General features: G+C 41.7%; 3 protein-coding genes across 6 annotated transcripts in view; 1 reads left to right on the top strand and 2 right to left on the bottom strand.

Moving 5' to 3' along the window:
• Positions 1-12,637, bottom strand: part of fzd3a (frizzled class receptor 3a) — a 21,943-nt gene extending 9,306 nt beyond the window's left edge. Inside the window, exons 1-3 of one of the 3 annotated variants that reach the window (XM_069158660.1) lie at positions 12,530-12,637; positions 10,796-11,409; positions 1-138 (exon numbers count right to left, since the gene is read on the bottom strand). The exon at positions 1-138 is cut by the window's left edge and continues 59 nt beyond it. In XM_069158660.1, the coding sequence (XP_069014761.1) occupies positions 1-138; positions 10,796-10,996 (339 nt within the window). In that variant the 5' untranslated portion in view covers positions 10,997-11,409; positions 12,530-12,637. The other 2 variants (XM_069158662.1, XM_069158661.1) reach the window with 2 other exon arrangements.
• Positions 12,638-14,974: 2,337 nt separating this feature from the next.
• On the top strand, positions 14,975-22,511 carry fbxo16 (F-box protein 16). The gene is made up of 9 exons (XM_069158650.1): positions 14,975-15,029; positions 15,499-15,594; positions 16,410-16,445; positions 17,431-17,637; positions 17,750-17,914; positions 18,075-18,334; positions 19,094-19,205; positions 19,637-19,907; positions 21,613-22,511. Exons 1-9 carry the CDS (start codon positions 15,027-15,029, stop codon positions 21,675-21,677), a joined length of 1,215 nt encoding a protein of 404 aa, XP_069014751.1. The 5' UTR covers positions 14,975-15,026; the 3' UTR covers positions 21,678-22,511.
• A 19-nt stretch (positions 22,512-22,530) lies between these two features.
• On the bottom strand, positions 22,531-57,041 carry fam49a (family with sequence similarity 49 member A). 2 transcript variants are annotated; one of them, XM_069158652.1, is made up of 12 exons: positions 56,912-57,041; positions 37,377-37,432; positions 31,952-32,031; positions 29,704-29,825; positions 28,948-29,053; positions 28,551-28,687; positions 28,029-28,106; positions 27,697-27,813; positions 26,618-26,697; positions 26,026-26,152; positions 25,791-25,861; positions 22,531-25,220 (listed from the first exon to the last, which is right to left on the bottom strand). In XM_069158652.1, the coding sequence occupies exons 3-12, from the start codon at positions 32,019-32,021 to the stop codon at positions 25,157-25,159; spliced, it is 972 nt and encodes a 323-aa protein (XP_069014753.1). In that variant the 5' UTR covers positions 32,022-32,031; positions 37,377-37,432; positions 56,912-57,041; the 3' UTR covers positions 22,531-25,156. The 2 variants fall into 2 exon arrangements, with proteins under 2 accessions (XP_069014753.1, XP_069014752.1); XM_069158651.1 differs by lacking the exon at positions 31,952-32,031 and adding an exon at positions 31,532-31,611.
• Positions 57,042-72,089: the final 15,048 nt, after the last annotated feature.

Raw genomic sequence — 72,089 nt, 5'->3', positions numbered from 1 at the left:
GTCGCTCTTGGCCTGCAGACAGAGGCGGCGGCAGGGCAGAGTCATCCGGCCGTACTCGGTGCACACCGGCGCGTAGAGCGCGCAGAGGAAGCGGCGGAGCTCCGGGGAGCACTGCAGGTTCACCATGGGATGGAACGGCTGCACGGGGGGAGACACACACACACACGCGCACACACACACACACACACACACACACACGCACACACAGGTTAGGTTGATTTAAAGCCGTCTCAGGTAATAACACCGCAGCCCTGAAGCCTGAGTGGAACTCCGTCTCCAGAGTGTGAAGCGACGAGGAGCACAAAGAGATCGGTGAAGCATGTCAACCGACACTTTCTGGAGACGAGTCCATAAAAACAACTCTGGCCTCTTTCCTCAAAATCCCCTCCACCCCAATCATTTCTGCTCCCCCCTTCCTCCACCTCCTCTCTGTTCCTTCTTCCCTCCAACCTCGACGTGCGCGCACACACACACGCACGCGCACACACACACACACACACACGCTCTGCTGCTACCGCTGACAGGGCCTTTGTGTTGCAGGAGGACCACGCTGTGACTGACTGACACACTGCGCTAACGTGCATACACTCCAACACACAAGGAAAACGTACCAACAGAAGTGTATTATTTACATGCTAACACTCCCACGGACACGCACAATAATGGCCTCACACATATAAACTGTGCCAAGAGGCAGTGTGAGTGCAGGAAGCGTCTGTGGGCCGCGTTGTTAATATGCAAATACTGGGGTGTGTGTGTGTGTGTGTGTGTGTGTGTGTGTGTGTGTGTGTGTGTGTGTGTGTGAGAGAGAGAAAGCATATATACAAATCCATGCATCCAGCTGTGCATGGACGCATGTTGTGTGCATGAATTTGCACCATCGACTTCTGCGTTTGTGTGTGTTACGGGAAAAAAGACCTCCAACCACACCCGAGTCAATCAGGCACACAGCGGGCGCCCTCCCCCAGAATTTAAAGACTGGAGTGGTGTATGACAGACAGGGACAGGGAGGGGGAGGGGCAATCAGGGGGGTAATTTGTCTGTGTGTTTGTTAGAGGGTGGATATTAGGGAGCAGATGTCACTGTGGTTTAAACAAGTTCAACATTCAGCTCTTTAGAAAAAACAAAAACAAACCCGTAAACACAACATCCATTGTTTAACTAATGTTTGCTGAACAATCAGGGACATAAAGCTTTGAATTACAGGACCAAATCGAGTCTTAACAGTTTGAAATAGATACTTTAAGGGAGATATTGTTGAACTAATGAGGCCATCCTGTCACATGCAAAACCTCTGACAAAGAGTCATAGGAGAAGCAGGTGAGCTTCACTGGGAGGTTATATAAGAAAGTCTTTTTTCTTTCTGACCCAGATGTAGGCATTAGAAAATATAACAAGATTTGAGTCCCATACATGAGAAATCTCAAGATCGGATTGTTTTAAAAATGAAAAATGAAAAGAAAATTTGAATCTGCTTATGAAACATAGTTCATTCCCTTCAAATCCTTCCTTTAATTCACAGTTACTCAGACTGGATGATGAAAAGCGTCTTCAGCTGTCCGAGAATCATTTTCCAGCTCAAACTGTACCAATAAATCATTTCAGAGCAGCGATGCAGGATTTTGTTCTCATCTCCTCCTTCGCCGTGATCAGATTTGAACACGCGTGTTGTCACCGTGTGTCTACAACACGTCTCCTGACAGCATGTCTGACGTCCACCCACATGTGATGTCTTCAAAGAAATTTCCCCTCGGGGATTAATAGAGTGAAATAAAAAAATAAATAAAAAAAAATGTAAACATTGGCTGTTTCTGGCATCGCTGTACTTCCACTGCGAGGGATCAGGGAAGGAAGCACGATGACAAAGATGTATGTCCACATGTAGAAACCGAGTGAGTTGGAGCTCAGTAGAGCATTTATTTAGGCGACTTACACGCCTGTCAGAACCGAGATCAATCAACCAGTCCAATCGTGTAATTTCTCTACAAATGGAGTCGTCGTGTTTCATTGAGCACCGCTGTCGTAGCATGTCGTCTGTGTCGAGTCATCTGTGAAGGATAATCACAACTGCTGTGATGGTGATGACCTTAAAACTGGTCTATTACCAACAATCACACTGAAAAACACCATCTAACCTCTGACTTCACATTATGTTTGATCATTAATGATCCTCAGATTTCTCACAGAAGTCAAATGTTAAAGTAAACAGAGCTTGTTATTTTTTTTTTAATTTTGTATTACCAATTAACATAAACACAACTTTATGATATGTAGAGACCATTTGGCTGTATTGCCTTACAACGGATGCCAGAACTATTACTTTCGTGATCAGTTCTGATGTTGATTATTATTTAGATTAACGGTCCATAAAGTGTCTGAAAATTTGGATAAAAATGTTCAAAGCCTAAATTGACATATTTAAATGTTTTGTCTGCCCAATCTTAAAATAATCTTTCAGTCCTTTACTACATAATATTTATCTAAAAGAACACCTACACTGTGTGTTTCCAACTCGTAGCTCAAACCAACAGGAAGCTCGCAAGCTTCGAGTTGCACATGCGTGTGTTGAGTATCAATTTATTAGTCGTTTACATAAAAGAAACTTATTCAGCTGGTTTGGGGGAGCTCAGCTAGGTGAATAATACAGTGACCATGTGATAAGAGGAGCTCTCGGATATTTTTCACCCGACCTACAATAAAAGAAACCGACGGCACCCTCATTGACAAATGTGTTGTTCGTCGGGTCCTGCGAATTCCTGTGATATAAAAGCCTTAAATAGTACAAATTTGATGGAAACCATAATTCACAATAATAGCTGCTCTTTGATCAAATGCCTCCAGACTATTACATTACAGCTCCTGTCGGGCTAAACAGGGTCAAAGAAACGGAGAGAAAGGAAACTGGAGTATGTTGTTCTCTGGAGAGAAAAAAAAAAAAAAAAAAAAAAACAGCAGAGCAGAAAATCCTGAATTTCAGCCCACCATGTTACTACTGGAGGAAATAGCTGCTGCTGTACTGATTATTGCCTGACTGCCTTTGCGCTTTGCTGCCAGTGTAAAGTGCTGTGACATCTATCACTTCATCGGTGACGCCCCGTCGGCGCAGGTTAACCACTCAAACGCGATCTAATGCAGCTAAAGTGAGCCTGCATCCTCGCGCTGATGATGTTTTGATTCCCGCAGGCCACCATGTCCTCCACTGTGCTGCGCTGCAAAGTGCGATGCGCCATGAAACGGTTGAATAAATATATAGGCTACGACGAGTGATGATCATCCCGCTTCCTTTTCATCACGCTCCTCTTTTTTGTTTTTCTATTTTTATACTCCCCCATCATCCCGTCGCTCTCCTCCTCTATCCCTCCTCCATCTCTTCAGCATCTCCCTTCAGCCATTTTCTGAAGCTCGACCCATCGTGTGAGCCGGTGAGGTGAGGACCGAGCTGCTGGTGGATGGGACGTATGGCAGGTCACGGTGAGCAGCAGCCTAAACAACTCCAAACACCACCATGCCGAGGCCCCCGTGAGCCCTCCGTGGGGATCCCTGTTCACGGCCACACTTGGAAACAGCTGCTGAAGCCACTGGACCGATGAGCAGCCAGGGGTTTGTCACGGCGCTTTCCGCCCCAGAGCGGGCCGTGTAGGGAGAATGAGGCGTGTAATACACCGTGGGGGCGGGGTGGTGGTGGTGTGTGTGTGTGTGTGGGGGAGGGTGGGGGGGGGGCGGGTGAGGGGGGTATGCTAATGTCATTTCAGCTTCGATCCCACTGCTGCAGCCATTACGAATTCATGGCAGTTTGTGAGGGGATTTTTGATCTCCGAAAATGTGGAATAATATGCCTCTCTGGAAATAGCCGGCTCACCCACAGTCAGACATGTCGGCTAGTCCCAGAGAAGCAGTGCATTCTGGGACCTCAAACTAGCCAATGAAGGGCCTAACTATAGTGATAAATGATGGTTTGTTTTGCACAGTTTTTTAACTATTTTCTTCAAAATAGGTCACGGACAGATCTTTCACTGTGAAAATATTAATTTTAAATGGATTTTAAATTAATATCATAACAGGGCTACAGCACTGTCCCAGCCTGAATATTTCAAATAATTCCCGACTGACTAACTAACACTCTGACAAGCTCAAAATATGGCATCAGAGACAAATAAGTAACGACACAAAAGTCAAGAGAGGAGGAGGACAAAATGTAGCAACAGCGAGGACAAAGTCAGACGTGCCTGAACCAAAAGACAGCCAGAGACGTCCCAGTGGAGAATAAAGCAGACACAAGCAGTGCCCGAAAATTTATTTCTTTTTTTATGTTTGACTGGATTAATTTAGGTATAATCGCTACATAATACCAACATCTGGACTGCACTTCAGGCTAACTGGTTGGTCGGATGTCATTGGTTGTTGTCAGTTTAATTTAATTTGGTCTGATTTAAAGACATCCTACCGATCTGCTCTATTCAGGTATCCAAGACAACCAGGACAGTGTGACAGTTAGCACAAACCAGGAGCCTGAAACTGAAGCAGCTAAATGGAGTTCAGCCATTAGTCACCGTATCATTTACACTTGAGCTGCATATTTTTGTTGGTAAAATCCTAATCTTGAAATTTCAGCCTGAACAACAAGAACCACAGCCTTGACCCGAGTTTCACCTCCATGCTGTTTTTAAATTATCCAGCATGTTTTGAGTCAGATTGTGATGATATTAATTATTAATACTCGTCAAGCCTGGTCCAATGAAGTGCGTCCAAGGGTGGCTGTATGTACCTTCCTAATGCGTGAAAGTGATACGTTTTTAATGAAGGCTGTGAGTCAGCTGCTGAGATGCTGTGACGGATGAATCGGTGACAAAGCAGCTCACCGAGGCCAACTGGTCTGTGTTGATTTGCTCCTTTATAAATACCTCAGTCACCTCTCTTCCCATCAGCCCCCTCTTTCAGACCCTTTCCCTACTACACTTCCCCCCCCCCCCTCTTCTTTATCCCCCTTTCTCCTCTGCTGCCATTCCAGTTCTCCAAATTTCCAAGCTCAGCACCATGGCGACGAGTGATGCATCACCAGGGAAGAGGAGGAGGAGGGGGAGGAGGAGGAAGAGGGAGGAGAGCAGGGTTCGAGGAGGTCAGGGTGCAGGGTGGAGGGGACCACCTCCCGGGAGGCAAGAAAGCCTCTGCTCCCTTTGTTAACAGCACAATTGGGACTGTTTCCTGGGCAACGGGTGAGCCCTGCTTAGGGGGAGGGGGTTGACAAAAGAGAGGGGGGAGGGAGGGGAGAGAAAGAGAAAGAGAGAGAGAGAGAGAGAGAGAGGGAGGGATGGGTCGACCGAGTCATTCAACACTATGAAAGTGTTTGAAAAACCTTGTGCTTTGACAGTGTTGTACACACACACAAACACACACACACACACACACACACACACACACACACACACACACACACACACACACACACACAAACAGTGAGGTTGTTGTGGACCAGCGACTCTCTCTCTGGATGTCCTCCTTATTCACTCCATAGCCAATAAACATGGTGTTGGACATTAAATAAAACAACAGGCTCTTTTATAGCGCAGGTCACGCTGGGTAGAGTTTATCAGACCATGTTGTGTCTGTGTGAGTGTGTGAGTGTGTGTCTGTGTGAGTGTATGAGTGCTTAGCCGGGCTACATCTCTACTAGCTGACACAACGAGCATGTTCAACGGTGTACTTTTTAGTTCACAGACCTGCAGCCATCAGAGAGTTGTGTCAGCACACACACACACACACACACACACACGCACACACACACACACGCACACACACACACACACACACACCTTACACTCCTTCACAAATCCATTCACACAGAGTAGGTGGAGTATCTGGGTTAGTCTCCCCAGCAGCTGTAACATGACACAGTTTATCTGGATGTGCTGTAGACTTGAGACAAGAGGCCGATTTAACGAGCTGAAAGCAGGAGGAAATGAGTGGAAGTGGGACTGAGCAGATTAAAAACAGGCCATTGATTAGTCTTTGTGTCGCTACACACCCTTCACGAAGCAAAAAAAAAACAACTGAGATCAAGATAACCAAGAAAAATGCTCATAACCTGTTCATCATCTTGTCACTGAACTTCCCCCGTTGGCCAAATATTTCTATTATCGAGCTACCGTTAAAAAGGATTTGCTGGCTTGGCCTCACGTAAACAAACCCACTTATCAATCTAATGTAATTACCATCTTGGGTTGGCCCTGACCCCGGCTCGGCCCATCTGGCCTTCAAGAAACATTCAAGCCATCCCAGTTGTCATTACTTTTACAATGACGGTCACATGACCCTCGATCACCCCATCTTCTCTCCTCAAATCAGACTTCCTGCTAAATATCTCAGAAAATGGAGCCAAATATATTCACAACATATGTGTCGATTGAAACGTCTTCAAAGGTATAATTTGGTCAAGGAAACATTTGTTAGATGTCTTCGACTCCCAATTACAAAAAAAAGCACAAAACGGCGCCAACAACGAGATGTTCACCTAATTCAAAAACGCAGCGTTGCACGGTGCGATAGTTCATTCACAAATTTAGTATTTCACTGAGTTCTCTGGAGCAGGTAAAATATGTAAATCCAGTAAATCCAGACTGACAGTGTGGTTGGGTGGCCTGCAGCCCGTTTCTCATACCTATATTAAACTGTAGGTCTAGTTTGTATTTCAAAGAAATATTACTTAGCAAAAAAAAAAAAAAAAAAGAAAAGTTTTTAACAATATCTTAAAAGATCGTCACCACTTTTCAAAAAAAAAAAAAAAAAAAAAAAAAAAGACAAACAATGGAGGAAAACGTACATCCAGAAGTGAGGGATTTATTAACTCCCTCCAATAATAATAATAATTAAAAAAAGCAGTCTTTATATCGTACTGTACATCATCACTGAGTTGTGAACTTCATCCCGTCTGCTTCGGATGCCAAAGACACTTCATAGCAGCCCAATTGATTTCTTGCGACGGATCCTCGCTTTACATTCATCCGGTAGCTACAGTGTGCATCTATCTGTAAGGGGATTTTAGCCCATTTCTTTTTTCCTTATTGTAATGCCACTCAAATCCGCCACGCTCTCACTTATCTGATGTGAGCGTGGCACACTATCATTGTGGCACAGAAATAGCAGATTCCCAAGCCCCGAAGCCGCTGCCCCAATTCAGCTGCGAGGTCATTCCGCGGTCACTGATGACTGCCTGGGTGGTGATAAACACCCAAATGTAAATTATTTTTTTATCCCATTCAGACAGCTGGAAAATTCCATTTGTGCATTAAAGTAGAAAACAAAACAAAAAAAACTGTCTTTTAAAGTTGTTATTTTTACGCCTGTGTAAATCTAATCTACCATTGTGGTTTGAAGAACAGTTCTGACACAACAAGACTAATAAAAACGCCATTAGACTGTAGTTTTACACATTTTTATAGGCTTCTAATTAAAGATATTATGACAAATGGCCCCACTTTTCCCCAAAACACAAAAACCTTGAAAAAGCCTTGAAAGGCAAGACCAGAAAAAAAGGATTGCAGAAAGACACCACTTCAGGGGGTTCAGACAAAAACTGGAAAACTGGCAGGCGTTGGTTCTCGTCCAACTCCCACTTTCTCCACGGTGCGAGGCATTCATCATCATTATCAGGGCTATTCAGCAGACCGAATTCCCTTTAAAATCATCTGTCAATTCTCATTTGGCTGCCCTCGACGTCTTATAGGCTTTGAATTCTCCCATGAGCTGGATCTAGGGCGAGTTATCTGGAAAACAAGAGCCAAACAGAGGAGCAGTCTCCATGATTTGGAACCTAGCGGGTTTCCATGTGCTCTCCAAACTCCAACAAGCATTTCTGAAGCTCTAAAAGAGACTTAATTGTGAATCCATGACCAATCAAACTGAACACCGTCTAAAGCAGAAGTGCCTCTCTGTTCACTGCAACACACAAACTGTGATCAGGCGTAAAAAGCTAACCTGGCCTCAAACAACACGGCACTGGGTGAGCAATATTTCTGCAATAAGAGAAGTGATTTAACCAACTGCACACATCCGTCTTAAAAAAAAGACAACAATACCTAAAAATCACCCTCTGAAGATTTTCGAAAACAACGTGGCAAAGTGACTAAATCCAGAAGATGAGAGCGAATATTTCAGAGAAAGGAAACGGTGTCGGTAGGAGCAGACAGGGGAAACGGGATTGTCTGCATCTTCTCCGAACACGGGGCTGAATGTGAGTGCAGCTGCGATGTGTTGTGATGCTGCGAGCTCCCACAGCTGAGCTGGCCACGTTCACAGGTTACATAACCCGGGATTTTCGCGGCACGCTGCTCCTCCTGCCCTCCATCTCTCTCCCTCCCTCCCTCCCTCCCTCGCTCCGTGTGTCTGTGCTGAGTACAGCGAAGTGGAGCAGGCACAGATGGTCGGCAGGGTGCCGCACATCGGCATGATGGCGGGGCGGGGCGGGTGGGGTTGAAGGGTAAAAGTGATAGACGAAGCAGGAGCAAAGGGGCGCGTGACGCCGGTGATGGATCGACTCAGATAAACGCACACGGGCAGCTCGGCAGACGGTTCAGCCAGCGGAGCTCCAGTCTCGTGTTTTGGTGCAGTTGGACCAGTAATTGCTCGATAGATCGAGCCGCACGAGGGATCAGCCTACACAAAGGATGGGGTTAACGTGACGAGGCGATGCGTCTGCTCCGTGATGGCGGTTAAATGTCCAACTGGACGTTTCAAAGAGGATGACAACAGTCAGATGCTGCGGCCGGTAAATCTATAGATTATCTCAAGAGGTTGAAACAATAAAACGCGGGTTAAACACTGAAACCTGACGTCTAATTCATCATCTGAATCCAACTGGAACAAACAAAAAAGTCACTGTATATTATAATCGTGTTTGGTTGACCAACTGCACAAAAGCCTGTTATGTAAAATAGCCGTGGTGCACAACAACTGATGTGAAAAGTCCCAACATGTTGCGGTAAGTTCTTCTGTCTGTCAACATGCCAGATGTGCAGCCAGAAACCATCTCAGGACAACATGCCCCGTTTAATCAGTGGTGCTTAAAAATGCTCTGTTCTCACGGCCCCCGGGGACAAATATTAAAACTTAATTTTCAGCTTAATGTTTTGGTAATACAGTCTCAGTCCCTGGAGCTAAAGGAGCCCAGTTTAAGTAGGCTAGCTCGTAGATATTACAACTGTCAGCGCACACCCAGTCGGTCGTGGGGATAACCAACGAGGCTACTGAAGTCCAAGAGGCAGGCGGTGCAGCAGACTCTCAACCACTTATTCAACATGCGAGGGAGACAAACTCCTGTCCTGACCTGTGTAACATATACGGTATGTAAACAGAAGTGCTGCCTGTTATTGTCTGCAGAGGTGTCAAGTTTATTTCTGCACAACAACGATGGAAAGAATAGCGAGACGAGAGAAAATGCTCAGAAAAGGTCCCAAAGAGAGAAAACAGGAAACAAGGTCACATTGCTTCAAAATAAATACCACGTTAAAGGAACCTACAAATCTTGACGACTGACTGACACTCAAACCCAACAGATCATGAAGACCTCGCTAAGTTCGTGGTGATATGAAAATGTATCTGAGTTATTGTGTTTCAAAAATATCATATTGTTCAGATCCAAGTCGATATTAAAGGTCATTTATTACCATTTTGTATTTCCAATCAACACAGTTTCATCGATATAAGATATCGGTTAGTCGTGCTCAATTCAAGGTTCTTTATTTGTCATTTCTATTTGAATAATGACTGAAAGCATGAATTAATAATTAAAAATCATTGCCAATTAATTTTCTATCTGTCGACTGAGTGACTGATCATTTAAACTCTACAACGGAAAGAAAGAGGAAAATGCTGAGAAATGTTCATTAATAAGAAGAAAGCACACAAGAACAAATACATGAGAAAAGGTCCCAGCAGGGAAAAACAACACATTATATACTATTTCACATATAAACCCAGATTTGTTTTGGAGGGGAATTAGAACAACTGAATAAAGTGCGAATAAAGATTTCTCCAATGATTTAGTGTGAAATTCAGCCTTTAGAGAGATTACAAATTCTGCTGACAAAAATGTGACTAATTTGAAAAAAAATACTTTTGATAGGAAGAAGCCTAATTAATGTACTAAAAAATATTGACATTAGCCTCCATGCGTTGACAGTATTATTAAGATATCTTTACTGAGATAGGATTTGAGTTTTCTGCTATCTGATATGAGATTTATCTCTGGACACAACTAGATCAATAACAGTATAATTAGGAGACTGCCTGGTAGCCAATGCGGGACAAAACCACATGAGCATAATGCCGTCATCAGGAAGTGTCCGGTTTGATTCCGGCCGGTCGGGTCTTCACCGCACGTCATCCCACTGCTCTTATTCCTCACATTTCCTGTTTGACTACACTGCAAAGTCTGAATAAAAAAATACACCGGAGCAAAAAAAACAACCTAATTCTATTCTATTTGTCAATTTTTTTTTTATAAATGTATCAGCTTTTAGGTTTTTGCCTTTTTTTTCCACATTAGCAAATTGAATATATCTGCTGAAAGGATATCACAAAGCTGCTAACGCACCACCAACAATGTCATAAGCCTAAATTTCACCTATAATTCAAGTACCGTTGTTCTTTAAATCCCATTGTGATCTAAATTGTACTTCTATCAGGGTTCTCCCACCGTGACAACAGGAGGAACAGAGGGATTTTGTTTTTTGTCTCGTAAAAAAGCCACAAATACACTCTTGATTATCAGAACAAAAACAAGGTGAGCGGTGTACCGTACCTCCATGGCGAGCGCGGCGGTCTGCTGGTCGTAGTGGTTCAGCACGTTGGGCATGAAGGTGGCGTTGTAGGGCAGCCCCTGACACATGCGCAGGGTGATGGGCTCGCAGGTGAACAGACTGTGGCTCCCCGCCGCCGCGTCCATGGGGATGGCAACGCACGCCGTCAGCATGGACACAGAAAGCACCCACAGGAGATTCATGACTGGTCCGTGCAGGAGAAACGAAAGAAGTCGTGTGGGGGGGACGGGGGACGGATGGTCGAGGACGAGTTGAGCTCCGTTAGCGTCCGGCTCATTCACCGGGAAAAGGGAAATCACGAGGCTTGTGGACCGGCTGCTCGTCTCTTCCTCCGCTTCAGATCACAGAGAAACCGTCTGGGTTGGGCAGCAAAATCCAACACGGCCATGGTCGAAGCTGGGCTGCGTCCATATCACCGTGGAGATTCCAGTCAGCGTCCACGCCGTGTCACAAGACCTCCATCACCCGAGAGACGCTGGGGTCCTTTAAGATGCTGCGCTGTGACACTCCTTCCCTGTCCAAGCCTCCACGAGCAGCGAGGATGATGCTTCGTAGAAAATATCAGCGATAGCCACTGATGGAAATGATCCACAGTCTGGAAAATAAATGCACAAACAATCCAAATGAAATAAAATCCAAGAGCACCTGCTCAATGTTAACAGATTACTCAACATTTGGCGTATATTTTGAAGAAAAAAAAACAACAACAACCCAGAGCTGACATTTTTACTGAAAATTAGCCGTATTACTGTGGAACAACTACAAAAGGCATTTCAGAAGGCTTGGTAATTGCTTTTCAGGTCACTAACTACGTTGCTGGGTTGTGTAGATGAATGATAACATTACCAGTATTAATTAAAAGTCATTTATCATACAAAATATAGGTAAAAAAAAAAAAAAAAAAAAAAAAAAATGTATAGGGAAAATATCCAAATATTACAAATCATTATTACAGCAGTTTTGAAATGTGACTGGCCATAATTTCAGTTATTGTTGTGTCCATTTTTTTTTTCAGAGGAACTGCGATGTAAATACATAAAATAATATAATGTAGCTAATTATTTTGGCCCCTTTTTCTTTTCTTTTTTTTTTTAATTTCGCCATTTTTTTCTGCTACATTTACATGACAGTACACACCCAAACCAGCGCAGCACCTTTCTGTTCACTATCACGTTACACAGAAATAAGACTTAAAAAAAAAAAAAAAATTGTACATCTGCGCCTTCTTAACACAAACGTCAAAAACGCGCAGCTGCATTTAAAGTTTGTTTCTTCTTAAATGCGACATACGCGCGTCCTTTAGCCTACCTGTGCGTCGGTGTTAACGGGCTCCTCCTTTAGCTCCTCGCTGCCAATTCATATATTAATTGCTGCTCGTAAACGTGAGCGAGGCTCGAGTAACGTTACCGGGAGGCTCGTCGCGGTTGCTCCGTCCGCGTCTCCCCCTCCTGCGGCTGACTCACCTCAGAAAATGACCCCTCCACGGATAGAAATGTCAGGCAACGCAGCGCAGACAAAAGAGGACGGTTAGTTCCCCCGGACTGTTAATAACCGGAGCATATGCAGCCCGCTCCGTGCCGGTGTACGTTTCGCCGCGCCGCGCCGAGCCGAGCCGAGCCGAGCCGGGGCGGCAACGGAGGTGGTCGCTCGCGAGAAAACGCGCTCCGCTGATAAAACGTGAACCAAAGCGGAGGAATTAAAAAGGCAACTTTTACCTGAATGTTGTGCCGAAAATTCACGTGCAGCGACGGCGCCTTCGCCGCTCCTCGAGTTGGTAACAATGAGTGAATGTCCCTCCAGCGGCACCCTCCTTCTCCTCCTCTCCTCCTCCTCCTCCTCCTCTCCTCCTGTCCTCTTCCTCCTGTCCTCCTCCCCCTCGCGCCCTCCTCCCTACGCGAGCGTCAAGACAGCGAGATGTCGAACGTGGCTTCCGGTCCAAACTGTCAAACTAAAAGCCCGGTCGACGAACGCACTGAAAGTCTTTTGGGCCCTGTGTGGTTTTTTTTTTTCTTCTGAATGCCACTTTCCGATTCAGGTGTTCTTTATCAACGCGGTCGGCAATCTTTGCCATCAAATATAAAAGACTCTCCAGTTAACTACAAATGAATTGCAATTAAATTACACATAAAGCGGTAACAATTCAGAGCGAGCAGAAGTAAATGACTTCTGATTTATAAACAGCACTGATAAAGAGCAATTTGCTCCAAACGTCACTGATGTTGTGATGTCACTAAATAAACTCTGTGCCTAATTTATTTTTGCAATAATTGATTAAAAGCTCTAAGCAGCCGTGCGTAAATCGCTTTAACCTTTTGTGCGTAACATATGCAGTCACACCCGGTGGTCTTGCACAGCTGACTCGATTACTAAACCACGAGTAGATGCGAAGGCTTTTGAATTGTTACCCTTTTTATGTGTAATTTCATTGCAATTGATTTGTAGTTAACACGAGTTGACTTTTATATTTAATGGTTGAGATCGTCTCCTGCTAATGACTGTCTGGTTCACATCCACTCCAACATGACAAGAGGCAGCTCAGTCTGCAGTTGAATCATAAGGTCGCATTCAATAAATCTTGTTTTAATTGTTATTGTAAGTGGGATCAAATATATGAATCATTGTCTTCATCAGTGGTCTAACTTTGAACATGGATAGATGTGGGAATGCATTTTTATTTGCATGATATTGTCAACTAAAAAAAAAAGATTATGGTGGTGAGAGGGTTTATTTAGACATATCAACCAACAATTTGAATGTTACGCTTACATTTTATTATTTCAAAATCTTAACAAATAGAAATAATTTACAAGCAGCACTGTGAAATAATTTAGTTCTGTATTAAGTATTGTACTTAAATACAGTTTTGAGTTCTGCTAATTCTGCTGGAATATTTCCATTTGCGCTCATTTACCAATTTACCCCACTAGAAATATTGCACTTTCCACACCCCTACAGTTATTATAATATATAAATATATTATGAATACATATGAAAATATAATATATTATACAGTTAGCCCATAGTTATGTTTTACAGGTTGTTTTATAGGCCACACAGTGCAGACTGGTTCAAAAGTGAATTAAAATGTTGCTAAAGCAGCTGTGCTTGAGTATTCATATCCAATAATAAGTGTCCAATACATAGCACTCACAGCTGACATGCTTCTGCATTACTTTGATACTATAATTAGGATACAATAGTTGTACTTTTGCCAAACTGACAACGATTTTCACAACGTTACAAATGCCATGCACTGCCTGGCATGGCAGATTTTCTACTATTACTCTGAAGGCACGGTGGTCTTATTTCCGGTTCTGCTCTGTCTGTGAGTGTGTAACGTGACACACTTGTCCCTCTTTCTTCGCAGCAGGTTTTCTGTCTTCGTTGTGCGCGACCGCCCATCCGAGGACGAGCAGGCTTTCTGCTTTTGAATGAGAAACTTCTGTGACTGGTGGGACTGTGGAGAGTTTCAGCTCCAAGAAACACCAGAATACTTGACCAGTCGATTCACAGACACGACTGCATGGAATAATAAAAACAATTATTACATCATTAACAGGTTCATTTGTATTCGACCTACAAATGCCTTTGCTACTTCTCCTCCTACTACTGCTATAGTAAATAATAATGATCAAAATAAAAACTAATATGCTTTAATATACAACATTTCAAAACTTTTACAAGGCTGACTTACTGTATATTTGCATGTATTTAACATTAATTTCAAGTAGCCTGTAAATGTAGGATGACTTCTGAGTCACATGATTGGCTTATTTGGAAAATTATACATTTACAATATTCAAAATATATTCCAAGTGTTTCCTACATGGAAGTACACACACACTGTGAACATATTTTTTGCCGTATCAGTGTGTCAGAGCAGATGGTGTCTGCAGTAATTGCAGTGTCAGGACTTCTGCACTACATTTGTCATGATTAGAGAGCCAGTGCTGCCTGCACACTCCACAAACTCCTCTGTGCTTTGCAGCAGCAGCAGCAGCAGCACCCCTCCTGTGCGTGACAGGCTGTGACAGCCAGTCCATGTAAGGAGAGTTCACTCACTGTTACTATGGAAACGAGTAAACTGTGCACAGGGAAAGGGGAAGAAGAAGAGAAGAAGAGGGGTTGGGTGCACGGACACAAACAGAGAGAAAGAGTGTTTAGAAGTTGGATTTGTTTTGTTTTTTCCCCCCTTCCTGCTGAGGAGAGTTAATGGTGAGTTACATACCAGAGGAGTTTGTGCAGGAGTGTCCTGCTCACAGTGTTTAGGGTGGTGTCAGGCTGGAGTTTGGACAAATGTTTCTTTTCCTTTCCCAACTCACTATTCTATAAAATGCAGAATTAAAGCTGGAGATGTTTTTAACACTGAAAAGTGATATAATAACAAAGACAGTCGTAGAATTCAGAAAATAACATCTGACAAAGTGTCCAGATTATAATCTGGGTACATTTTTACATTACATTATTCATTTCAAATGAAAGCTTAAATGTAATATATTGTAATAATTTTGGAGGCTAAACATAAACAAGGTGATGTGAAGGGGTTTCGCTGTGATGTAAACAGTCCTGGAAAAAGAATTATATGATTCACACCTTAAAAGACAAAACAAAGCAGCATTGTTTCATATGAATGATGGTTAATTTGGTATATTTTACTGCATCTTCCCTTCCCATTTCCTCCAAGATGCCACTTGCTCCGAGGTCTTCCGTGAGCTGTACCAAGACGCGGACCACACTGAGCGCCTGGACTCCTCTGAACCACCCGCTGGCCAACAGCAAGGTCAGACCGGCTCATTAGGAACCAGAACTATCAGCCGAAAGCTAGTTAATACAGTTTTCTTTTGGGATGTAGTGGTGGAATATATTTGCCTCCGATTTAGTGAGCATCATTTCAGCCCTTTGGGCCTCAAGATGTTATAATTATAACCATCTTTAAAGGGGGAATTTCTTTTTTTAAGGAGCGCCTCACAAGCTGAAAATGTTACAAAGTAAATGTTTTAATTTCATGTTTTTAAGTGTTATATAAACAGATTAAACGCGATATGATATTAATCCACGACCTTAATTTTTAGCAACAGCTGCTGATAAATGTATCACAGTCATAGTTAAAGGCTACAATTTATCACTGAAATGTGATATGAAGCAGACGATAATGGGAATAGAAAAGGGGGGGGACTAATGTGTCAAAACTGTATCTATACATTAAGTAAGTATTTTCTCAGGTAAAAAAAACGTACTCACAGACTGGAGTCAATTCAGGTCTGAGCTCCTCCAGGTGTTACAAAATGTTCACATAGTCGTGATGAGGTATAGATTTGTGTTTAAAGCTCCTGCTCGTGTGAGCAAGACCAACATTAAACCTTCTGCACCCTTGAAGCAAAAAAAAAAACCATTCAGCCTGCAAAGTAGGTTCTAGTAAGTACAACCAGAAACAGTGAGTCTTATTTTGGTTTTAAACATCTGTAAATCCTGAACAGGATTCACAATGTTCTGAAATGTTCTGCAAAGAAATCACACTTAGACGACGCAGATGTTTTTTAGTCATTTTGTGTATTACCTTTTTTTTTTTTCTTTACTATTTCCTTTGTTTTCCAGGTGTTTGAAGAGAGACGCAGGCTTCTGGCAAAGTGGGTGAGTTTCAGTGGTGGAATTTAACTATTTATATTTTTACTTAAGTATAAATTCCAGGTACTTGTACTTCACTTGAGTGCATCAGTTTAATGTAACTTTACATTTCTTCTCCAAACATGTCAGAGGAGAGGCAAATATTGTACTTTCTACTTCACTGCATTTGTCTGACAGCTTTGGTTGCTTTTAAAATGTAATTTCTTTATTCCAGAGGTCCTCAACCTGTTTTTCCTCTGAAAGCTACTTTGACTAAATGAAAGTTTATTTATGTGAACAATAACAAACACACATTTTGTATCACAACAGCTTAAATTCAACAGGTGCATATTTTTTTTATTATGTATGCATTTCTCACACTACTCACATCTGTATCATATAAAACAAAACTATGTTTACTTCCCTTTCTATTCAGTGAAATTCAATTATCTTCATATTTTGTGACTTTGAAATTGAGTGTTTCTGATAAATTGAAGAATTGAATATTCATACATGGGTTAGATAAAATAAACTCTTGAATTCACTAGAAAATGTAAAAACAGAACTGTTTTTCTGAGCTGAAAAGTTGACTTTTTAGAGATACATGGTTGTTGGAGGACAGCGACACGACCTAAGATATGACGCTCTGATATAATATGATGCATTAAACTAATCAACAGTTTATAAAGCTTTAAAATGACCTACAGCTGTAAAATACACACTAATGCAGCAGTGATATTAATCCAAAAAACATAATATATAACGGGAGTATCTTACTGCACAATGAGTCCTTTTACTTTTGATATTTGTAGTACATTTTGCTGATAATAATTACATACTTTTACTTCGGTTTTGAATGCGGGACTTTTACTATAGTCGAGTATTTTTACAGTTTGGTATTAATACTTTTACTTCAGTAAAGTAAGTGAGTAAGTAAGTGTAAGCTGATGATGAGGGACATTATTGCACTGCTGGTTAGTGAGAACAGTGTGAGCTGTCATGTGTTCATCAGTTTGACAGGTGGTCTGACGGTCAGAGGAAGGCGGTGCTGCAGGACTTGGTGCTGAGCGGTTCGGTGGAGCAGCTCAGGTTCCTGAGCCTCAGTGTGAGCCGACAGCTCCCCCTGCAGGCCGCGGACTTCACCTGCCTGCTGCCCAGAGCCCTTTGCCTCTACCTGTTCTCCTTCCTGGACCCACGCAGCCTCTGTCGATGCGCCCAGGTGTCCACTCTGACTATGTCATGGGGTTACTAATATGGGGCTGTCTTTCATAAACCACCTTCTGGACTTTATCTGTTTGGAGAAAACGAATGACTTCATCCTCGGTGTGCAGGTGAGCTGGCACTGGAGGAGCATCGTGGAGCTGGACCAGCTCTGGATGCCCAAGTGTGTGAGGCTCGGCTGGTGCATCAACTTCTCCCAGACTCCCTTCGAGCAGGGCGTCTGGAAGAGACACTACATCCAGACCGTCCAGGAGCTGCGACTCAGGCCGCTGCAGGTCAGGAAATCAGATCCAGAGTCAGCTCAAACATTCTTCACCTCTCGGGAGTTCCTTCTCAACACTGTGGCTCAGAGGCAGAAATATGCAGAACAACTGGATGTAATTTAGTTAGAGGATATTCAAATCCCAGCGATAAAACTCTGTTGTCTGTCTCCAGACTTTCTCGTCCCAGCAGCAGCAGTTTGTGGTTCCAGATGTTGCAGCAGTCAGTAGACAAGAGCCAGAACCGGCCTTCATCAGCGAGGAGCGTCCAGCATCAACAACCCAGCGACGTGGAAGCAGCTCCGGGATGGGATCAAGGAAGGAGAAGCAGCCAGCTGCACCGCCGCCGTGGAGAGACTCAGACAGACGTCCCAAAGACACGGTGCGCTTCAACTACCTGGACAACATGGACCCCGTCGAACAGGCGCAGACAGCGTGAGTTGATCGATAATTCATGCTGAACACACCGACCACTGGATGCACCGTGCTACTGCGGCACACCGTTGGTTCTTCACCTGCAGCATCATCCGCATCCAAAGCTCAGCCTGCAGTCTAGAAACCAACACAGTATATGACTAAAGTTGTCCACGTACTTCTCTTTACGCGTTAACTGGAAAAGTCTTTCACGTTTTCAGTCACATCTCCAAATCCACATTAGAAGAGTTGACAGAGAAAAGTCCAGCGTGTGAGATGGAAAGCAAAACCCGCAGTCCTCGTTCAAAGCTAACGCCAAGTCCTCACTTTCATCTCAGGAAACAACCTGAGGGAATTTCTCACAAGCATTCACTTGGTTCAGAGGATGAACTGATTAGATGTCAAAGGTCAAAGGTCACTGTGACCTCACAAAACACATTTGTGGCCATAACTCCTTGTTTTCATACATTCACTTTTGTCAAAATTTCATACAAATATCTAACGGGATAAAATGTTGAAGTGATGACATTTTTATAGGCCAAAGGTCAAAGGTCAGCTTCACCGTGACATCAACATGTTCTGCTAAAACACGGTTCTGGTCATTATTCAACACCATAACTCAGGAAGAGACTGTGGGTTGAAGATGTGTTTGAAGCATCCACATTTTAGAATTTATTTATTTTTACAGCAACATCCATATTTTGAAATCTTGTCTATCAGCTTTCTTGGCCAAGAACACGTCTCCTCCACCTGCTCGCTGACTCAGCCGTCTCTTTCCAGGCAAACGAGGAGCAGAAACTCCACCTGGAGCAGCGACGCGTCGAAGCCAGACGACGGGAAGAGGAGAACTGTGTCTGAGGTGGATTACAAACTACGCAAAGCCAAATCGCTGGTAAACCGCGCTGCGTTCATCACCGCTGCCGTCGCCCCGCTGGGACTGTGACCTTCTGGTCTGGATCTCAGCGAGATGATAAACGCGGAGCGTTCTCTGGAGACTGTGCAACCAACGGGCAGCGTGATTCATTATAGAGCGGCGTTTACACAGGGACGCATGTTAATGATGACATGAGAGAGAGGGGAAGGGGAGGGGAAGGCAGGGGAGGGGATGGGAGGGGAGGGGGTGCAGCCAAATTATGCTGATGATGGGGTTGGAGGGAAGGGTGGAGGAGAGGGTGAAGTAGAGGACACCGGGGCTTTTAATATTCAGGGTTTGGTGAAATCATCATTTATTTACGGCCTCCAGGAATTACTGTGAAATATAACTTCATAACTTTTTTTGAGTTTTGGTTTATTAAGAGAAATCTTGTCTCTTTTTTTTTTCAGATGTTCCTCAGCTCCAACTGCAGACCCAACCATTCTCCTCCTCCTCTTCTTCCTCCTCCTCCTCCTCCTCCCCACCCTCTTCACCATCAAACTCGCCCCCCATGGGCATCTCACACCCAGGACCACCCCGTCACCAAGGAGACCGCCAAGAGCCTGCTCTGCTTGGCCCACTGGAACGCCGGCATCCGCCCGCGGCCGGTGAGGACACCGGTGCCCCGGCTGAGCGTGGAGGCGCTCAGGGCGTCCCAGCGCTCACACAGGAGCGCTCCCAGTAAGTAGTCACACACACACACTCACACTCACACTCACACACACACACACACACACACACACAGAAAGTTCCTCTGGGCTGAATCTGATGTAACCACACAGCAAGAAACACATTCAGGGCAAATTTATGGGTTCAAAATGACTGATTCTGCAAGAAAGTGACTTTGTGCAGTTTGTGACCCTGTTAGAAATATCAGAAATATTGTAGGTCTTGTTACTGAGTGCTGAGTGGACATGAATTATTTACTGTGAACAGGAAAGCATTAGAAGATATTGCAATCTGCATCTAATTAATAGAACATCCGTTTAATAATATATAAAAACAAAAACAAAAATTATTTGGTTGAGTTGGTGCCGCTGCTGGTGTCAGAGTACATACAAATTTTACGATAATAATCGTAAAATTTGTATGTACTCTTGATTTAATTTGTTGAAATATATATTCATCAGGATGAACTACCATGTTTGTGCCACCACCATGATCTCAAATGTAATCTGGAGAATAAAGACTTTTTTTTAGGTTTTTGAAAGTCAGAGATTATTTTGTGGAGGAGAACCAGATTTACCTTAAGAACTAAACTGTGCTACAAATACAAGAACACTGTTGGACTGGTGGAAAAGTTTGGTTTGAGCGGAGCTACTAAAACTAAAGATTAAAAGGTAACAGAACTGAAAATACAAACATAAAGATGACAGGCAAAAGAAGGTAGAAGAATCCAGCAGCTGCAGGCTGTTTAATGAATTTGGTTGCACAAATATCGTCTGATTTTTAATGACTCCTCAGACTAAAACTTCTTATTCAAGATACTGGAATAATGTGTAGGCGGAGCTGACAATAAACATATATCGATTACCCCAGATGTGTATTTGGGTAATCTAATGTAAGAATATGTAAATCACGAGGACTGATACTTTGCTGAAGGTCTTATCCATGACCGAAAAGGCAATCGGGAGGAGATGGTGTAACGAGGGCCCCCTGCTGTGAGACAGCTGGGTATACTGCAGTTGAGGAGATATGAGATAGAAAGACACAGAAATGTTCTTAGAATTTAACATTCATTAAAAACACAATAAAACCCATCAGATAGATATTTGAACTTTAATCAATAAGAGGTGTACCTGAATGACACCGTTATGTGTTATGTAATAATAATAAGATAAAAAAAAAAACTCGTAACCACTTCAATGGAACAGAACCTTTGTGTTATTGGTGACATCTGTGTTTTTCCGACTATGACAAGTGTTTGCTGTGAAAAGCTTTGATGAAAACATGAAAACCAACCGCATCCTATGGCAGGACACACGTTTCCTGCTTTAAGCATTATTTCCCGGAATTGATTTATAAGAGAACCTCAATTCATTATTTGACTTCACTGACTTTTCCTTAATTAGTGCAGCAGGAAAAAGCTGTGCCGTCTCATAAAGTCATGTCAGCATGATGAATGCTGCAAACAGGCAGGAAGTCTGATATGACCACATGTGTGTTTGTCTGTTTATAAAGGTGATTGAGATATCTTACGGTTAATTATTTTCATGCACCGTGTACATTATTCTGTCTAAACAACTGTGTATTGTTAGATGAGAGACAACACGCGGGTAACTACAGCAGTAATATCACTGAAAGTCTTCTTTCACATGATGACTTTGTTTTTCAAATTCAACTTTAAGTGAAAATGCCATTCATGAAGTATTCATTTTGATTGCAGGTACACCCCTGTTTGATGTTCAGCGCTGGACTGCGCCTGCATCACGCATACATGAGAGGAGGTGAAATATATCGCCCCCATGAGGAGGACAGCAGAACTACAGCGCGCAAGATCCAGAGCTTCACTTACTATCATAAGACATGCAATGTGTAAACATCACAAGATATACAAATATATTAGCGTTTCATTATTATTTTACATAATTATTTAGGAGAAATTTCTTAAAGTAGAGCCTGACCAAGACATCAGCCGCCAAACTTTACTGGACGATATTGGCCAATCAGAAATATATTGATATCGGCAATAATGTTGTCCAGTATGTGCTATAAAAACTTTTTGTTACAGACCATAATACAGAAAAATGTATGTTTGGGGTAAATTGGAAATGGCTCTAATCTAAATTATATTCCAGTGTGGACAAAAAACTGTAAAATATCCTGCTTTCATTACTTATCTTTGCCCCAAGTGTCAAGTGTTTGATAACCAAAATTAAGAGATTACAAAAAAAAAAACTCCCCCAAAAAGTGCGTTTATATATACAGTAAATATAGATATGAAAAATAGTGGCTGATTTTAACATCGACCCCAAAATCTAGAATCCTTCCGGCCCAACAAAAGTCTCAATAATTTCTGTCCTTAAAGAATTTATACTTTATACTTGGAGCAAAAAGTAATTGTAAAGAGAAAATAACTCATGAAGAAGAAATGTGTATTCTGCATGAGCTACAGTGTTTTCTGCCTTGTTGATATCATAGAAATATGTTTTTATTATTCTTTGAAGAATAATGGTGCTTCTTTTTAATAACTCTAACAGCTGTATTTCATTGTTTTATTGTTTTATTTATGAGACGAGTCATTTCATACCCAGCGGTGCTTCAGCTGTGTCACCTGTAAATAACGAAGCCAAAGGAAACACAGTCCGTGTAAGAAATGTACCACCTTTATTGTCCGATCCACACATCCCATTCACGATGCAACAACAAAGCCAAAGCAATTCATATCAACAGTGAGTCTCAACTCCAAAAATATTAAACAATACGTGTCAGTTTAAGACAAAAAAAAAAAAAAAAAAAAGATTCTGTCTCAGTGTTCAAAACGACGTCTTGCATTCGGCACACAGTAGCATATCCTGGGCAGAGAGGAGCTTCGAGTACATCAGTCGTGACGGACGATGTGATTTTTAATAACCACTTTCAGTCCGATATAAAACATCACTATCATACGTACACCGCGCTTCAAGTCTCATGTTCACTTTACCCTCGTTGCATATAAAACATTGCATCCAAAGCATGGCTCACACACATGTACGTATATATTACTAAATACCAGAGAATGAAAAATAAACCGATGACGCGTTAATTTAATGTTAACTGAAGGTGGACGTGTTAATTGGAGGACATGAGCGGGTACGGATCGTTTATGTTTATGGATGAAATAAAATGAAAAGAAATTGTGTTGTGCATTAAAAAAAAAAACGTGTTTCACAGGTTGAGTCCTAATATTTATCAGCTTATGTATGTCTTTAAGGCAAAGTTGTGCTTTAGTTCCACATCTTAAACCACAGGGGTGAAGTCAGTGTCTAGTCAGGTGGATGATGGTGTGATATAGTTATTATTGTCATATGTTAGATGGTAAAAATGGTCTGAAAAAAGGTTTTTACAACAGTTTTACCAAACTAAAATGTCTTCACCGCTCTATATGTAGATCTTTAATACACACGCTGTGTTTATCCACTGGTGGAAAGAGATTACAGTAAAAATGAACAACAGTCACAGATTGTCCAACCGAGCCAGAGCTGCTGCATGTGGAAGAACTGAAGGACGATCAGGGACATCCATGGAGTCGTAATTAACCCGGTATCACGGCAAAGTGTGTAACACACCCTCCAGTCCACTAGAGGTCAGCGTCACGGTTTGATCTCATCCAGGCGTGAAAAACCACGTGGTTGAGTTTAGGAGGAAATACAACACGTGGTTCGGGTAAGGCACAAAAACTACCTGGTCAGGATTCGGAAAACATTTCTTTATAGAAATTGACACTGCGTTCCCGAGGACTCCAAATCCATCCAACCCGCCTCCCTGTTTGTTTAAAATTTGTACGTCTCATGACGTTCATCACGTCGTCGGACGAGAGTCTACTTTTCAGGCCAACTGTGACACGTTATCCTCGAGTGGACTGGATGTATTACAGACTTCTGTTGGGAGGATGATCTGGACTGTTAGTAATACACAACATAATGATGCTGCTTGAGGCTCTCATCAACCGCAACGACCACACAGTGTTTGCACGCTCGATCTTTCATCCAACTTCAACAGTTTGATTTAAGGCAAATTTTGAAGTGCTCATCGAGTTTTTTCAGGATTCTTTTTCCATGTTTAAAGGACACAAAAAGAGAGTTTACAGGGGCTGTGATGAATTCAAGCATGTCAAACAATATCAAAAGTCGTATAAAAAAAATTGTCACATTTTCCCTCCAGTGGAGACGAAGTGAACTATTCCTTTCATTCTGGAAAAACATCCAAATACCTTTAAAACCGGATTTGTTTTTTAATTCTTTTTTAAGAACTAAGAAAAAACGATTTTTTTTTTTTTTTCCTACAAATCTTGTTCTACTAAGAGAAACATTATTTATTCAGATTCAGAAGATATTTTTGGCCTTTCTTTAAAAAACAAACAAGTCACTCAAAGATTTAAAAAACACAATTATTCTCACTCAAAACTCAAAAACAATTGAATAAAGACATTTGGTGGGTCGATTGATGGGATTCATTATCGAAGCCTTTTCAGTCATGTCTACCTCTGCGGCACAGCAAACTCTGACATACTGGATCTTACTGGACGTGCAAGGTAAGTGTTTATGTTCACAGTGGATTTATTTCAACAGGTGCACACGGCTGGAGTTTAAAAAAAAAAAAGAAGAGAGAATTACAAGAATAAAAAAACATCCAAACGCTCTCAGCAAACCCTGACACCAACCAATCCCTTATCAGCTTTCAATATTTAGACCTTCACTGCAGCACAAATGTTCATCTTAACATCAACTGATTCTAGATTCTGCCATTGAATCAGATTATTTTTAGACGAAGTGAAAACACACGATTGTGATATAAATGATGTCAGAATATAAAATGTCCAAAACGCAGATTTATGTTGCACCTAAAACAACTGATGAAAATTTCATTAAAAGTCAAACACAACTAAATTCCATTGTCAAATAAAAGATTGCAAAGATTCATTAAAGGACATTTTCACGCTGCCTTGTTCATTTATTTCCAAGTGCTGCTTGCAAAGCTCAGTTCTCTATAAGGCTGATAGGTTTCCATCATTTGTGCTTGGACAGCTGTTAACAGCGGAGGCAGTTCATGTGATGCTTTCGTGTTTTTTTGCCAAGTAGAAAGAAGGATTTCTGGAGGGAATGACTATGCAAATACACACAAGTATTAACATCGAGTCTTTTTAAATAATGTAAACATATACATCTTATTTGAGGTCAGAGCAATGATCCTCTTCATATCTATTTATATATATAAAAAAAGAACAAATATTACTGGAGCATCGTCCGGATGTTCTTCGGAGTGGACTCGTCATTCAGGTGTTTTGTGGTGAATCTGAGGAGAATCAAACATCACAGAGTTCATTCAGGGAAACCTCATTTTACAGTAAATTAAACCACTTTACATCCTTTGAGCTTGGAATTTTCTGATTAGCAGGTCTGACGTTTAACGGGTTTGTGGGAGAGTCCGACTGATATTGGACTTTGATATTAGGTAGATATAAATAATCATTTAAACATAGCTATCAAACACTTTTGAAACTCGTGACAAAGATATATAACGGAGGCTGGATAATTTAGAGTTTATTGTCTGCACTGACATTAACAGCATTAACTAATGTGGCCAAATGCTGAGTTTACTTTGTGACACTTCAAGAAACATCGAAAAAAAAATCATTATAATTCTAATAATAATAATAATAACGTGTATCGATTGTATTTCTTCGGAATGATCTTCGTGAAAAACCAACAAGAGAGATTTCAATTGAAATACATAACAAAGCAGAACATTCACTTGAACATGGAACTTCTTAGAGCTTTTTTTGAGCCGAGTGGAGATTTGCGGACTACGAACTAACACAAACAAACGCTGCCTACGGATCCAAAGTTGTGTGAAATAACCTACTTGAGTGCATTCAGGAGACCTTCGACGTTGTCTGCCGGCTGGTCCTTCAGGACTTTTATGCAGCCTTTCATCTGAGGACAAATGAACAGGGTCAGACGGAGTGTGTAGAAAAACCAAAGGCTGCATCACTAAACACATCTTTTCTGCAGCTTATAAGACTGTGTGTGTGTGTGTGTGTGTGTGTGTGTGTGTGTGTGTGTGTGTGTGTGTGTGTGCGTGCGTGCGCGTCTCTTACGTCTATCTTGGAGGACTTGTTGAAGGCGCCGTTGGGATGGACGTGGTCATAAAGAATGATGACCCCGACCATGACCCTCATGCAGAACAGGAGTGTGTCCTCACTGCTGAAACGACTTGAATATTCCCTGAATACAGAGAGAGGAGAGAAATGATTAGATCAGATAAGAATGATGCAACAAGAAAGATTTGGGTCGACGCTGAAGAAGAGTGCCCGAGCCGTCAGTGACCGTTTCCCCGTCTTGAAAATCAAAACTAGCGCTTCCGTGTGTATAGAAAGTGTGTGAATGATTCACGCTCTTTCTACACACCTGTCAGGTTTCCCACATGAAAAACATTTTACAGACTTTCAAGGCTTCTTCTTTTAAATTCGAGGAGGCCAAAAAAGGATGAAATAATTTTCAAACTGCGCGAAGACAAATCTCAAATCACAGGACATGAAGTGTTGCTATGGTAACAGAGAGATTTGAGTCTTATTCTGAGTTGTTTCTGTCCGAAAGAAGACCTTCATGGACTTGTAAGGCTCGTGAGAACCCTTTTTTTCTGTGCGTGTGTGTGTGTGTGTTCATGTGTGTAAAAACATCTTAACTCACGGTGTCTCTAGCATGACCTTACAGACACTGGCCATGGTGCTGAGACAGTCTGTCGTGTTCTCCAGTGGAAGAGTCTTGTTCTACGTTGGTACAAACAATGATTATAAACATTTGTATTATGTAAAAAAACAAAACAAAACAAACAAAAAAAACCCCTCAAACCTAGAGTAAATATATTTATGGACACATGGAGGCAGTGAAAAAAGACGACGGGGAAACTCATATTATCGCGGTGATACGATGACCCTGTTATCAAACAGTTACTTATTCACACAGTCATGTTTGTGTCCCGCTGTTGATTTGAGTTCTGAGCTAGCTTTTTTTTTGGGCTCCATTTTATATCCAATAAATATTATAAATATAAATATCCAGCTCTATAGATGCTAAATTTTGACCAGCTGGTCACTTTGTCTGTCTGTCGGCCATTTAGTGCTGAGAACGTAGTGTGGGTGTACCAGAGCTTTATCTCTGGAATCAACTGATGAGAGCAGTGATCATGAATTAAAAACTGTAGAGTTCAAGGTTGTAAATACAAAACAATGAGCTGAAAGATGTTAAAAAGCTCCTTAGAGGAAAGGGGCTGGGTCATAAGAACATATCCTCATATTTTTAACCAAACAACCTTAATGTGAATATTGTTATTATAATATCCAAAATCTAAGGCGATATTATATTACAATAACGATACAATATTAATACACGGCCCGGAGAACTGCAGAGGTGAGAAATAGTATTGTGTAAACTCATCACTGGAAGTGAAACCTTTCATTTACATGCAGTCATTTGATCCATTGTTGAAAAAAATTATACTTATAGCTGCTTTAAACACAACAAAATAATGTGAAAAATGTGATTACAAGTTAAGATGAGATGTTTGACACTCCTTCTGGGTGGAGTATTTGTGTAAATGCAGATCCTGTACAGTTTTGAGAGCCACTGTGTTATGAAAACTGATATCTCTAAGTATGACAGAGAATTTCAGAGTCAAGCTGGAACCGAAGAACAAGCTGTTCCTTATTTTCTGACACGTCTGTGCGTCAGCTCGGTCAGATTCAGTTATGTAACATCAGTCCTCTCACCTCCGTCACAAAGTTTGTGGTTGCGTTGCTGAGTGTTTTCAGCATGGGCGTGGCCTCAGCGTAGAACAGAGACATCCTGTTGGCCATCTCATTGTTGACTTCGCTCTCGATGTCCAGCTGAGGATGCAGAAAGATCACAGATAAACGGTTCAGTTATCGGATGTCATGTATCTGCGACTTAAAAAGAAAAAGATCAAAACACAGTGACCACATTGCTTTCGTCGGTCACTCTAATATTGCTTCCTCTTTTACTGAGAGTACACGGCAGATACTAAATATTTATGAAACATTATTGTAAGATACAAGTAGAATTTAAAATTAGGACGACTCACGTTCATGTTGTTTATCCGGTTTCGGCTGATGGTCCGTCTGTAGTAGCTGAAGTCGTTCTGGATGGCAGGAATTCTCATCTGAAGGAAAACAAGGAAACGTTCATATCTAGCACTTTATGCTCAGAAAAGATCATATAATTTCATAGAAGTGGGGTTCACTTGCAGATGTTTGCTAGACGCTACAATTCACTGATGTTCCCTAAATGCTTCATATGCTATTAAAAACCACCAGTTAGCTGCAGTCTCCTTTCACTGAGACGCACAAAACTCAGAGATATGTGGCCAAAAGCTAGTTTGAAAAGAATGAAAAAAAGTTTTTTTTAATTTTTTTTTTATTAAAAATGTATTGAAGTTTAAAAATCCATGTGTGGTAAACACGGTATCACAGACGCTGCCGAGATTCATTCCTGCTGTAATGTAGTAAACGCTGTGTGCTTTAAAACTAAACGGAGGAATTGGCTCGGTGCCACGACAGTATTGACGTCGGCCCCTCTGAGTTTAACCGGAGAGTTTCCGGCTGACCTTGAGCTCATCGAAGCGCAGAGTGAAGTGGAGGATCTCCGCGAACTGTTTGGCCAGCGCCTGCTCCCTCTCCAGGTGCTGAGTCGGCGTGAGGGGCGGACATGTCAGGGACTCCAACAAACTCTGCAACGCCTTCTCTGCACGCACACACACACACATACACACACACACACACACACACACACACACACACACACACACACACACACCAGAAAACTCACATGATATTCACCACTTACAATTCAAGTGGTCGTGCATATGATGCAGAAGCAAACAGTTAATCAACTCATTTTGTTGTATGACATTTCCCTCGGTTCCTTACCACAGACGAGCAACACATCTATTGTCTTATAACCTGTTCAGTTGAGTAAGGTTCAGCTCAGCAGTGTGATCGTACCTAGTCTGAGAGAGAAGCTGTAGAACTTCTTCAGTCTGATGACGAGCGGGCAGACCGAGTTCCACGCTCGCTCCTGCAGCCGGAGGTCGTTCGGGTTCTGGATCGCCTGGAAGAACAACAACAAGGAAGCAGCAGAATATTTCAGAAAGGATCATGAACCAGCAAGTACATCACAGTCGGTACACGCTGCATACCGGATTTGATTGGCGGCTTGTTCTGTGACTGTGCAGCTGAATGCAGATGTTGAAGGGTAACGGCAGAAACCAGGTTTGTAAACAGATCTACGATTCGACTCGCGTGCAGGAACAAGACGCGTGAAGGGTTTGTGTTACCAATGGGTCGGGGATTTTGGAATAGTCATAAAAAAAAATAAAAAAAAAAAAAAAGTTTACGTGTCTATCTTCTGAAGTATATTCACCACTGTTTATATCTGGTAGTAATGCATTACTACTGCCAGAAGGTGGCGGCAATGCACCTAAAAGCTGTTTGCTTTCACCCATTAAGACACATTTACCACAGCTGTGCAGAGATCTCACAGTCCATCAACAGACCAATAATCAATGAATATCTTTGTCACCGGACAAAGTCAGTTTGATGTTTGACGTGCGCTGGTCTCAAGAGACGGACGCCAGGGACACGCTTCTCATCCGCTTTGTCGGGGGAGAGGGTTTTTAAAGTTTGAGGGTATTTGTTGACCTCAAATTAATAGCATCAGTGTGTGTGTGTGTGTGTGTGTGTGTGTGTGTGTTTCCTTACATCTCGGATCTCCTGGCCGGCTCCTTTGTACGCCTGCAGGCCCGTCAGGATGCTCTCAGAGTCCTGGAGGACCGAGTTCACCTGGTTCCACACCTCCCGCTCTCCTTCTGTCGCCTGTGCATCTTGACACACGAGTGCGAACAAAGGCGAGCCCACGCACAAATGTTAATGCACACACATCCAGATAAAAACACACACATCAGGATGATAGTTAGCTACCGAAGCCACCGTAAAAACACACACATTAATTCTCGCTTTTTCACATCAAGAATCCTCGAGTGATTTGTAACTTGTAAATAAAGACTTCAATGCAGCAGATTTAACTCTGCCGTCGTCTTTTACACTGGAGAGCTTCACATTATATTCATATTGATGTGAAATGGCTTCGATGAAAGAAACGATGATGAGAGCAGTTTTACTCATCACGACTGGGGGAAACACGGGGAAGTGTGCTGAATGTTTTTGCTGCTTAAAAGAAACTCATCAATGTTTGCTTTGTTTTATTTTGAAAATCCAATGTTTAGATGATGATTTAAAAAAAAAAAGGAGAATAAGAACAAAAACATTCAGCATCATGATCTGTGTGGGTCAAAGCTGAAAGCATCACTTTCAGTCCTTTTACAGTCAACCACCAACATTTACTGCCTTGGACGTCCACTGAGATGCTTTTAATTTGAAATTCAAATCCAACACAATGTCTGTTTAAGCATATTAAGTAATCAGTAAGTTTTAATACCTTTGTAACTGAACACAATGGAGCTAGATGCATTTACTGCATTTTGCCTTATGCTTCAAAACAAACCCTGTTTTCTCTTGATATCGTCAACATATTTGATTTCTGGATGCACTAAGGCAGCAATGTTTTCATATTTGACTGTGAAAGATGTGTGGCAGCTCTTGGACAGATCACAAGTAGAACCTGTAGTGTAATCAATAGTTGGTAATTGAAATAAAATGTCTGTTGCCACCACCAACCCACAGGTTCAGCAACTTTATGTTTCCTGCATGTTTTTCAGCATGAATGCAGAGTATGCTTTGACATGTGCTTTAATCATTTTCAATGTTCTGCATCTTTAAATAATCTAAAAACACCAGTGCAGACTTCTGTGTTCTCTGCAGTTGTTAGAAAACACTAATGACATGTGAGCTGATGTGAGCTCTTTAATACGACACATAACTACAAGGTGTGTGTTAGAAACTCGGAGTACGAGCTTCGTCTATCACGACCACAGAGACTCACTTTCTGCTGCAGCAGCGCTAAATATAGAGCATCACTGACATTAAAACTCTGTCTGGGGTCTGTTTTGCATTTGAAAAACCTTGCACTCCTATCATTTCCTCTCTGCTGGATAAACAAAGCAATGTTGGTTACATTGTGAGCGCAGCTGAAATGCCACTGTGGAGGCGTATTGTTCTTTTTTTTTTTTTTTTTCCCTCTCTCTTTCTGCAGGAGGTTTAAACAAAAAGGCCAAAGCAGATTTATTTGCTTTGTGAGAAAAAAATGATCTCATTTGTCTGTATTATATATTAATGCTGTTGCTGCAGTGTCCAAATGTGGGAATGTTTGATATCTTCACACTAATATATTGAACTGATACTGATTATATAATGACAGCTACAGAACAAATGAGGCAGACGCACCATGATGTAACACACTGCATACGGGGACCCGATCAAAAAAGTGGTAGTGAACGTGCCGCGCATGTGTGTGTGTGTGTGTGTGTGTGTGCATGCATCAAATGGTTCATAATTGCACAAACAGGGGCATGCAGACAGCAAAGGTCAAGGGTCAGACTCATGTCAAGCAGAAGGACAGGCAGAAGCTCACTTTCAAAGTCAAGGAAAAAGTTTGGCCCCTGTTCAAGCTCTGTGCAAGTGAGCACGTTTAACAGATTCCCCATTTGGTTTCTGCAAGAGAGAGAGAGAGAGAGAGAGAGAGAGAGAGAGAGAGAAACACAGGAAGGGAAAGCAGGTGTGATGTTAAAAAGTCATCCAAAAAAAGAAAAGAAAAAGTTATTCAGACAGAGATGGGAGGTCAGAGCTGATAGAGCAGGAGGTCGTCACTGAGCGGAAGAAACAGGAAAAACAAAGCGAAGGAGGAAAAACAGAGGAGCATAGGCCGACTCCTTCGCGGCTTCGTCGCCGAGAGCTGACGGAAAGGAAAGAGCCGAGCAGGTGTTACACCGTCTACCCTCCCCCACACCTCTCTCTCCATCCATCTTTTGTTCCGCTCCTCGGCCAGACTTACTTTCAAAGTCCAGGAAAAAGTGTGGATAGTTCTCTATTTCCCTTGTTAGGACTTTTAGCAGGTTACCCATTCCAGCAAACCTGATGGTCAAAATACAGTTTTTAAAAAAAACACAAAAATATATACAAGACATTTTCAGACTAAACACATTCATGGTATATTTAACTGTGTGGCTGACTTATGAAAGACAATCATGACAACTTGCAAGATGAAAATATGAACTTTACTCGAGTGTGACTCAAACCCACGGATGCTGTTTCTATTTGTTATGATTGATGTTTTCTCATATTCATTCATATTCATTTCACACCAGTTTCATGAAGCTATTCTGGCTGCCGGCATCTATCAACATATCAATAATAGAGGAAGAAAAATAGGACGGGCTTCCATTTTCAGGCACAACTTCTGTTTCGGGGGGGAATTCTTTTTTATAAAAGTCGATATTTTCACTTTCACTTTTTGCTTCGATTCAAACTTCTGTATGTGCGATGACAACTACACACAGGAGCGTAGTTAAAAGGACTCATTTATAAAGTAGTGCTGAAAGTTAGATATTTCAGTTTCCAACATCTTGCAAAAAGAAAAAAAAGTTGAGCTAGAACTAATAATCATCAATTAATCTACTGTTGATTTTCTCAATTATTTGAACTACAAATGGACAGAAATAGTGAAGACTGTTCATCACAAGTTGACATGTTTTGTTAAAAAAAAAAAAAAAAAACGATATTCAATTTACAGTCACAGGAGACCAAAAAAGCAGCAAATATCCTCAACTAAGAAACTAAAACAAAGACTTTAAGGTCATTTTGTTTGAAAAAAAAAAAATAAAATAAAATCCTGAACATTTAATTTCTGCTGATTATTTTTAAATGAACTCTTAATGCAACTAATTGCTTGATCATTTTCATCATCTTTAAAAGTGCAGACATAAAACTGAAGTGGATATGAAGCATTTCTAACTGTCCAACTCATTTAAAATCCACAAACATTACACAAGTGGAATTTGTGACTTTACATTGTGGAGCTGTGAGTGTTTCCTGGTCATTAAAGTTTCCTTCCACCGCTGCAGAACAAAACCCGAGAACCAGTTTTTCTGCTCCTTTGGACCGAGGCTTTTCTAAACGCAGGCATGCAGTCCTAAATTACAGCTACACTCCATAAAGTGTTTATTGGAGGCAAAAGGCAGAAGGTAGGTAGCAATTTCCAGGGAAAAGTCTTGCTCCCCAGCCATGGAGGGTGGTCACACACTCTGTAATCACAGCAGGTCTTAAACCTACAGTAGCATAATATGAGGCCATGAGTACAGTAAAAGGGAGAATGTCACAATACTTCATAGGAGGCAGATGGGAAGAAAATAACCTGGATTCAAAAGACTTAAGCAGATGTTGCATTCATGTTAGGTGGAAAGGAAGATGTGATGTCTAATAAAAGCTTTAATAAAATAAAATAAAGATGATTTCTAAAGTCTGTAAAATCATTTATTTTTTAAAATCGTTTTTTACGTCTGTTGCAGAAGAAACTGAAAGGGGCACAGAGTCTTTTCTTCTCCCACACAGAGATGCAGCTTCCCTCGACTTAAGTCACAGAGTGAAGTGACAACAAAAGAGACACTGTGCTGCAGCGTGCACATGATAATCACACTGCATTTCTCTGCACCGCCTGCAGCAAGCTGACGACTATTTTTCAATCACGGTATTCATTCCTCATCTTGGACTCATCAGAAATTCATACACACCCTCCTGGATAACGACACTCATATAGTGTCCTACACCGGCGGCGTAGATGCAGGGGAAATGATATACCCTAAAATGTGTCTGATCATCAATTTCACGCAGCTACGATCCTGTTTGAGTTAAGTACACGGTTGTACCAGCAGGGGGCAGTGTTGACTCACTTGTACATCTCTTGAGGGATTAAAGTTGTACCATCAGTGGCATGTTGCTACATGTGCTGTGGCAGCCTTATTTTTTAATTTTTTTTTTCCAGGCGAAGCGTAACCTGCGGCTACAAGTTCTGCAACAGCCTCAGCCAGACTCGGGTCGTCCTGCCCGCCGGTACCCGGGAACCAGCACGGCTGAACGACAACACGGCAGCCACCTCTGAGCAAAGGGAATGTTTTTCTTGGCGAGTCCCTCCGACCATGTGGCAATAACAGTCCAGTGAAGCTAGAAGCAATGTTGGTTTGATGTGCCCTTTAATTCAAGGCATTTTCAATTCAGCGCAAACCAAAACATCTGTCACATCTGTCTCCAAGTCTGAGTAGACGCAATCCATAAAGGAAAGTTGACAACATACAAGATGCAATAAATCCCTGATTGACGACAGGCAGCAGAAGGAGGAGGAGATGTATTTCCCCTTTTAATCATTCCTTTGAATTACTGCTGACCGCTGCATCTGTGCACGCTGCGTCCCAGAATCCTGTCTGACAGGCAACCTGCCACACAGCAGCTGCTCACAACAAATATGAATATCATCGTTCCCAGAATTTAACGGCGCAGAAACCTGATCTAGAAATAATCTGAGCAGAATCCTAAGAGAGTTAAACATGCCAGTGTGTGTGTGCATATTCACGTCTCCAACAATATCAAGTTTAACTCTGACGTAAACAAAAGAGCTCTGACAGTTTTCTCCTCTATTTCTTGTCTCTTAAGCACCAAAGGAGGAAATGAAACAAGGCCTACAGTAAGAGAGGAAAAACAACATCAGGAGAATTATTTATGTCTTGGTGAACACAACCGCCTCTTCATGCAAATAATATTAAACATGTGTAGCAAGCGAAAAACACATTAAAACTATATGACACATTAAAACTATATATATATATATATATATATATAAAAAGATCCACATTTAGTCCTCCTCATCCTCTGCTGTTTATTGATTTTGATTGCAATGACTTTACACGTGATGAAACATTGTTACTCATCTTGGGAGGAAAATCACATTATATAATGTAAAATAATGAACAAAGGCCTCTCTCACGTCACCTGGAACCTGACATTAGATATACATAATTACCATTAATAATAAAAACTAGTAATGGTATTTATTACACCTGTGCTTTTCATGCAGTAACGCGTCACAACGCGAGTATGCAAAGTTGATGTCGTGGTGGAGCTTAAGCTCAGTGGTCAGTTTATTAGGTACACCTAACTATTACCAACCCGTCCGGTGTTACATGTCAAATTTGGTTCACCTCTGATCCCATTTACAAACTTGTTAGTAATATGTGGTATAAAAACAATATTAATGGTCTACTTGCATGTCTCAACTGAAGTCACTGAGCTCTGAGATAGAATGGGAATCTAATGTAATGCTATTAGCACTTTCTACCACTGATAAGAGAGAGAGGTTGATGGAGCAACCGGAGAGTGCAGCAGGGAGTGAGCATGAGAGCTGCTGAGGCCGCAGACTTAACTTAGTTTGGCACTTACGTAATGCAATCATGTGTAATTCAACGGATCAGCTGTGGAGTGAGTTGAACTACAGATGCAGACTCGTGTGTTTGAATGATGTCCGCGGTATGAAGAACTAACCTGGGACAAAGACAAAGGCATGTTCATACAGTATCTACTCAGCTGTCTGTGACTTTTCCTGTTATCACTCTTCAGTCTTACTACCAGACGGGGAAGGAAAAAGTAGCCTGGGAATTTTCTTGTCTCCTCGGTTCCTCTTTCACAACCACTTATCTACATGGCCTGGACTGAAAGTGTGGAAACTTTGACTATTCTCTTTCCCAGAGTATTTACCATCAGCAGACACTGGTGACATTAAAAAGGGAAACTCCACATATGTGTTATAAAGGGATATCTCAATGAAGTATGTGCTGACGGTGGTACAACAAACCAAGAAGTATACAGTATGTGTGAGACAACAGGTATTTTCTCTTTGTATTTCCCCGTTATTCTTTCCATGCTGTTAATCAACTTGTATTTCCTGAGCAGTAAATCTACCTTCACAATACACATCTGTGGTGCCACAGGTTATTGTAAGTGGCAGAAATTGACAGAAACTCCCCACACAGCCCACTTGTCCTCCTTCGAACCTCATTTTAGACGTTCCTGCTGCAGTCCGTGCTGCTGTCTCTTTATAATTAAAGAAAATTCTATGCACTTAAAGCAGCGAAATGAGCTCCTGTTTAAACTTCCTCCTCTTCTGTCTGAGAGTCTCAATCAACTTCTGCTCAGAGAGAAATCAAGCTTTCAGCAAACAGACAAACCAGATGAGTTACAGGCTGGTGGATATAACTGTATTTCTACAGTGGATAATATTTACCTGTAATATGGACAACGCTCTAACAAATCTTAAAGAAGTGTAATCATCAGATGTCAACGGTACTTTCACATCTAACATCAGAGTGTTTGTGCTGTTAACATGATGTGGATCTGTGTTTTTCATGAATGGAACTCCTTTAATAATAAAACAAAGGTCAGCGACACCATTAATATCCTGATATGTGTCAAGTAAGAAAGTGTCCGAGCAGTAAAGAAGACGACGAGACATGAGCAAACATGGATGGAAATATATTCAAATTATAAATGACCTTTGCAAATGTTTAATTTGTTGGACTTCAAGGACACAAATAATGTGTTTTGTTGAGACAACTTTTGTTCAACAAAACTGCACGGAGCACCTCTGACAACATGTTTAAATTTTTTTTTAAAAAGACAAACCAGAGCCAAACCCATCTTATCCTCAGCCTGCAGCTGTTCTTTTACAGCCTCTCAAATTTACTAAAGCACATTTTAATTCTATTAAATTCAGTTTTCATCTTGTTCTCCTTTCTACTTTGCAGAATGGGAACTCCAGACATAAGCTCATTTATGTCTTTTCTAATTATACAAAAATGCTTTAAGCCCCACAGTCAAATTCATGACCTGAAGAAAACTCAGTGTTTAATCTGTCTAAGGATATGTTATTAATGTGAATGTAGCAGATGCCTTTATGCATCATTAGTCGATTTTAACACTGATAATTGAAATAGCTTAACACTGTCATTATATCCTTTAACATGGAGACATTTAAAAATGCAGGTACTATTCTGATATTGGCTCTTTCCACGTATAATATAGAGAACAGTCTTTTCAGATAGTATTTGTTCGTTCAACTTCAACAGTGTGATGTGGATTTCTTTTGGGACGCCTCTTCTCCCATCCAGATCCCAGAAATACTGAATAACTGCACAATATTTCCTTTTACGGGCCGAGAGAGCAAACTTCACCAGCTATCGAGGGAGAAAGTTTTGGGCTTAACAGAACAAGTGCACACTAATCCCGGCTGTAATCATCTAAAGCACAACATTGTTGTCGTGCTGCTGGGTCTCAGCGGCAGCTTAGAGTCCGATCATGCAACAACTTGACTGTACTTGCCTGACAAACTTTCTTCTAGTGTGTGTGTGTGTGTGTGTGTGTGTTTAGTGATGTACCTTCTCGGGTGGAGGATCTCAGGTTGCCGTCTATATCATCCGCTTTCTCTTTGTCTCTGAAACAGCAGGAAAGAAGGAATTTGTGTTAAAATCAAGTATCACTTAGTGGAAATATATGAAACTGGAAAAAAAAACAAAAAAACAAATCACACAAGATGTTGTTAAAATGTGTGCGTGAGTGTGTGTCTGCCCCCACAAGCATTTTGCACTTCTGCAAGCCGACAGGTGGAGTATCAACTTTCCACATTCACCAACTTCCCCTTTTTCTGCTGACATATTCGAGCCTTGAGCAAACAAATACAATCCCCCTCGTCACAAAACACACCACTGAATTATTCAGCGGTGGAATCTAAACCCTCGCCTCACCGTCGTGTCCAAAAGAAAGAAGCTGATTAAGCCTCTGTCTGCTGCATGTTTACTGGAGTATTAAATATCCTGTGACAAGCTGCGGCTGCTAATGGTCATTGTGCTGCACTGTAACTCGCTGCAGGGTGAGAACAGAAAATAAATAAATACATGGCACTGTCATATTCTGTCAAAATTTGGGGTGGTGCACATCCAATGTGACATTTCCTGTCCCGTGGGAGAGGAAACTAGAAGTCAAGTCTCTCGGTTGGAGGACTCCGCCAACCAGTCGAGCTGCAGTTTACGTCCACGTCTGTCACGACTTTAAAGCAATTTAATAAGAGGTATTTCTTTTTGGTAAAATGGATGCCGTCACTATATAGACATGTATGATTCCAGTTAATAATTTCCAAAAATGTCCAGAACAGAGCAAGTTCCTTGTTTGTGTTCACGCGCTCAATAAAGTTGATCGACAAGGTTTCACCCGAGATTAGTGTCAGCAATTCAGTATCCGACCGAATGTGAAATATGATCACAATCTCATTTCTCATCAGTTATGCTGTTGAATAATGACTGGAAAAGTGTTTCTGAAGAAAACATTTTGAAGTCACAGTGACCTTCGACCTTTTGGATACAATCATTTTATCCTGTCAAGAAATTTGCGTGAAATCTTTTCATATTTCGCATATAAATTCTTAATTTATGAACACGGATGAGTTTTGTGCATCACTGAGTCCGAGTGAACATTTGTGTTACAATTGAAGACATTTCCTGAGATTATTGTGCTGACAAGCAGCGGACGGACGGCAGCATAAAAACTAACAGGACGATCCGAAACTCATCATTCATACTTTTCATCTATTGAAGTGAGAAAATATTTGATTCTATCAAAAAAGTAACATTTGAAAAATCTGAACTAGTTTGTTTTGATTTTGTCATTTTGTAATAGTTGCTTTGTAAATTTGAAACTCAACTGCGAACAATCAACCTTGAACCTTGAACTTCCTGCAGGGAAGTGATGTCGCCGCTGCTGGACCAAAGTTTCTGGACCTACTTTTGGACAATGTCGAACACGTATTGGCTTTCAGCTGTGAAATATCGATTTGTGTAGGCCCACAAAACCTGCTCATCCAGACGCAAGGAAACTGGATGTAATACGACCACGTAGAGAACAGAGATGCACTGTCCCCCCGAACAAGAGAGGACATCATTAGCATTGCAGACCATCATTAGGTACTATTGCCTGGTGCTGCAATCTAGACATACATTTCCTTTGCTGCAGTGCGTAGCGACACACCGGCCAACAAAAGTTGTCTAAAATTATGGAGCGGTCCGACTGGAAAGAAATAAAAGTCCAGTTTGTGTCCTGTTGTCGTGGACGGTTACGACATCGTGTCGCGTCTTTCTGCGGCCTCACGAGCTGCGGCTCACTTCGGTCTGACCCGTTACCGAGTGGTGGGAAATCTCCGAACACTGAAGGCCGGAGTAAATACCCCTCCACCAGTACGACTGTATTTGTGTGTAGAGATCAATAATTTACTCATTTAAAACGGCTTAAAAGAAGAAATATATTAGTAGCACGCTGGTGTCAGCGTATCGCTTTGTTTGAGTTGAAGGCTTGCAGCCGGTCAGCGGAGCGCTGCAGTGGTTTGTTGTTCACACGACTCGTTCATTAACAGCCCGACCTGCTGGACGCCTCATTGACCAGCATCTGATTGGACGATCACAACTCTGCAGCGTGTTCAACTGTTTCTACAACGCAGATGACAAATGATGTCAGTTTGAATTTATTTGAACTGGAGCTTTTGAACAAGTGACAGCCCTGACACACACACACACACACACACACAGTGCAAAATCGCCCCACACGCTAGAAAATGTTGTGTTCAATGTACACACTCTCATATTTCTGTAATTGTATATTTCAGATACAACAGTTGGAACTAAATAAAAGTTGAGTATTTTTTATATATTGTGTTATAAACTATCCTTAAATTGAAGATTAAAACACTAAGGCTGCAACTCTCCATTATTTTTTCTGATTGTTGTTATTAAGTGTCAGGAAATCTTTAAAATGATCTGTTTCAGGTCAGCAGTTAAAACCCACAAGTATTACTGTGCTATGTTACAAACACTGGGAGGCTGTGGCTCAGACGGTAGAGTGGGCTGCACACTAACCGGAAGGTTGGTGGTTCAACCCCCAGCTCCTCCTACCTAAGTGTCCTTGAGCAAGACACTGAACCCTAAGTTGCTCCCGATGTTGTACCATCGGTGTGTGAATGTGCTCCTGATGGCAGCACCTTGCATGGTGATCTGTCTCATTAGTGGGTGAAGGGGTGAATGGGAAAACTGTTAAAGCGCTCTGAGACCGAAAGGTGATAAAGTGCTATACAAGTACAGACCATTTACCATTAGATCTTATTTGAGGCTGCAGCCACAAAAGTTTTACTTAAATTGACATAAACTAGAAACAGATTTTGGTTTCTCTATCAACTACCAATGCTCAGTTCTATAACGGAGACACATTTAGTGTATCTTCACTCCCATCTGTCACAGAAAACTGTCCACATGCATCTGTGTTGACCCTCATCCGTCCTCTGTGGATTCTCCACGGCAACAGAGTGAGAGGAGGAGAAGCGGGATGCTGTGGACGGATGGACGGACACCCCACAGAGACACTAGACACTCTCCTTAAAAGGCCAAGCTGTGTGGCGGCTCGCTGCGGTCTGACACATGAGTGGACTTCACAATGTTCCCCTCGGTGTGTACGTGTGTGTACACACACACACACACACACACACACACACACACACACACACACACCTCTAAGACTCACACTTGCCAAAACACCATGTGGACAGCACAGACTGAGCGCTGATGAGAGTCGACACTTCACCATCACACCCACTTCACTCATTACACGTCCAACCGCTCTCTTTCTCTTCACTCCAACTTCTCAGTGCTCATCCTCTTTCTCTCCTTTCCTTCTCGCTTCTTTTCCTTTTCCCTCGTCTCAGTCGAGTAGGGACAGACTGACAGACATCACCAGGCAGCCAACTCATCTACGCAATGAAACCAAATATCATGACTTCAATTAACCAGGAAGTCCATTTACAAAAAGGTCAAATCAGTCCAGATTAAAATAATAATAATAAAAAAAAAAATCCCCAACCAATGGCCGACCAGCGAGCCAAACAGTCGGTCATCCATCCTGCCCTCCTCTTCAGCCAGTTGGTTATCCCAGCAGGCCAGCCGCTCAATAAACCAACCACACATTTATCCAGGCAGTCAGCAGATGAGTCAGTCAGTTTAGTAGTCTGTAAATCTGTCAATCATCCCTGCAGGTGGTGGAGCCAGACAGTGCCGGCGAGGATACGTGCACACTTCCAAAAAACAAACGTGTTTTTCAGGAAACATCAATCGAGAGCTAGAATGGAATTTTCCAGTGACCTCAGAGGAATATCATGCCAAAAAATAATAATACAGGACCATTATGTCCAATAAGCAAGTTAATAAAAAAATAAAATAAAAACAATGACAAAAGTCACATTGATTTAACACTAAAAATGTACTGTTAAGCAACCGAAGCATCTGAGCATTGAGATTTAAGTTAATTTGTCATTGAGATTTGTCAAATTAATTATCTTTGTCAAAACATTTAAAAAAAGAATAATTTATTAAACAGCTGTGTCACTTGTCTGTCTGTGGATGATACCATGTTGGAATCAAATTCTTCATTTGTTCTGACAAACGGGGAAAACTTCCTTCACCTTGTAGATCAAGCTTGTTCTCACCGAGTGTCCCTGAACTGCTCTTTGTCCTCAAGAAATATAGGAATGTCAAAAAGCATCCGTGTTTTCATTGTATACAGACCGTTTCTGCAGATGACTGTCAGTGAGGGAAAAGGTGTTGGTTCATTGTCCCTTTGATGAATGTGTGCAAAGGTTTCATTTTAAATGTTTGCTATTATTCTTTTAAATAAATACAATTATTTAATAAATAAAAGTAGATTAGAACTAAAAAAATGTCTGTGATCTGCAGCAGGATTTATATCAAAGGAAGTGATTACATATTTATTTCTTTGTCAGTTAGTGCTTAAAAATAAAAAAAATTCTAGACTTTTTCTATTCTCTCGGATTTTACCGCAAAAACACACTTCAAACTGAAAATTACATCACGATTTCTTTAGAAACTCTGCTGCAAAAAAAGCAATTTTGATCAAATTATCACAAAAAAACTCTGAAATCCAGGAGAGGCTGCAGAAAACCTCAGACTGGTAAAATGTAACGTCACTGAAACACATTAGTTCTGCTTCAGTCATTCTGTCAAACTATCTTATATTCTCAATGTGATGCTGCAATTTAATCTGACTTAATCTCCAACTGCAGCAAATAGTCTTCTAGTGACTCAAGAGTCTTTACTGATAAGCGACCATGACGGCCGTTTCTGATGAAGAGTGTGATGAAGAACGTGAGTTCTACCGGTCTGGAGAGGCAGTGGAGGAAAAAAAAAAAAGGAAAGAACAAAATCACCATCCTGTCAGATCCTTCGACTCTACGAGGAGCTCCACGCAAACACAAGTGATGACACCTTCACCTGCAACGACAGAAAACACTCGCGTGATACATTAAATGTCTCGTTGTGTGGACAACTACACGTTTGCCTGCGAGGCCTCGTCGAAAAACTATCCGTTTCCATGGTGACAGCAGGGACGTCCGTTAAAACAGGGAAGCACGCAAAATATGAAAGAGTGGAACGCTGCAGGGGAACACACACACACACACACACACACACACACACACACACACACACACACACTTTGTTCTGCAACGGTTTACTGTTCAGAAAAAGGGAAGGTGTGTGATGAAAGCTGCTGTCACTTCTGGTTGAGCGCCTGGCGAGGAGGCTGGAGGAAGAGGGAGAGTGGCAGGCTGCAGGCAAGAGTGATGAAGATGATAGGAAAGCGACGGATACAGAGCCTGCGAGGCATCGCCGGAAAAAATAATGTCCATGAGTAAAGGGGTTGTGCATCCAAACAGAATCTGAAAACCTGAATAAATAAAGCATGGTTATTGTGCCGGTGCCTTCATGTTGCTGAAGGGAACGAACTCAAGAAAGTGGAGCAAAACTGAGCAGCACAGAGAAAGACTTTCCACTTTATGCAGCACAAGGAATGTTTTCATAATCCGATTATGTCAACACGAAACAGGTAATTATCAATGACAATCAGAAAGGTATGAAAGTGTTCAATTAATGTGTGACGTGGAGAGACAGGAAGCAGCGAATGTCCCACTCCAACGGTCTGCAACCAAAGTTTACACAAAGAAACAAAAGACTCCACAACCTGCAGTTCACCGAGTTAAATGGACCGTAACGCTGAACATTCACGAGTCCCTCTTATCTCGCTCTCGCATCAGCCACGTTTTCATAGCGTGCTCAACGTTAGCCTCAAGCCGCCGAGCACTCGGCAGGAAACGCGTTCAATCTCCAGCGCTTTTGTCCCCCCGACAGTTTGAAGTGTGATTTTTAGGAGAAATGTACGTGGACGTTTCATGTTAACCGCCTGTCGACGTGACACAGATTACCTGTTCGGCTTTCCGTGATTGACGTTGCCCACCAGCGTTGCTGCTGAATGAGTCATAAATATAATGCCATGTCAAAACTGGAAAAAAAAAAAAAAACGTAAAAATCACGACGATGTGCAACAGCAACAGGAAATTGCACCGGGGGGGAAAAAAAAAAATTGCGAGTGAGTGAAAACCCTAACAGGATATTTATTTAACGAAACTACAAGCTGGCCTTATAAAAAATGACCAGCACCTCTGACAAGGACAAAAACAATCAGTGTGATCTCACTGCAGAGCTGCTGGTAACCGTGAACTCCACATATTTCCATGATCGTCAGTGAAAAAGGAAAAAGTAACATCCTGCGTGTTTTCATTTCAGACAAACGGACAGTCAGACAGACAGCGTTCGTCAAGGCCAACAGCAGAAGTGTTTCTGCTCAGAAAACTGGCTCCAAAAGGACGTGCAACGTCCTGGAAGTACAACGCTTCCTTGGAAAGGCGAGCACACCAAACAATGCTTCTTGACTTTGACAGTGAAGAGAAGGCCAGTGGAGATGCCTGAACCGAAGTCGCTCCTCTGCACGCGAATCATTTCCCGGTCCTGAGAGAGGAACAGACCACGACCCACTTTCAATCTATTCCTTTCTTAATGCTACACGTACAACTTGCCTTAATTCAGATCATACGACAGGTGGTTCCGACCGAGCGATCTGATTGGTCAACAGAACGTTTGGAACGTGCTCAAATCATCATGACATCACACGCTGCTCATCACTAGAAAATACCACCCCGCCTCCTCAATGGGAATATTTAATTAGAATTGAATTTCATGCGAGATGCAATATAATGTTTTTAATTGTTATAGATCTATTAAATGACCCATTTGGTGAAATCGGGTCCCTTTTGGTCTTTATTTGTCGCCCCGAGCAGCCGTACCGTAACACCAAAGATAAAATCCTACACATGACACGGTGATAAAATCTTAAAAATGTGTGACTACATTGATATTTTTTTTTCAGCGGATATCTTAGTTACAACAAGATTGAGCGAGCTGAGCAGTTCAGTGTTTCTAAGTGCTGTATTTATTCAGTTTGAGAAACGATCTCTTGAAAGCAATAAAACAGACTAGAAATCGTCTGTTGCTACGTGGTTGCTAAGGGCCAGACTACTTCCTGGAGGAGTAAACACTGCGCACATTACATTCGCGTCTACTGACGCGACTGATTTGTTTTTCCAGTTGTTAGTCACACCCCACGTGTTGCCATGGAAACGGAAATCACGCTAACAAAAAGTTTTATAATTTGAAAGCGAATTGGCCCACAATATGAATCCATTTTGATTGTATTATTTATTTCCATGGTAACTTGTATAATCGCAATATTACACTCGAGGGTGCTTTAACGTGATTATTGGCATGACAGTGATGCGGTCAGGACGGAGGCGCGTTTACACCCTCTCGTGTAATATTACTTAATTTAGAAAGGGCTAACTTTAAGAGGTCAACATCACAACATTTTTCCTCCTTTCCAAACACTTTTTATTGCCACCCACCAATGAGGTAACATCACATACTGGATCGGGTGGAGGTGCTGCAGGAGAAACCACAGTGAGCTAATTAAATACTTAGAGGTGGCCATTTTGCTCAAAAACATTCAATACTAATATTATAAAATCCACTTTTAGAAAAAGAAAATTCAAGTGCACTTTACGCAACAAATTTGTAGTTTTCATGCAGTTTAGGAGGGAGATTGTAAGATGCAGTCTCCACATCTGTAGCTGCAACTTACCGATGTTCCCCAAACGCCTCACCAGCTATCGGTAGATGCTAGCTAGCTAGCTGCGCGCAGAGACAGACATCAGTCAGACAGAAATGTGGCCAAACATCAGTTTGAAAAGAGTGAAATAAGGCGCTCTAATGTAAGTTTTAGTACAAGTTATGACTCGGCGACTTTATCCATATAAGCCAACCATGTGGAGCTAATGTACGATAAATGCTGTTGTTCACTGATGCTAAATGAGGTTTATTTGTGCCTAAATACAGCAAAAGTTATGTCTTTTAAAATGAAAACGTATTAGCATGCCGTTATCAACAAGGTATCAAACTTTGCTATTCAATGAAAAGGCATTTTTAGATACTTGATTCTATTGGAGCAATTTGGTTAGTGCCATAAAAAGGTATCAAACTTGGGCTCCCAGCCCAACACTTAGTCCTGAGAACTAAATCAGCTTTAAAATAACCAAAACTTACAACCGTTCAAAGTCCAGTCAGCGGTTGCTGCTCCACAAAACTGGCAACAGGCAGCTGCGGCACAAGCCTCGGATAGCGTGACAGCTGTTGATGTTCACAAGATTGAACCTGTAAATCAATTATTTACATGGATGAGCATCATGTCCACCGCTGGAAAATGCGTATTTCCAACATGGCGCCAAGTCACGCAACAAGAGTTGTGCAAATTTGCGAGCGAGTAAAGCGTAAGCGCAAGTCCCAGGTGAGGCCATCTCTGGCTCACATTTTCCAGCTAGGAGATAAATCACACGCGTTGTATGTGAATAAGAGTATCTTTGATTGGAAGAGCGAGTTGCGAGAGCAGAGACACATCTGGCTGAGGAAGATCTGCCTTCTGCCGGCAGGGTTAACCCCACATGGAGGTTCAACGGGCTGGAAGACTGCACCCCTCCCACGAGTCAATGACTATGTGGGTTTGTCTGGAGCATCTTTCTTCCTCTCTGCATGGTAACAGCTGATGAAGGGACGATGGATTAATAACACACCAGTGATCTTTGTGGATTTTTAAGTGATATGAAGGGGAAACGGGGACATCGCTAACTATTATTCATGTGACAACAGATAGCAACGACCTACAGTCACTTTATAACAATCTTCTGTTGTCGTAGAAATCACAGCTCTCTGTAGCCTTTAACTGCTCTAACACTGATGCTCATAACAACACATTATGTATATATATATATATAAATAACTGTTTCTGGCTTCTGTAGTCAAGACAGTCAAGGAGTAAAAGTTAAAATAGTTTGTCAATTTAAATATTACTTAAAAATTTCAGCCACAATGTCAAATAACAATCACCAATATTGAGGTACAATGCAACCGTATCATTAGGTAAGAAACATATAACTGTTGTTATTTGATATTGAAAGAAAAAAAAAAAAATTTTTAGGTGCGATGGGGAATGCCATCACGTTTCGGAGCAACACAGGAAACTGAAAATTGGCTGAACCTGATGGGCCGTTTGTGGAATATGGTTCCCGTTTGCTTTTTCACAAATCGGCTGATTATTTGAGAAAAACTCTCTCTACAAAACTGTAATTTATAACACGGAAAAACAATTTCCCTTTCTGTGTCTTGGTGTACACTTTTCAAACAGTCAAGCTGATAAAATATTGAACCTGGAACATGATGAAACAGAAAGAGCTCTGACCTGGAGCATATTTCAAGACTGGGTCAAAGCCGGCTGTGTTCTTCACATTGAGGAACAAGAAACGGTCAATAAAAAAAACCTTTTTTTTTTTTTAAAAAAAGCTGGTGGTGGTGGTGTTCAAACACAGTAAATCCAAGAGGAAGAAAAAAATGACCGGCAGCCAGATGTTTGCACATTTTGGATACATTTGAGAGTTTATCCAACAGCCACTTTGGCAAGTTATCAGATACGGAGATCTTGCCATGACAATGCTCAGTTTATGGTGAAACATTACAGTAATTATAGAATGAGGCAGATATGGAGCCCAGTGCACAAATAAAAGCTACTTTTAAAGATGACATCGAAGCCTTCATTTGAGTGGACTGTATGAGGCCACTTGGAGCAACATAATCAAAGTTTTGGGAAACTTCTGCCAAAGAGGAGTTACAGATAAAAATGAAAAAAGCTCTCTGCATTCATACTGGTTTTGTATAGTGGTATGCAAAGGATTACAGATTAATAGTCTTACAGAATCTAATTAAAGAGCACAATGTGCTTATGAGGGTGGATCAAAAAATTCAGAGACAGTTCCTGTTGTGAACGAATGAAGTGCAGCAGAGTAATGCAGTGAAGCGGGGGAAGCAAAGCCGATAAAGTATTCCAAGTCATATCGCTTTATCAAAAGCAGCAATCATCTGTCAGATGACTCAGAACGTCACAGTAGAACTGGATGTTGACCGTCTGACCCTGTGGGACGAATTCACGGTGCACAACTCCACAAATGTCGTAGAAACCCACCAGGTTTGTCTCCGTCCCCGACACGCCTTCTTTGGTGTTGGACAGTGACGCTCTGAACCTCTTGAAATACAAACGCCACTTAAAGTCTCTCGCTTCATTTCCGTAGTTTTCTGAAGGATTTCAAGGGTCTCTGTTGCCCATTTCCCAAATTTGACGGGCACTCAGTTCTTATGTCTATGGTGAAATCACAGACATCTCGACCAGTGATCACAAAAAGGTGCATAAATCAAGCGCTGCTTTTGATAAAGTGACATAACTTAAATACTAATAACCAAACGTCACAGTGCTGCGCCACATTCAAGTGCAACAATGAACCATCTCACAAGTGTTTAATTCACCGTGGTCCACTGATGTACTGATAGCAGACTTTTGCAACGTTTGCATGAAGAATAATGTCTCCTGAACTTGTTGTTTTTAGTAAATGGAGAGAAATTGTACAGTTTTGATACGCCAATATGTCTTTGTGTGTTCATGTGTGATGAGCACATGAAATAAGTCAAACTGGTCCATGTTGAGAACGCCTGTGTGCTCACCCAGTGGTTCTTATGTTTGTTAAGCCAAACCACTTCCTCTCAAAAGGGACTTTGTATAAACCAAAGGAAACCAAAATCAACACCAATGACCCAAAAATAACTTCTGTTTGGGAATCTCTAGGAAAACGACTGGCAAGCACAAACCAATTGTTTAACTAGTGTCTCACTACCCGTGTTATCCAAAGTGGCTTACAGTGCAGAAACAGCATACTTTCTGTCTGGGCTGCTTCTGTTTTTCCTTTGTTTTATGGGGAGCATTCACACCCAAAAAAAAAAAAATAAATAAAATCCTACAATAAAGTCTGTACTCAATGTCTGCAAACATGTTCCTGGACTTGATGTAAGTGCTGACAACTAGAGAAGGAACATAATCTGGGCCGTCACACTGCAACAGTAGTAGAACTCTTCTGCTTCAGAAAGTACTGTAAACTATGAAGTACTAACTACATCAGTTGGTCCTGATTGTCATAAACATGTGAAATACTAATAATAGCAGAATAATTAGAGGCACTCTCGCAGCCATTGTCTTGATAACCACTAAAACCGAGGCTGTATCGTATGCACACACAAGACTACAGGCACTTTGGTCAAAAGTGGTCACCATGTGGCATATGGTCAAGCTCGGCTGAAGTTAAGCCCATTGACTGTAAACCCTCCAAATACTTAAAAAAAACATTTAAACACACCAGCCTGCTCCTTCAAAAAAAAAATTTAAAAAACACGGCTGGCCTTGGCTTTCTGCATCCATTTTTAAAATCCCTCTACTGCTTTGACTGGCTGGGAAAACAGGCCTTCAAATTAGGTTAGCGGAGTCGCGTCTCCCTCAGGCTGCCTTTGCTGGAGCAAATGTGACAGCAGGGCGTGTTGGGGGGTTGAGCTCAGCTCGAGGGGAGGTTGGCTGAGTTTTGCCCTAATATGGACACAGGCTGGGGGGGTGGGGGGGTTGCTGCTGGAAGGCAGGGGAGAGGGTGGGCTGGGTGGAGAAGGGGAAACCTGCCCAGCGCCACCACAATGGCAGCCTCGCTTCCCGCTGCCGTATCATCCACGCTCTTTATCTTCCCTCTTCCACTCGGCTTCACATACCTCTGGTCTGAACGCTCTGGAGAACTCTGGAGAACTCTTCAGCAGTCAGGAGTCCTGCAGCAAGCGCAGTTCATTTAGAAGTGCTGGTGTTGCTCTCTGAAAGGCTCAGAAACCGTAAATCCACTCTCACTCTCACTCACTGGAGTCGGTGACACCGCAGCACAGAGCCGAGTCTCCTCCGCACTCAGCTCCGTCCAGCTGCTGGCTCTGCGTGGCCTCTGGTTCGGCCAGCTGGGCCCGCTGCCTAATTTTACACTTGCTTCAGTACAAACTCGCCACTATCCCTCCTCCACATCTGGCCTCTGGTGCAGAGAGAGAGAGAGGGACACTGATAATGGCAACTCACATTGGCCATTTTTTTCTATTTGCAGAGTAGAGGAGAAGGGTGGTGGGGGGGGGGGGGGTGTGTCTGTGGACGTAGTAAACAACTCAGAGAAGCTTCTGTCAAATGCTGAGAAGGGGAAAGTGTGATAACGAGAGAGAGAGAGAGAGACTGCCAAGGCATGCAAGAGTGCATGAAGAGAACAATAGAGGGAGGAAGAGAAATCAAGGCGAAAAAGCGAGTAGGAAAGTAGAGGAGGGCGCTCGGTATTTGGAGAGGAGGAGGAGGAGGCAGAGTGGCTGTCTGGCTACTACCAGCTCTCGCTGAGCAGAGTGGGACTCCAGGCGTAGAAATTCCTCCTACGTCTCTGCTCAATGCCACTTCTGTTCTGCCGAGCCGTGCATGTCAACAGCAACGCAGATACAAAGGGAACCATGTCTGTGTGTGTGACTCGACTCTTGTGTGAAACCAGTGTTAGCAAAAGTGTATGTGAATGCATCAAGACATCTTCACCGCCGCGGGCTCTTCCTCTGGGAGGTATGAGCAGCCAAAATTTGTGCAAAGTGAAGCAGCGGGAACCTACAAGATTATCCAAACGTGATAAATTTAGAAGTCTCCAAGCAGCAGATCACGATGCACCCGGAAGCTCTGAGGAAAAAAGGTTGAAGACTCCTGTGATGAATGGATTTACCCAAAACCTTTTTTTTTTTTTTTTTTTTTTAAACACTTTAGGTGGATTTATTTCGAGAAGAAAATAAAGAGTAAAATAAAAAGAAGTTGTCGAGTGAAAGATAAAAGATAAAAATCAAGAACTCGTCCAATTAGTTTGGCTTCACATGAAGGCAAAATCCACCGAACAAGCGCCTGTAAAGCTCTTTGATTAACACACGATATCTTGTTCGTTTCATCAAAAGTGTAAAACAAAAAGATGTTTGACAGCGATTAGATGCTGGACTCCTAAAACGTTACTGTGCCAGATCTGGAAATGATCCCGAACAATACCACCGGTACAACCTGGGGGGGGGTAATATTAAAAATATCAAAATATGCTGAAAAACTGATACTGATCAGTATACATTATCAGATATTTTTCAACTTGTAAGTCGGTATCTGCATTCACACTCTTAGGTATTTTATAGTTCCTCCAAAATCTTCTACAAATACTGTGCTATCAAACTGTGCTCATGTTATCTGTACAGGATACAAAGTGTTGACATTATTGTTCGCAGCTTAGAAAAATGCCCTCTGAGCAATTTCTACAAAAACAGATTGTGCGGCACAGGGGTGTTCCTCATGAAAACAAACCTATTTCTGGCTTTCCATAAACACCGGCTCCGCTGCGAAGGATCAGAGTCATCATGTCACGTTGGGAGATGATACCTGATCTCTACACATGAGACTTTCAGCTCTTCACCATCAGATTGGCTGCTGGTTTGTTTTTCCTTTCTTCCTCCTCACACTAAGTTTCCCTCAGTCACTTGTGCTCTGCGTATGAATGCTGTAAATCTTGTATCCCGACCCGTCAAGTTACAAACACTCGGTTACAAACAGCTGAGCTTGCAGAAGGTGACGGCAGAACAGGGTGTCCGAGGAAAGGAACTGTGACTACTGCGAGTGATAACGCTGCTTTGTAGCATGTCCGGGTTTGCCAAGGTTTCAGGAACTGCTCACCATTTACACTCTTACACTCTCTGTGAAATTAATTTCACTGTAGACTGAATTAACCATGAATACCTGTGCATTGCAGTCGTGAAGGTTAGAGCATGGTACTGAACTTTGAATTTTTAAATGGTACCGGCAGAATTTGTCTCGTCATTCGGTGCCAAATTCAGATTTCTAGTCCACATCCACACAAACACCTTTTTGTTTTAAAACGCATACGTGTTTTTTTTTCCCCCTGCGTTGAGGCAGGAGTAAATCTCATCAGCTTCAGAGGGTCACACCATTTCCGCTACAGAAGCTGCACTTGGAGCGCTCGGCCCAGTCACATTAAAAATCACTCCATTTCAACAAATAGAGCTTTCATTGGAGCTAAATGTTGGTCCCATAGCTGGCCAGGTTTTTTCTTGCAACACCCTTTGAACCTCCAATTAATTATATAACCAAATTATTAAGACTAATAAGCAGCATGAATTGTCCCAAATACCCCATGCAGTAATAAGGATCAGACGTTAAGCCATTTCTCTGTAGCACGCGCACACACACGCACACGCACACACACACACACACACACACAGCCTTGCCCTCCCTAGACTGCTGTTGTTTTGAAACAATACCGTTCTCTCTAAAGCGTGACGGTTGTCCTCTTCAGCCTCTTAATAGTTCTGCTCTCACCGACTGTTTGCTTGTCATTAACAATAAACAACTGTATTTCTCTGGATTCCTGCACCTGCTGAGATCAGTGACAGCGCTGCTGGACTGAAAAACACCAGTCAGGCAGCAGCCAGGATCTTTCTGACAGCTGTGGAAAAGCAGGAAAACTAAAACACGCTGGGTGGCAAAAATCATCTCTGTCAAAGTTAGATATCATAATGTTTGTTTTATACATTCGTCTCCGTGTTGCATAGTTGCACCATAAATCTTGCTTGCTTTTTAAAAAAAATTTTTTTTAGCATGTACAAGATTTCAACCTCACAGATCTGCCTGTATCACGCAGACATGTTGTTTCAGGTAATTTCACAACATAAACCAGTGTTCATAGGGGAAGTGAGACAGTATTGCTGTTTGTTAAATGGCAATCACTTCCGTGAAGCTGAACAGAAAGACGTGATCACAGCCTCTAGTGCAAAATAAATCTGTGGCCTGACAAAAATAGGGCAGAAAAAAGATGAAGATAATCCAGTCTGACTGTTTTTTTTTTTATCTTTTAGTTTTATAACTTTCAACCCAGCTTTCTACTGTAACACATTTTCCAAGGCTTTCCAATTTTCCAGTGGCCCAGAAAGTATGATGCTTTGGGCATTTGTGCATAAATAAACTGCCAAAGCAAAGAAGCTCATTGTTGAACATAGTTTGAACAAAATTGATAGGACATATGGTGGGCATTTTAAATGACCCCTCGTACCACGACTCAGGTTTCAGAGACAACAGGTTACTTATCTGACATGATGCAGCATAAAGCGGACCGTACAAGGTTAAATGAGGTCAAAATAAAGGTTTAATAAAACAGCAGGGAGCCAAACACCTCAAAACTGTCAAAATAAGCAAATAAATCCTGAATTATTATTTTTTTTTTAACATTGCCGCGCGTTAGGAGATGTGAACCTTGTGGTCTGAAAAGTTGGAGCATTTGAAACCACTTAGCTCACCAAAAGTCAAGTTTCCCCAAGTATACAACAAGATAAAAAAAACCAAAGAAAACACAGTAAAAGTAATATAGCAGCGACCGAGAGGCAACGAACATCGCAACACGGACCATGACGAGCTCGGCCTCGACACAATAACGGCCAGTGAGAGTGTATTGACACAGAGCCGCTGTCCCGCTGACAGGATGTGAGCTTAAAAAGTGAAACGTGAGTGGGAAGTGTGCAGGGTCATGAGGCAACACGGTTGTGCACACGCATATTCTGCCAGACAGACGCATAAAGACACAGGCAGACGGGCAGTTTGGGGTAAAACAGGAACTTGGAGCTGGTGTGCTTCTGCGACTCAAATAACTGAATTTCGTAAAGTAATAAAAAAAATAAAAATTAAAAAAAACAAGAGGCCGGAAACATGATTCCCGGTGAATGTTGAACACTGACGGCTTAACACTGTAAGCTTTTAAGAGAATAAGCTGTTCTAACAGCTGAGGTTTATTAATCCTGCTTTGCAGAACTATGAAAGTGAAAAGGCTCCTCGTATCAGTGGGCGCAGCTAAAAGGACAACTTTGAATTATCGGCCTTTCTCACAGCAGACTCGACATTGCAGGAAAAGCATCGTTGTTATGAAAAACATTGAGGATAGTTCTGTTCAATTTAAGTGTCCCACAAGTCATGACGGTGTGACAGAGACCCTGAATTTAGTGCTTTTCCTTTTTGAAATGAAAAACTGACTTCCATAAAAAATGCTAGATATTGATGGTGACATAAGGTCTCTCTCTCTCTCTCTCTCTCGTCCACACACACACACACACACACACACACACACACACACACACACACACACACACACACACACACACACAAAATCTGTTAGCTGAGCATCTGATGCTCTGGAGCCAGTGAGAAGTCTGCTGTGTTTTCTGTTCCAGCCCAGATGGCCGCATTGGCTGAGTCAGCAATGTCTGATGGTCCACAGTAAACTGGTTGAAGAAGTTGCTGATAACATGGAGGAGCCAGGAGATGTACTTCTAGCACGTTTGTCCTGTCTGAGGAAAGTCAGGACTTCAACAACCACTCTAAGAGTCCTCTGCTTCCCTTGACAGGATGCACACGAGTAAAATATTTGTAACTGCAATGAACTAACAAATATACAAAATCGAATCATATTATTTCAATGTGTTCAGTGTGAATATATATTGTGTGTGTGTGTGTGTGTATGGAGATCTTGTGTGCTGCTATGACAAACAATTAGTGCTTATCTAATCTAATCTAATCTAATCTAATCATCTCCACACCACTGAATGTACACAGGCAGAGGAACTACAATTTAGGCCAAAATTTGACATGCATAAGCAAACATGTCATCCAATGTGCCGAAGACGGTCGTACACCGCTGCAGGCTAACCTCAGTTGGCATCAGCCGTGGAGTAACGATACGAGGAAGCGTTGTAGTGCTGGTTCAGCTTAAACCTGAAGATATCAGACTTGGCACCCGTGCAGATCTAGAAGGAAATCCTTTGGGATTCCTCGTGTACGGTCACAAAGCTACTTGTGATTCATCGCTGGACTCAAGCAGGCAAAACCTGCTGCTGCAAGCAGTTTGAGAAAAGCTCAACTGCAAATATCACCTTAACTTCAACCGTCCCGGTGACAGTTTAAAGCAGCACATTTCAGTAGCTGGAGCCTCGTTGTAATATGACTGCAACGGCTGTAGTCACCAGATTTCCCACGTGGGAAGGTAGCATCAAGAAGAGCTAAAGATGATGTATGACTCAAGTAGTCAAGTAACTGTGGTTGAACAAGGATAGACTTTGTCCCGTTTTAATTATTTACGAGGTTGCAAAGATAAAACTTTACACCTTGTTGTAGGACCCGAGCAGCACTAAAGAAGTCCAAAAGAAACACTGCAGAGCAACACAAAGGCTTTCCCGCGTGCTTGCCTCGGGCAACCTGTAACACAACAGCAGGTTAAAAAACCACAATGAGAAAACGTGCCAGTGTGCAACAGGGTGTGAGATACCATATCCTGTTTTTCTGTTACAGACAAAAACCTCAAGTGGTGAGAAAACAAAACTACAGAAACTTTAAAACGGCTCTCCAACACTCGCTTCTTGTCAGTTCAGCGACACACACACACACACACACACACACACACACACACACACACACACACACACACACACACACACACACAGAGAGAGAGAGAGAGATTCTGCCAAGTCACATTTGTAAAGTGTGACATGTTGTTTGCTCTTTTTAGTGTTGTCCCATCAGCAGCAACACAAGCACAACATCTGAACCACTTACATGCTTCACAAGAGCCACAAAAAAATCCAATACAGACCGATTCATCAGTTTACATTAGCCGCACACTTGAAACGAATTCTAAGAGGTGGATTTTGTCACGGTTGTCAAGCCCAGTCTGCAAGGACATACAGCAGGGTCCGTCACTGGGACGCTACAAAGCCTAATATAAATACTCAGGGATTCTACTCAGTCCTTCTACTACAACTTTGCAAACAGTTCAGTGCATTTCATCCTCATCAGACTAAAGTCAAGATGCCTTTATAAAGGCAAACACAACAAACCAAATGCCACACGCGTTATCATTTTTCCACTGCTGCTTGTTGCAATGACCTGCCAGCTTCCTTTTGGGGCTACACAAAGCCCTGCATGTCATAACTCGTCCCCACCTTTAAAAGTGAACGCTGAGGCACACGGCTGGAAGAGCTCGCGGCAAAGAACGTGGAAAGCGTTTCAATTTCCTCTGAGAGGAGATCAGGTTGATTCACAACAGCCATTGTGCAGCATGTTCAGGAATTCAATCGGCATTCCACAAATGCTGCAGTTACTGCATGGCATACTGACTGAGGCAGGGGACGGACGGACGGACGGACGGACAGACGGACACACACACACACACACACACACACACACACACACACACACACACACACACACACACACACACACACAGGGAAGTGCAGCTGTTGCTGTATGTCCTCTCAAACAAAAGAGCGCCATTTCAGTGCATTGAGGCCCCTGAAATAGCATGTTCCTCTTACAACCTGCAAGAGTTGGCATCCCATGCTGGTTTCAAATTTGAAGACAGCAACAAATACACAAGTAACTTTGAGTCCCGACACTTTATTTTACAGAGCTTTCACACTGTCTGGTGTGCTGCCCAGCTCAGTGTTGCTGTGTTTCAGACTGCAAACCAAGTTGTTCCCAGTTCTTTTACAATCTGTAGTCCTGATTGGTTGATTAAAAAAAAGAAAAGAAAAAAAAAAGCACAAAGCAAAATGAAGTACTACTACTAACATCTGAACACGGCTGTGACTCAAAGTATTGAAGTAAATGAGTCAGGAGCTATGATCCGCTGCTGGTGTTGGACGTAGTAATAACGAGCACGCTTCATTAACATCACATAGGCCAAAACAGAGCTACTCATTGGCAGCTCATGAGGAGGGAGGAGAGAGGAACAGCTGCTGTTATCTGGCACTTACAGTCTGAGGAACATTTGACTATGATCACAGGGCTTTTCTACCGGCAACGGGGCTGAGAAATTCACAAATTACAGCACGAGAAAGGAGATATTTTACTCCAACCACCTGCCTAAGAGTGAACCGTGAGTTGTTGACTGTCTGTGGACTGAACGAGCGGTTTGTGAAAACGCAGTGATTGCGGATGTAAAGATTTGTTCCAACTTTCTGCAACGCTTCACTCATTCAGTCAACCAAAAAAAAAATAAAGCAATGACGACGTTGCTCGGTGAGCTGACAGCGAGAAAACCGACGTGAACTGGTGGCTGGATTTGGCTACTAGTCACAAGCTAAGTTAGCCAGACCGCAACGCTGCTGAACAAACACCAGGAAAGGTCAAGAAGAGTCTGGGAAGCTAAATACAGCACGGGCGGTGATGAATAAAAGTCCCACCAAACTTTCACAACAACACAACAATACCACGTAACTCATTTCGGCACTCAAACGCAGCTAATGTTAGCCGGAGAGTTAGCGCTTCCTCCCCGGCACCTCGGTCCATGTGAACCCGTTTTGACAGTCACCGATCTGACGGAGATTCACGATATGCGGGTCGACAACCAGGTGACGATAACGCAACGTAAAGCCCACGAAACGCGAAGAAAAGTTGGTCAAGCCCGGAAACTCACCCGGTATGTCTCTCGGTGTAGTATTTTGTGGGTGGTGAGCACCGACGTCTTGGTCCGAGCAGTACTTTCACCGACCTTGGCAGCTCCGTCTGTCCCCGGCAGCAACAGACAACAACAGTGAGCGCGTACCCGTCCCTCTCCACCACTAGAAAACCCGTGGAAAAAAAAACAACCAAGTCTCTAATCCCGCCTACCTGTATTTTAATTGGTCGATATCAGGGACCATGGGAAATGAGCCAATTAAAATCGCGCTTTCTTCCTCTTCGTCCAATAGCAACGCGGCAAATTATTTCTTCTCCGCAGCGCCTGGCAAAGTTTTTCTGTCTGAGATTAAACTGAAAATTAAGTTTATGAAGAGAATTTACAAAGTAAACGCAGCTTTATCTGTTGTATCATTACAGTGTTTTAATGTGAGAGGTTATTTTTTTCTCTACAGAGTAAAACACGCCACAGGGCAATACAATAACTATATTTGGACAACATTTTCGTGCTAATCAGGATATGAAAGTGTATTTACCTAATTAAATTCTGAGTAGTTACATCCCCATATGACCTTCATCTTTCCCTAGTAGGTATCTAATTTTTAAAGCACAACTTCATTTAAATCTAGAGAACTGGTGTAGAGGGGAAATAAGTCTCTACCATTGTGGATCAATAGATTATTAATCAGGTATTTTAATAATTGATTAATTACTGTTTTTGTCATGTAAGCTATATGGTAAATTAGACAAAAAAAACTCATTCATCAGTTATCGGACAAAAAACAGCACACTGAAACAGACAATGAAATGAATCATCAGTTCTCTAAATCAGAGATGTCTGAGCCATTTTGAATTTGCAGGACCTTTCATCACTTGTTCTCTTGAGTTGTTAATTAGGGCCTGATTATATATCTGCAAGACGATGTTATTGGCCAATAACAGATATATATCGGCATATGATTTGTCTGATATGTGCCAATATGAAAACTTTTTTTACAGGACATAATGCAGAAAAAGATGCTTGGGGTGGATTAGAAAACGTTCTATCAGTTTTTTTCTATAATCATTATTTGTAATGAATGCATTCTCAGTGAACTTCACCGTTTCAGAGCACTGATTTCATTGTGAATAATTAACTGTAAACTATCCTGCCGCCATTGTATATCTTTGTCACAAAGTGTTTGATAACTACATATCAGGGATAGATTTCATTATTGTAATTTTTGTACTCCTATTATCAAAAGCATTGGTACCAAAACTCGGGTATCTCGGGCTCTACTGTTAATGTAATCCAACCACGTGCCAGATTCTGTTAGCAAATTGGAGCTCCAATTATAGTAAACTAGCTGCGTGTAGCGGCTAGTCTTAGCCTGCATTAAGATTAATGGATGAAGTCAAAGGCATGTTTGAACATTGGTGGGTTTTTAGAATAGGGGCTTCCATACTCGCCCCTGACACACACACAGAGCCTTTAAAAACGTCAAGCCTCTACAATGAAAACAGTCTTTTCGGTGCAGGGCTCACTGATGCTCTTCTTGTGTGTGTTGCTACCAGGTTGCCACGACGCACACTAGAGCTTTGAGTCTTGAGAAAGCTCATTGTTGTCAGCACTGTGGTTGAAGGTATGTGCAGGGTAAACCTCCACAGGCCTAACAGGGACAGTTAGGTTTGATAAAGGAGGGGTCAGAATACACCCACGTCCTCCACCACCACAGCTGCCTGTTGTCATGGAGTTACATGTCCTTTAGAGTAACACAAATCAAGAGACAGTCAGCATTGTTATTCTGTCTACCTCTGACTATAGCTACTGATGAATTATATCGTGAGTTGTGCAATTATGAGACACGAGACCGTGCTGGAACATGAGTGAAAGTGAAAACTGAAACTAACAGTTTACTACCTGAAGTTCACATGAAAGGAAACCTCTTTGATCTGGTTCTGTCGTATGGCATGGAAACTGAAAATGTAATTGTATTTCCTCAAAACCCTGTTTTGTCGGACCACTTCTTATTAACATTTGAAGTTACAATAATGGACTACACAGCATTTGGGAATAAATCCCACTACAGTAGATGTCTGACAGATAATGCCGTGGCCAAATTTAAGGAAGTAGTTACATGCTATCCTCTTCGATGCCGTGTGTTAAAGCAGTGGAAGGCATCTACGTTAATCTTCCACACAAGTGGATCATCTGGTAGAAAACACTGCAGTATCTCTGCTACAACTCCAGATGATGTCGCCCCTCTGAAGAAGAGAGTAATGAACCAGAGGAAGTTGTCTCCGTGGTACAACTCAGAACTACGCTCTGCTAGGCAGGGGACTAGAAAGCTGGAAAGGAAATGGAGTTCCACTAATTTAGAAGAATTTCACCTGCCTGGAAGGATAGGCTAATGTTATGTAAGAAAGCTCTTCGTAAGGCCAGGACTTTATATTATTCATCATTAATAGAGGACAACAAGAACAACCCCAGGTTTCTTTTCAGCACTGTAGCAGGCTGACAAAGAGTCACAGCTCTGTTGAGCCCTCTATTCCTTCAGCTCTCAGCAGTAATGACTTCATTAACGTCTTTACTAATAAAATTCTTACTATTAGGGAGAGAATTGGGCAGACTCTTCCTGCCACCGTCACTGATGTGATGTTAAGCACAGCAGCCATGAAAGCAACTGTAGAACCAGATGTAAACTTGGAACATTTTTCTTCTGTTGAGCTCTCTGAGTTAACTAGAATTATTTCTTCATCTGGATCCTCTAGCTGTCTGTTAGATCCCATCCCAACTAAACTTTTTAAGGAAGTCTTCCCTTTAATTAATACTTCCATATTAGATCAGATCAACCTATCTATTGTAACCGGCTATGTACCGCAGGCTTTTAAAGTGGCTGTAATTAAACCTTTACTGAAAAAGCCGACTCTTGATCCAGCTGTTTTAGGAAACTACAGACCAATTTCCAACCTGACGTTTATTTCTAAAATCCTTGAAAAAGTTGTTGCAAATCAACTTTTTGATCATTTACAAAGGAATGATCTGTTTGAAGATTTTCAGTCAGGCTTTAGAGTTCATCATAGCACAGAAACAGCTCTGGTGAAAGTTACTAACGACCTTTTATTAGCCTCAGATAATGGACTCATCTCTGTACTTGTTCTTCTGGACCTCAGCGCTGCTTTTGATACGATTGATCATACAATCTTATTACAGAGATTAGAAGATGTTACGAGGATTAAAGGAACTGCATTAGACTGGTTCAAATCCTACTTATCAGATAGATTCCAGTTTGTCCATGTCAACAATGAGTCTTCCAGACAAACAAGAGTTAGTTATGGAGTTCCACAAGGCTCAGTGTTAGGCCCAATACGTTTTACTTTGTACACGCTTCCATTAGGAGATGCCATCAGGAAGCACTGCATAAACTTCCATTGTTATGCAAATGACACTCAGCTACATCTTTCTATACAACCAGATGAAACTAATCAGTTAGTAAAACTTGAAGCCTGTCTAAAAGACATAAAGGCCTGGATGACCAAAAACCGTCCTGCTTCTAAATTCAGACAAAACGGAAGTTATTGTACTTGGTCCTAAACACCTCAGAAACTCTTTCTCTAATCACTTAGTAACTCTAGATGACGTTGTCTTGGCCTCCAGCAAAACTGCGAGGAACCTTGGAGTCATCTTTGATGAGGATTTGTCCTTTAGCCACCATATAAAGCAAATCCCCAGAACTGCCTTCTTTCATCTACGTAATATTAATACAATCAGGAAAATTCTTCCTCAGCATGATGCAGAAAAACTCATTCATGCATTTGTTACTTCTAGGCTAGATTATTGTAATTCCTTGTTGTTAGGATGTCCAAATTACTCTTTAAAAACCTTGCAGTTGATCCAAAATGCTGCAGCATCTATGCTGTCCTTTTCTCTCTCTGCTCTCCTCTCACCCCAACCAGTCGAGACAGATGGCCGCCCACCTCTGAGTCTGGTTCTGTCGGAGGTTTCTTCCTGTTAAGAGTGAGTTTTTCCTTCCCTCTGTTGGAGGTTTTTCTCCCTTAAAGAGGAGGTTTTTTTCCCCTCCTAGCTTACGTGGGAATTGTTGAATTGTTGGGTTTCTCTGTATAATATTGTAAAGTCTTGCTGTAAGGACTTTAATGTGTTAAGTGCCATGAAATAACCTATGTTGTGATTTGGCGCTATATAAATCAAGTTTAATTGAATTGAATTGAATTGAATTGAATTGAATCTTTGCTGTGACTAAAAAGTTCAATAATAGGAGCTTACATGATTCCACACACATGCTCACTGTCTATTGAGCAAATCAACTAGCTTAAATTTAAGGCTTAAACTCATAAGAAGCCTTAATGTCTGTCCTTAACTTAACATGCTAGCTTAGCCCAGCCATTATAATATTTGACACTGTCATTGCTTTGGAAATCAGAGGCTGCAGAAGCAGATTTGAATAAAAGCCACATACAAGCTGAAGTGTCTTTGAGCAACACATTTAATACCTTGCTGCTGACGGGCCGACACCTGACCTTCCTGTGGTACAATTATTTTGTCTAATAATATGTACGTATAGCCATCCAGATTGTTCAATTGTGTAAAGATGTCCAAAAGTGACACCTGGTGGTGATTGCTTGTAATGCAGTTATTACTGTTGCAGCAATGAGAGCAGATCACTGCCACAGTTTGAAAGTCACAGTCTGCACAAAGACTGCACTCAATGGGCCTTTTGCTCTACAGGATTTATAAAATATTACGAAAACAGCTGAGCTGAAATGTCCCTGTGGCTAAATTAAGAGGAAATCCGGTTTACACTGAGGAATATCAGATCAAATACAACACAACACAACACAACAACAAATTATCCTCGCTGTATTTACATGATTCACATTCAAAGCAAAAAAGGTAAGATTGGAATCTGACAGAACACTTATACAACACAATGAAAACATAATCGTCTTAAACACAGTTTTATGTTACCATTTAGATTAAATTCGGTCACTTGGAAAAGATGAACATTTCTAAATAAAATGCATTTTGTTTTTCTAGTGTGCGTTGCCCGTGACTCCACAACTCACCATTAAATCATTGCTCACTTTTTGTTGCTTATACAAAGATAAAATTTGGCTATAAGAGTTGTGGAGTAAATTGTAAGAAGTAAGAAAATGAAACTAAAATGGTTAAAATCTGCTTTTTATCATCATTTTCTACATGGAATTCAGTTGGGTAAAGCATTCGGCAACATCACATAGAATACAATCAGAGTCAGTTTTCTCCAATCTGTGCTTCACTGAGTAAAATATGTCAGTCTAAGATTGTGGGGCCCGAAACCAGTCTGTTACTTTTCTTCACTAAGTGACAAAAGCACAAAACAAAATCAAGTTTGAGGTCAAATATAAACACAAATGTTGCAGTGATGACGTTGGCTTCAAAATTTTAACTCAGGAAACATTACTGCTCAATCAATATGAGGAAAGAGCTTCACCTCTTGGTGGCAGTAGCTCACTACACTGCTCAGTTTGATCCTGCTAGATCTGTACTGTTTCCCATCTGAGCTGAATATAATGTCGACAATCTTTAGGTTTGTTGATGATGTATGGGAACTAATTAATCTATTGCATTCCTGACCTTTAAATGGTATTTTTACCTCTAAATATTCTGAGGGGCATCACTTGAAAGCACCAACCTGCACTAAAATGACACTTGATGATGTATGAACAGAGAGCAGCAACTGTGGGCGGAGTTAGTTTGCTTGCAGTCTGCAAGTGCTTTATGCCTGTTAGATCAGCTGTAGGTTCATACAGTATAAAAGTCCAAATCTTTCTGTAAAAAGAGTGAATGATCCTTAACCCCACTCAAGTCTAATGCTGCAAATGTATGGTAAGTGTTTTGCAGTACTTCATGACCTGTTTTTAATGGTGGCAAAACCAAGAATGACTTGCAATCCCATAATCCTCTGAGAACGATGCTGTGCATGATATCGCCCTGACATCATGCTCAAATCATAATATCAGCGATATTAAAGTGTTATGGCTACCACTAATGTGGGTTACACAGATGTTTTTGTGTTGTTTGAGGCATGATGAATTCTAAATGAACAGCATATTGGTTGGTAGATGAGAGAGAGAGTCAGAAGTTGGAGCCGGCAGCGGCGGCCCTGAGCAAGGACACCCAAACCTCGTTTGTTGTCTGCACTAATCTACTTCCCAGGACGGGGATTTGAAAATGAGCTTCATACGGTGACATAATACATTGTTTCCGAGAGGTGACTTATTGAGAGCGTTAAAACAACCCACACACTAATATTAACATTCAGACCCTGGAGGTGGAAACAAATACAAAAACAAATGCTTTATTAGAGTTCCCCTCTCTGTTTCAGCCTGCGAGCAATTCGCAGGGCAGAACAACCCTCTTTCATCTCCCCGTGTCCATACTGGGGCACTGTTGCTAACGGCTGCATGGACTTGTTTGGATTATTTCCGGCTATGTAACAATACAATTGTACAATAACTCACCTCTGGCAAAATAAGACTGTTGACTGTGTTTCTTGGTTGTTTGTATATAATATATATAGATATATACTGTACTGTATACACTGTATATACTGTGCATTTTATATTTTATATTTATATTTTATATTTTTACTGCTATTTTACTGCTATTTTTATTGCTTTTCTATTGTTCTATTATTATTATTGCTTCTGTATGCTGCTGTAGCGAAAAAATGTCCCCTCGGGATTAATAAAGTAACTACCTAACCTAACCTAACCTAATACACTTATATAAAGAGGACATGAAAATGTATTTGGTGTGCTAACATTTTCCATATTCTCAGCCCGGTTAATTGGTTTGGTTCCCAGTCATCTCCCCCCTTTTTTTTGGCCTGTTTTTTCTGATCCTTTTAAAAGCTTTGGGTTAAAACAGAAATTTGCAAAATGTTAAGTGATATGTCAATGTTTCCATTTTTGTGGGTCAGAATGAAAATGCTCCAGAACAGATAGGAAGTAGGTATATGCATGGATTTGAAATGTCAGCGGTGCTGTTTGACGAAAAGGCTTTTCGTTGCCCTGTGGACCAGGTGCATTGAAGTGTCACTGCTACTTCCTCACAACCTCGCCGCACTGCGGAGCGTCCAAATGTCAGCCCTCCATTTGCCCCACTTGTGGAAACGGCAGAGTCTGTGTAGTGGGCTGCAAGTTGAGCACAGGAGACAAAGTGAATTAAGTCTGTCCTCCTTGTAAAAAGAAAAAAGGGAAGCATCACCTTAAACAACAGGTGACACATCACTGACCTGCAGCCCTGGGGAAGCTCCTGGCCCTGCTTAGTCCTGGAGGAATGTTTGCTTCGTAGAGTCTGACCTCGTCTGCAGGCTGCCTGGCTTCAATGTTTGGGAAAAACACCACACCAAGGTTTCACCAGCTATTAGAAATGAAATGCTGTTTGAATCCCACCTGTCCTGAAAGCAGGTAGTGTCTTAAGTGCTCCGCTGTTCGGAGCCTCACAGGGTTGTCACGCTAATTGGCTTCTGTTCCCTGAGTGTGCTGTAGCTGTCACACACACACACACACACACACGCACGCGCACACGCACGCGAACGCGCGCACACACACACACACACACACACACACACACACACACACACACACACACACACACACACACACACACACACACACACACACACAAAGTAACTACCTACCTACCTACACACACACACACACACACACACACACACACACACACACACACACACACACACACACACACACACACACACAGCCTGACAGTAAACAGTAAACAGCCTTTTTCAGATCTGCCAGGCTCTTCAGACTTCGGAGCACTTGTTGGATCTTTCTGGGTATTTTGATCTAATTAACTTGGTCATAACTCCCCCTCCACTCTTCTCTGACTCTGTCTCCTTCTTTCTGCCACTTTTTCTTTGCATCTCACTGAATCATCATCAAAGCTGCTGCTTACCTGCACTTCGTTGCACTTGTGCTTAATATTAACGGTTTATTTGCATCTTTTCTTTCCTCTCTTCCCCACCTTTATTCTGCCAAAGAAGAGGCCTGTAAATAGAACTGGGCAGCTCTTGAAAAAGATTCCTTTGTAATCGATGTCAGCAATGTGTCCCTTTGTGCTCCGATTGATGACCGGTGGTCCACGGAAGAATTAATGGTGCACAGACAAATGTCAGGAAACAGAATAGCAGCAGCCTTCAGTGTTTACACTGATAATAGTGTGGGTGCATTGATGAGAGAGAAAAAATAATTAAAGAATCATTAACAGTAGAACGGCCGAGTAAACACATAAACTCACAGAATTATCAAGCTAGTGGGCACTCTGTCATCAGATTAGTGTCAGACATTAAAGTGGGCAGTGAGGACTCAGGCCGTGTAGGTAGACAAGTGTTTGTGTTTGAAATTGAAAACGAGTGTGTTCACCACTTGAACATTCAAGTCTTGCCTGAGTTTGTTCTCTTTGACTGAGTACCTGCATTGAAGCTCAGCATTAGTTCTGATTCAAACAAATACATTTAAGCTATTTTAAAAAAAAATAATACACTTCATCATGGTTTCGATCTTAAGTTACAACAATCAATCAGCTGGAGTCTAACTGAATCCTGCAGGATGGTCAGATCTCACCAGACTGGGGTAGAAACGCAAATTCTAAAATGCTGATGGTTTGTTTTTACAAGAGGCGCAGTCTGGCTGTTTTTTTTTCTTTACCATCACTTTCCATTTCTCTCATTGGAGTGGGTGCATCAAGTCAGCATTAGTGCACTTTGGAAAAATATACTAACAAATAGTAGAGAAAACACAAATAACAGCTCAGACATGTACAAGCTTACACTCTTGTACACATATCAGCACAGTACAGTGCAAAAGTTTTAGTTACTTTAGATATTTAAATTATGATCTATCATCATCAGTAGGAATCTGATTGGTCCCAAATTTATTGTCGATATGACAACGAGTGGAAACATACAGGCAGTCATAAAGAACAAGCTTCAGAAGAACAGGGAGTCCTGCAGTAGATGGTGTGTCTCTGACGGAGCCCTGATCTCAACATCAAAGAGTTTTTTCATCACTACTTTTAGTGACTAAAATGCTAACAAAGTACAGTACACACACGTTAACGTCTTCAACCCTCGAGGTTTCGAGACCAGGCAGTATCTGTGATAAAAATGCATCTGCCATCATTTTTCTGAGGTTGCCAAGCGTGGCCCTTTTAATGAAGAGGCTGTCAAGTCCTACCGTGACTGAAGTGGATCCTGCATTTGTTATGTGTCCTTTCTCTCATCATATTTGGCAATGTTGCCATTGAGATATTTTAAAGTAGGTTCAATACCATCACTCACTGTTATCAGGCCGGAACAGTATTGACTTTAATTAACAGTTTTGATTAGGAGGAAGTAAAAAAGTTCATTTTTTGCTGAAGTTTTTCAAATCTCACTCATGATTCGGAGACTTATTGTGTTTCCAAATTCCTCTAAGTGGAGCTTAAGCTCGTTCATTATGCGGCTGTTACTGAATAAATTTGTGTTAAAGCACGAACAGTATGAACTTATGTTTTTCAGTTTTTTAGATTTTGAACATATATAAACCTATAATAACAGATTTGTATTGCCAGTTGACGCAAGCAGAAGCGAGAGACACAATGCCGACATATGGTCACCTTTAAGTTGATATGAATAACTGATAAACTTGTGGCTTATTTCCACATCCAGCAGACACACAACACTATAATCATTCATGTTTAGTCCTGTCATCCACCTGGAGTTCAAAGCTCCTTCTTCTTTTGGTCTCCACCGTCTGTCTCCTTAGCTGCTAAAGGCTCCACTATGTTGTAGCTATAGTTGCTGGTGGCCAATTTATAAATAAATAATATATAATGAACTAGAAAATTAAGTAAAATTGCAGCTTTCAAAATATTGGATTAACAATGAAATTAGAGATGTTATCTTATATTATGTTTACATGTAAAATAATCAGAAAGTAATGTACTGTTTTCCACAATGAAAATTTTCAGTGCATCAAACCAGAATCCGGGTTCTGTTGTGAGCAGTGGTGTCAGTGTTTCCCTGCAACTCTCTGCTGGCGCTAACTGAGCGGCCGTGTGACACCATGTTCTTATGCAATCAGCCGAGGCAGCAGAGTGCAACTATCAAGGAGGCGTGAGGGACTACTAGGCACCAGCAAGAGCAACCGACTGAGCGCTGCCTATATGGTGGTGGTGGGGGGGGGGGGGATGGCGAAGAGGGGAGAGAGATACGGTTTAGGGAGGGATATTGTAAACAACTCAGAGAGACACCTGTCATGTTAGAGGAGAGGCTGGGAAGGAGTGATACGGAAGTGAAGGAGAGAGGAGCTGAGAAAGAGACAACACGTAAGAATCAAAGAAAATATTTGGAAAAAGGACATCAGAAACAGATGGATTGAATGAAAAGAGGCTGTATCCATCAACATCGGGGACCAAGCCTGACGTGGCATCTGGAGGGTCCCCTCTGGAAAAAGATACTTCATTTAAAAACTCATTTCATGTCGTTCAAAAAATAATTAAAAATTCAATAAAACATGGCATTATCTTATTTATGTTTTACAATAATGTCTAATAGTGTATTGTATCATATTGCTCTGTCAGAATTTGGGGATGAATAAAGTAACCATCATTATATAAACGGATATCTATGCATTGCTGTATGAAGATTTTCTCCTCTGGTCCTATATTCCACCCATCATTTTTTTTTCAATTTCCATAATTACAGTCATAGTGCAAAATGAAGGAACGTTAGGCTAAGCTAATGATCTGACAGGAATTTAGCATAATATTGCAATACCATGACTCGTCATAAAATATTCATTATTATGAGACTACTAAAACTATTATAATAATAGCAATTCTAGCCTGCTTAACATTTATATTATGTTTTAGTTTTCTACTTGTTAATACAATTGAAAGTAATGAAATAGACAGTGAAGTGTTATACATTGTTTGTATCGACTCACAGCTTCAAGAAATGGCTTCTGCTGGGTTACAGCAACACCACTCGGACGAACCACATGTATATGTGCAGGACACTGTACTGGTAGCAATAATAGTTTTTTTTAAAGGTTAAGTTTTGTTATGATTGTTGTTACATTTGCCATTTATTATTTTGGCTAGCAGTGCGTAGATATCTGCCTGTTGTTGCATAACGCCTCCCCCCCCTCAATATGTATTATAATTGCGGTTTGAAAAGAGGGTGAGAAGGACAGAGTTGAAGAGAGATGCTGCTGTCTCTTCAGATAAGTGCAGAAGTCTGGCGGGACCAGAGAGTCTCAGAGCATCTCAGAGAGTGAGGACGAGCACACTGCAGCACTCACCCCTGCCTCCATCTGTCTTTCTCTGTCCAACATTTTGATTTACGTCTTAATTAAAAGGCTGTAATGTTGGTGAAATCCCAGGCCCTCAACTGTCGGAATTTGTCTTCTTACCACACATATGGTACAATAGACCCACAATCTCTGTTGACAGGCAACAAACAAAACATTCAAGTCATTTTTTTGGTCTCTGCTCGAAGTGAAATGTCATTAAAGAGTTGCGGCTCTCATTTTGTACTTTCTTTGTTCTTTTGATTGATCCCAAGAAATTACAGATGCCTGTCTGAATCTGTTTTATCCACTTGCCAAGATGGCCTCAAGTTAAAAATGAGAGGGCAGGAAGAAACTGTAGTTACAATAATAGACAGATCTCTAGCACGTGGACTCTCAAATTACATGACATATTCACTTTTCCAGTCCTCGGGTTCTGATTCTGCATGCACAAAATGCTCCCACTGCTACTATCATGTGTCCCCTTAGTGAATTGGTTCTGCCAATTAGCACTACTAAAAGTCCTGCAGTCGCTGCCTGTTTGATACAGAGATTTGAAGCTGAAAGCAACATCAGCTTCTGGTGTGTCTCCTCAGATTAAAGCATGAACAGTATGAACTGAATAACATTGGTTCATTCCAAATGACACAGTTATTAAGTTGTTAAGCTTGCCCTAATATGGTCACTTCAGGCTCTACAAGAAGAAGATGGCAACGGCCGAAATGCTGAACTCAAGGCTTCTAAACGGCCGTTCACAAACTGATGGGTGACGTCACGGCCGGGTGTCGCTTGGATGGAACCATAGACTGTATATAAAAGTGGACGTAGCTTCTGGGTCTGAAAATTGAGGCAGATGCGGAAGTGCCTTAAACTGCAATACCACCGACTGCCACTAGAGGTTGGCTCCAAAAATCCTCCGGCTCCACAGACTCCCATTCAACTAGTCTCATAAAATTCTAAGTCAATAAAATTTCTCCACGAGTTATCTCGGTGTTGTTGGCTAAAGTTGCTCCTTGAAAAAGCTGTGTTTTTGGGGGCGTGTCTGTTTGATTGACAGGCCTGTAGTGCAGTCAGGTTACGGCTTTCGGTGGGCGGGACATAGTATTGTCAGGTTTCCAATCAGATCAAGTCAGATCCCCTGCTTGCTCCCACCAGCTCTCGTCCAAATGTGGTCACTTCTGGCTCCAAACTAGCAAGATGGCGACGGCCAAAATCCGAACTCGAGGCTTCATAACAGCCGTTTACAAACTGATGGGTGACGTCCCGGTCGGTGTGGATGGATGAAACAAACACAGTGTTTTGACCGAGGAGACCGGTATTTGAGATTGTCAGAGTCAATGTTTTTTTTTTTTTTTTATTTTTAATAATGTATTCAATTTATGTGATGTACGTAAAACCACTTACATAACATACAGTATGTAATGTTACTTTTACTAAAATTGCTTATTTGAACCCAAACCATGACCTTTTCATAACCTTGACCAAGTAGTTTTGGTGCCTAAACCTTATCAAATTGCGACCGTGTTATATTTAACCCAAACCCAGATGTTTTCCTAAACCTAATGTGACCACATGGTTTTCAGGTACTTTAACTGAAGGTACCTTGTGAGTATCTCTGAGACACCAGCAGACTTTGTCAAAAAGGCAGTATGTGACACTCTGGGAGGGGAGTGGGTTGGTTTCCCATAATGCAACACCAACGTACCTCTTTTTTGAACTTTACTTGTTTTCATCTCATATTCTTCACCTTACATGCAAACCTCGTTCTTATCTTCTAACATGTTTAATTCTTCTAGTGACAGTTTGAATGCTTCTAGTGTTAATTCAACTAAAACTTCCATTGCTTTCTCAACGACACAACTGTAACCTCAATTCATTTCAGTAATCACACTGCAACTGACACTTTAAACTCTTTTATGTCACAAGTCTTTACTTTTGAAAAGAATAAAGATCTGACTCCCACAACATCTTTGTGTGCTCATGCTTCAGCTGACATCATCCTTCAGTCTAGACTCTTGAACTGGCATTAGTTTCACTCAGGGCTCAATTCATCACGTATACAAACTGACATTTCTTTACTCAGCACTTACACTTAAAGTGACATAAAGACATTCAGTGATTCCACTTGTGTCTACCTGGTTGGAAATTTTAAAGTGACATTAGGACTCCCATATCCAAAAAAAAAAAAAAATCCAGAATAAATGAAGATGTAAATTGGAGAAGGACTTTAAATTAAACTTCTCTTAGCACTTTTATTTTAAGTGCCATTTTACTTCTTTCAGTAGTTTCCCTTCAACGTCTTCCCATATTTCAAAACTTTCAGCAGCAAACACATACAGATTTGATTCAGAAACTGTTTTTCCAGTTTAGTTTTGCCACCTTCAGGAACCTCAGTATTGAACGTTAGTGAAGCCAGCGGTGAACGATCACCACAAAGCCAGCGCTTGTTCTTTCCCTCGGGCGACGTGAGTGGTTCAAAAAAGATTCATCAGTCCAATAAAATATCCAGTCAGGCCTTTATATGTGTCATTAATAATGAATTTGGCACCCTGCCTCGAGGCTCTCTGTCGTCACTGGATACTGAACCATGGCAGCCTCCTTACTTGGCCTCGATTGCTGCCCCCACCTGAGGATTACAATGAAACTGTCAGATTATAGAAGCCTCTTTCATACTGATGGGAGTTTAATGCTAATTTTAGCCGGCCTTACAAATGACTAACCTTCAAAAAATAAAACACCTGTAAAGAGGATATAGAGCACATTTGAACAAATATTTACATTATAGGACTTGACCTTAGTTTGGTTATTCAGGGTGGTTTTCATGACTTTATCAGCAGTCACAGATGCTCTTTTTCAATGCTGCAGATCCAAACTATCATGGCTGACACACAGTTTCCATATAAAGACTAACAGCCATGCCAGCCATCAGCTCCACAGTGTGCTGCTGTACGTCCCTCCTCTCCTCCCGTTTTATCATCTCAGCGCTGCAGCAGTTGCTCGATTTACCAGCCACAGATACTGGTAATGATGCAGTGGATCTATATATAGCCTCCTATGTGTGCTTTGACAGTATAGAGGAGGATGAAGAGACAGACAGATGAGAGGAAGAAGAGAGAGGAGCGACCGGAAGGGAAAGAAAGAGACAAATTTAGGAAAATGAAGGCAGAAACTGAAACAGGGAGGCAGATGGAGGGGGATGGAGAGAAGCTGCTGAGAGGCTCAAAATGTACAAAAGAAGAAAAACCTTGAAAGCTTAGCTCTTTCGACTTCTCTCCAACAGCGGTACTGAAATGTAACACTTAAAAATGTTATCTAAAATAACATTTTGTGAAATGACCACAAGTTCTCAGGCTAAGGCTGAAATATCTCAGGGTTATGCGATAACACAGCTTAGTCTGGAAAAGGTCATTATTTTGTGTTTAAACTAGCATCAGTTCTTCTTTCATCACACTCACATTCATTATAGTAAATGTGACTAATGATTTAGCAAACATTTTCTGGTTTAAGCAGGATTTATAGTTGGCGGGTCCCACTGTACATACCTAACATAGTTTTAAATTTGTTCTTCCTAGTTGAGAGTCAGATTTCATATCAGCTCTGCAACACTGGATGTTTGTGATCAGGGTGTGTTGTACTTTATATTTTCCTACAGTAACTTTTTTACATTCTTTGCTTTGTCAAAGAGAGTGATGGTGATTGACAGCACTGCAGTTGTATCGGTAACTTAATCTGCGTCTATGTGCCATCATGTTTACATTCATTAGTACAGAGCGACGGTCCTGGTAAGCAGCAGGTGTGCAGTGCAATCGATATGTTAGGAGTCGACGACTGAGGCTTTTAACCTCCCAGGTGTTGTT

The sequence above is a fragment of the Embiotoca jacksoni genome, unplaced genomic scaffold (genome assembly GCF_022577435.1).
Source record: "Embiotoca jacksoni isolate LCO1_2020_lvr unplaced genomic scaffold, fEmbJac1.0.p SCAF_23, whole genome shotgun sequence".
Classification (NCBI taxonomy): Eukaryota; Metazoa; Chordata; class Actinopteri; family Embiotocidae; genus Embiotoca; species Embiotoca jacksoni.
This window is presented reverse-complemented; position numbering and strand designations above follow the sequence as displayed.

Coding starts and splice junctions, on each gene's coding strand:
- fbxo16 (XM_069158650.1), top strand. Junction 17,915..18,074: donor TGCGACTCAGGCCGCTGCAG/GTCAGGAAATCA, acceptor GTCTGTCTCCAG/ACTTTCTCGTCCCAGCAGCA. Junction 18,335..19,093: donor GTCGAACAGGCGCAGACAGC/GTGAGTTGATCG, acceptor GTCTCTTTCCAG/GCAAACGAGGAGCAGAAACT.
- fam49a (XM_069158651.1), bottom strand. CDS start 31,604: ATGGGGAATCTGTTAAACGTGCTCACTTGCACAGAGCTTGAACAGGGG. Junction 28,107..28,550: donor TGCGCTTCGATGAGCTCAAG/GTCAGCCGGAAA, acceptor GTTTTCCTTCAG/ATGAGAATTCCTGCCATCCA. Junction 27,814..28,028: donor ACCGGATAAACAACATGAAC/GTGAGTCGTCCT, acceptor CTGCATCCTCAG/CTGGACATCGAGAGCGAAGT.